The 72,089-nt window shown below is 41.0% G+C and overlaps 2 long non-coding RNA genes across 9 annotated transcripts in view; both read left to right on the forward strand.

Annotated features, from left to right (window-relative positions):
• The window catches only part of LOC311586611, a 14,453-nt gene extending 6,608 nt beyond the window's left edge, over positions 1-7,845 (forward strand). Inside the window, exons 2-3 of the long non-coding RNA XR_014775599.1 lie at positions 1,221-1,439; positions 7,743-7,845. This is a non-coding gene — a long non-coding RNA (uncharacterized lncRNA). The remainder of the gene's footprint in view (positions 1-1,220; positions 1,440-7,742) is intronic.
• Positions 7,846-16,777: 8,932 nt separating this feature from the next.
• Positions 16,778-40,755, forward strand: LOC311592785. Of its 8 annotated transcripts, none has more exons than XR_014777509.1 (11): positions 16,778-17,098; positions 19,056-19,156; positions 31,485-31,688; positions 32,890-32,962; positions 33,217-33,286; positions 33,692-34,096; positions 35,583-35,702; positions 36,496-36,599; positions 37,456-37,566; positions 38,051-38,298; positions 39,385-40,754. It is a non-coding gene; the product is annotated as an uncharacterized lncRNA (long non-coding RNA). The 8 variants fall into 8 exon arrangements; XR_014777511.1 differs by having other exon boundaries at positions 36,451-36,599; positions 39,385-40,753; XR_014777512.1 differs by having other exon boundaries at positions 36,451-36,599; positions 38,175-38,298; positions 39,385-40,753.
• The last annotated feature ends 31,334 nt before the right edge of the window (positions 40,756-72,089 follow it).

Genomic DNA, 72,089 nt, shown 5'->3' on the forward strand with positions numbered 1-72,089 from the left:
GAGTGCAGGGGTGACAAGCATACACCATGTTAGTCTAGCAATTCTTCTTGATAGCTCATGTTTGTCACTTTAATAGAACAGTGAGGACATTTCTCACTCCAGGAACTGGGATAGAAAGGGATCCAGTATTTCAGGGTGTGCCTCTTTAAAATCCAGGGTCCTTTGAAACCCTGCATGCAGAGGCCACATTTTCTCAGGCCATCATTTAGGTATGTGGAATTTTTCTTCACATCTTAGTCACTCTCCTCTGTTTCTTTAGACTGTATGTGGAAAAACTCAACATAAGCTCCACACATGGAAACACTGCTGCCAATAGATCGAACTTCCTCAAGGTGGGTCTTTGTCATCTAGGTGTCTGACCAAATATCTCCAGAGCAGAGCAGAGCTACTGCAAGAAAAGCCACAGATCCTGGAAGTGTAGCTGATGCTGCCTCAGCACAGTTGTACTGAGGAGGGGGATGGCCAAGAATGGGGCTCAAGCTGTGCAGGAGCTATGGCTGCCTCTCCCAACTTTTCTTTCTCTCTTTTCTGACATTAGAACTGTCCTAATTCCTCATTCTGGTTTTGCATTGCAGACTATAAACACAGTGTTGAAAAGAGCTGAGGCACTGGAGAAGAATCCCCTAAATAAATACACTATCAATTATGAACAATACCTGGCTGAGAAGGTCAGTTCAAAGAAGGTGGAGATAGGGGGATTCTGTGCCAGTTTCTCAGCCTGTTCCTGCGATTGTATTGTTCTGTTTCATTGGAGTCTGTGATTCAACGAATATGCTCCCCAGTCACTAAAATAAAAATGCACTTGGACTTGTACAAGCCATGTCCCCCCCACCCCTACTGCGCGCGCACACACACACACACACACACACACACACACACACACACACACACACACGCAGGCACACACACAAAGTGGGGTCTGTGCTGGTAGGCTGAGACTTAGGTGTTATAAGAGCCATACAACCATGGAGTATGACAGTGCTGGCAGTGTGCCACCACATTAGGGTTATGGAACTTATGTGGAAACCTGGAGAGAACTACACTTTTTTCACCTCTGTGCTGACAAGACTTCCTTTCTGAGATTTGAATTATTAGCCTAAAGCTTTTGCCCTTCCTGTGGAAAAAGAAAAAAAGAAAAAAAAAAAAACAGAACTATAACAGCAGTGGGCCTTCTGTGAGAACATCAGAGACATCTTTTAAAAAGCTGCATGTTCTAATAGGGGCACTCTTCCATGTGTGCGAGTGGATGATACTGAAGAAAACAAAGGTGAGAAGGTTGGCCCCAGTACGCCATTAACACCCTAAGGACCTGAACCTTCTTCAGTACAAATGGAAACCTCCAGGCCAACATCTTCAGGAGACGGAAGCCTCAGAGGATATCGTCCCAAGGACATCATCTGCCCAGCTTCCTATGGAATGTGGCACACTGAAAAGACCAGGTATGTCACCAGAGGTTCCTGACATGGAAAAGTCTTGTGTAGAAGTGTTAAGACACAGGTGTGAGACTGGGGAGCCCCAGTAAGGTAAGGCAGTGCCAGTGGACAGTTTCTGAAGTCTGAGCACTGAGCAACCAGCCCCATGTGCATACCTTTAATCTTTTACGTACATGGATCCACTTACTCTGTTGTGTTAACAGAACCACACAGATGAGGGCTGTCTTTTTCTGTTTTGTTACCCTGAATGTCTTTTAAAAATGGCCTTTAAAGTGGGTTGAGCCATGTTAGTTTTCCCAAAACTTGCTGGACCTCAGACCCTCATATTATAAGAGCCTTGTAGAGACTCAAAGAATTAAGTTAAGCACATTATGAAAATACTGAATCCTTTCTGGTTCTAAAGTCTGTGTTGTTAGCTGTTTTTCTTTGAAAGGCAGAGTCTCAGATAATTTTATGACATAATGCAGAGATGTGAAATGAGAATTATTGTTATTATTTGCAATCACTCACAGTCACATCCAGAAATACTGCTTCATCCATTCAAGCTGACAGTAAAGTCCGTGATCCCAGCTCCCAGCCAGCTGCAGCCAGTGCTTAAGGAAAAACACCATATTCACTCTGTGGTACCTTTCATCCTGGGGAGGGGGGTATTTTTTCCTCAGGCTGCTGCACTGAGCTCTGTTTGTGGACTCTGAGCTTTGTCGCCTCAGACTTTTCTCTTTTCCATTGTAGTTAAGAAACTCGGGGGCTGGAGAGCTAGCTCAGAGGTTAAGAGCACTGCTTGCTCTTCCAAAGGTCCTGAGTTCAATTCCAGACCACATGGTGGCTCACAACCATCTATAATGTGATCTGGTGCCCTCTTCTGGCCTGCAGGTGTACACGCAGGCAGAGCACTGTATACATAATAACAAATAAATTTTAAAAAAGAAGAAGAAAAGAAACCCAGAGACCTGTGTCAAGTGATCCTTCCTCAGTATTTGTGTGAGAAGTTCTTCAAGTCAGCCAAAAAGAACATAAAGAAAGGCATCAAGACATGTGGTGTCTTGTGTGGATCCCTGGAAAAGAGACAAAACTTCTTTCTGATCTGAGGCTGTTTCTTCCCATGATTTGCTTCCCATGATTCTCTGAGAACTTATCCAGGGTCTGTGTCCATACTCATCAGCAGATTTAAGGAACCATGGGGGTCAAGGCCTGGATGCCTTGTATTGGATGTCTCTGTATTTGGTTGCTTTTCACAGTGCTTGAGCTATTTGCTGTAATGTGATAGTTAGAAATTCTCATTCTAGGGCGGCTAATGCTGTTAATTCCAGTTACTGGCAAACTGAAAGAACAGAGGGCAGGCCAGGAGGCAGACAAGGTGATAGGCAGGCAGGAGGCATGGAGACAGGCATGTTAACTAATGCTAAAAGGAAAATGAAGACTCAATTCATTTTGGGTCCTGGTCTAGGCACTTACTCTTTCAAGCTTTCATATAAATTATTGAAACCTCATTAGACTTTTCTGGAGACCTTCTGGACGCTTCAGGGAAGAGTCTAAGGCCAGCATGTGCCAAGACAGACATCACGGGTTCATCTCAGCATCTGCTCCTTTACACAGCGCACCAGGAAAGCACTAGAACATTAAGGTTGTGAAACACTGAGAGCAGGGAGAAAGATGAGAGACATTCATCGAGGTGCCGTGAGAGCTTCACTTAGTTATATTATGAGAGAGTAGGACAGAAACCTACAGAAAATTGTGACAAGTTGTTTTCTCTTGGCAGGTCAGAGAGGAATACTACATTACACATGTAATCATTCCTCTACAGAAAGGAGGCCCTGACTTTTGCTCTTTTTCGTACAGGAAGAACTGTAGCTTCTCACCTTAGGGTGGATTCATGTAGGCTAACTGACCTCCCAGATGGTGGAGCCCTCTTGTCTGTCTCTTAAAAACATGCTGTCTAAACCTCACTCTCCATGGAGCCAATCCATTCCAGATCATTCTTTTCTGAGCACACACAGTCAAAAATGTTCCACTGTGAGTCAAGGAACATTTTGTAATGTTTTTTACAGATTTTCCAATTTGCCTCTTTCTCTTTTTTGTTTTTTGGTTTTTCGAGACATGCTTTCTCCATGTAGCCTTGGCTGTCCTGGACTTGTTTGTAGACCAGGCTGGCCTCAAACTCACATCGATCCACCTGCCTCTGCCTCCTGAGTGCTGGGATTAAAGTTGGGTGCCACCATGCCAGGATTACCTCTTTCTCAAAGCAATTCTGCCAAGCTCCAGTTCCTTTTGAGTCTGGGTCAAGAATGGTAGCTTGACTAGGATGTATGAGAACATAGTGTAGAGATCATGTTCCTAAAAATTGCATAACTTAAACTATTTTAAATAAGCCAGGATAGTTCTTTCTAATGATTGAATATTTATAGCCGAAGAAACCCTTTGGTTTTGCATGCCCAAAGAGCCCCCGCCTGCAAGGTTTTCAAGTGTTTGCACATGCCAAGCACACTTCTGTTGATTTTATTTCTTTTTCTTTTTCTTTTTATTTATTTATACCATTTTTAAATTAATTTGTTCATATTACATCTTGATTGTTAGCCCTTCCCCTGTTTCCTCCCATTCTTCCCTCCCTCCCACTTCCCCCCTTCTCCCCTCCCCTATGTCTGTGATTGAGGGAGCCCTCCTCCCTCTATATATGCTCTAAGATTATCGAGTCTCTTCTTGGTAACTTGCTATCCTTCCTCTGAGTGCCGCCAGGCCTCCCCATCCAGGGGACTCAAGGACACAGTAACTTCCCAAAAGATTTCTTCTGAATAATTTCTTCATTCTTAAGGATGGAGGCTCAGAGAACAAACAGAATTTCTTGGATTGTTGAGAGGTCCAAGCCACAATCCTATGGTTTATTTCTAGGTTGTGAGAGATGACACATACTTGGACACAAAGCTTGGGAAGTGCAGATGTGTGAGGCAGTGTCCTGTCACTTCATGCTTTCTCTTCAATTGAAAAAGTCTTACTCCTTCGCCTAATTCAAAAATAGACACAGTGTGCGCTATATGCTTCAGGGAGTAAATACAGACCACTATGGGTTACCAGGAAAGAGGGATCACACTTAAGGTCACTAATGATGACACATAAATTGGCACAAAAGATTTCTCAGGCAAAGGGTCAGCATGAGAGAGCTACACTGTGCTCCTGCCTCCCTGAGCACTTATGTTGGCTGGAATTTGTTGTCGAGACCAGAAAAGATTGGCAGATAAGTGTAGATATGACCCATCAGAGCCATGATCTACATTGTCTGGGGTGGTCAGGAAAAATCATAATGATTCTGAGTAGAGATTGAACAGTTTGTGTTATGCTGGGTCAAGCAATAATGTGAGCAAAGCAAAAGGCCAGAAGTTAAAATGAAGGAGCAACAATGCTCAAAGTGATGGGGATGTAAGTGAAGGTTTGGGAGCTGCTAACATATAATGATGATGGGAAGGTAATTGCTCTGTGTGTGTGTGTGTGTGTGTGTGTGTGTGTGTGTGTGTGTGTGTAGAAATTTCAGAGATCTCGGGAATAAAGAGTAGAGGTTTGACAGTTCTGGGACAGGGCAGACTTTCTGTTGGCTGCATGGTCACGACAGTGATCAGTGATACTCTCATAAACAGGAGTATGGCTTCTAGAGAAGGAACGAGCTGGGAATTGACCTTCAGTCTTATCATGTGGAATATTAGTCCCATGTGTGAGATCAGATCTGTATGCCCATTAAAAGGGCATTCTAGGCATCCAGAAGAAACAAGGAAACAGACTAAGATGGCTTCTGCATAAAGGTGTCCCAGGAAACCTGGGAAATGGGGAAAGTTGGCTGCAAGAAAATCTATTCCATAGCAGATGAGGAGGAGGTCTAATAAGGAGAGCAGGAAACACATTGGGGGATGAAAGAGACACAAGGGTGCAGGAGAACTTTATAGGAGGTTCTCAGAAGCCACACAAGCAAGGATAGTGCAAGAAGGAATTCAGCATGGGAACCAGTGTCTGGATCCAGCAAGAGGAGCATCAGATCTCCACTTTGATTTCCAAGGATGTTGGCTTAATGAGTTTTATGCCATGGAGGGCAGAGACTGAAGGTTTAAAAAGTCATTGAAAGCTGGGGACACTGGCACATTCCTGGAATCCTAGCATTCAACAGAGTGAGAATGCTGGATGTTGACTTTAACACCAACCTGAATTAACAGGAAGACTGTGCCTGGAAACAAAAAGACGTCTGATGAAGGCTACTGTGGAGTCTGTCATTGTTGTAAGATCTTTGCGACCATTCAACTATAAAAACAAAGACACCAAGAAGACCTTTTAATATTTCAAAGCTTAGGCCTTAGGTGGACAGATACACCACAAGTTTATCTAAATTGTCCTGAACACCTATCCACATCTAAGCCAGGTGGCTAGCTTAACCTTCCTGGCCAATAGTCATTTCCATCTCCTCTCATGTCTTCTGGAGAAGTTAAAAGGAGGACTCAAAGTAGGATGCTTAAATCTCACTCAGAAGGAGAAGTAGAGAAATAGACAGTGGAAGAGGTTAAAGACAGGGAACAGTATGGCAGAGGCAACTCTGTGAGAAGTGCTGGTGAAGAGCAGACCTGGGGAGAGCAAGGGCAGTAGGACAGAGGGCTTGCAGAGGGAAGGGAAACCATGGATGCAGGCCTCTCTGTGACAAGCTGGAGAGGTGTGACAGGGTAGGCTCCTGGGAGGATGTGGGGGTGTCTTTAGCTGAGAATCCTAGTAGAAGAGATCATGAAGACTGAGGAGGCCACACTCTAATAAGACAGGACTTCTAGTGGAGGGAGTGGAGCACCAACCCACCCACAAAAAACTTCTATCCAAAATTGACCCTGCCTACAAGATGGACAGGAACAAAAATAGAGCAGAGGTAGAAGGAATGTCCAACTAATGGCTAAACCAACCCAACACCCACCTCATGGCAGAGAGCTAACCCCTGCTATTCTCGCAGACAGGAGCCTAGCATAGCTGCCCCCCCCCCCCGAGGGAATCTACCAAGCAGCAGGTGGAAATGGAAACTGAGACCCACAGGCAATCATTGGGCTGATCTGAGTACAGGGAGATTTGTGGAACAGTGCAGGGAAGGATAGGAGGGAGGAGGCAGGGCCAACAGAGCCAACTAACCAGGCCCTGGGGGAGCTTGAAGAGACTGAAGTACCAACCATTGACCATGCATGTACTGCACCTAGGCTCCCTACCCAAATGTAGCTGCTGGGCAGCTTGGTCTTCATGTGGCTACCCTAACAAGTAAGGGGTGTGTTTAACATGGCCCCTGTTGCCTGTTTTTGGTCACTTCCCCCTTGCACGGGATGCTTTCCCAGTTCACAGGGGAACAGGATACACTCAGTCCTGGTACAACTTGATGTGCTGGGTGGGTTCTTAGAGAAGGGGCAACCTTTTCCTGAAGAGTAGAGGAGGAGGATGGGGAAAGAGAGAAAAACAAAGGGTGGGACCCAGCGAGAGGAGGGAGGGGCTGTGCTCTGGCTGTAACTGGAATAAGAAGTTTTTAAAAAATCCCTTAAAACCAGCCACAGACAAGGATTTATTATTATTGTAAACAGTCAGAGAACAGGAGTAGATTCATTTGTTATGAAATGCTGTTTAATCTGTTTCTTTATTCATTTTATGCTCCAAGAAAGTGAGAAAGCATTCTTTGAAAATAGTCTTCATCTCGCCCACGTAGTATCATTTGATTCATTCGAATTGAAAGCATGTACTTCTGGAAACAGACTGCCTACTGTTGTTCAGGGCATTGTTTCAGATCATTTAGATGTTCTTCTTCTTTGTGTTACATATGGTCTGAATGTTTGCAGAGCACCAAGTGTTGCTTTATTTCTGATGCCTTTGATGCATCTACCACAGGTTTTACTTATCATAACCATGAAAACTGAATGAAACACATTATCATGTTCAATTTTCAGCTCATAAGATCCAAGGTGCAAATTTTAACTATCTACTAACAGTCCTTTTCACTGTTTGTTGCTGCCACCACAGTTTGAAGTTTTGAGATGAAATGTTTGTTGAATTGTTGTGGTGGTAGCTATTTTTAGTATTTTTGTCTTTTAGGTTTTTAATATAATAACAAATTATTTATGCAGTACCATTATCATATAGAAATACTATGGATTGGATTACATTCTTGCTTTTCATGGTTTTATGGGTTGCTCGCTGATACACTTTCATCACGTGAAAGAAGTTCTGCAGTTTTGGTTTTGATTTTGTTTTGTTTTATTTTGTGTGGCAACAACTCTTCTTTCTTCTCTGAAAAATTTTTTCTCTCTCTTGTTCTTCCAGAGAGAACGTGCTGACAGACAAAACTCCTGATAGAAATTGCTTATATTCTTGTCAATATTTTAAGAATTACTAAAGAGAGGACAAATAAACTTTTAAAGTGTGCACTAAACCAAAACAAAACCAATCCGCCATAACCAAGATACCTTATGGTAAAGCATTGATGTGGCTTATGGTTTCAGAAGGTTAGAGTCCATGATTGTGAGCAAAGGTATGGCAGCAGGATCATTGGAGATATTACATCTTGTGACACAACCACAAAGTAGAGCAAAAGTAAGAGTGACAGAACAAAAAGAGGGACAAAGAGAGAGACAATAGTGTTGGGGGGAGAAGAGAGGGAGGGAAGGAGAAGTTGGGAATGATATGAAGTTTTTGAAAACTCAAAGCCCACTCTTTTTTTTCTGGCTTTTACATTTTTTTTATGTAATTAATTTATTCAGATTACAACTAAATTGTTATCCTATCACTTGTATCCTCCCCTCCCTCCCTCCCTCATTTACCCTATTCCCTTCCCCTAGGTCTATGACCGAGGGGGACCTCCTCCCCCACTATATGGTCATAGATATAATGTCTCATCTCGGTAGCCCTCTTATTCTTTCTTTGAGTGCCATCAGGCCTCCCAACCAAGGGGAGATGGTCAAATATGGAGCATGTCAGAGTGAGTCCCCACTCATGTCCTGTCCATTGGCTAGATCAGAGTAGGGGTTTGATGTTTACTACTTATATGTCCTTGGTTAGTGTAATAGTTTGAGCAACCCCCCCCCCCTGGGCTCCGATCCATCTGTCACGATGTTCTTCTTGTAGGTTTCTATCCTTGGGAGCCAGAGGCAGGGGATTCAAGACCATGCCAGTTTCTGACAACATGGTGACTTCAAGGACACCCTAGGTATATAAGGCCATTCCCCCAAAATAAGATGAAACCAATGATTTTTTTTCTCTCTACGAGAGAAGAGAGGAGCACAGTATGGAGACTGACGCTCTGGGAAGGTCATGCTTGGGGCTATTTACAAAAAGATCAGGCCACCTGAACCTGGAGACAGTGAAATGAGAATGGAATGAAAAAATGAAAAGTGAAAATTAAATATGGAACAGGGTTTGTGGAAAGGAAAATCAAGTGGAAGAAATGGAGAGCAAAGAAAATGGAGGTGTTCTACTGCAACAGAGGGTAACCATGGTAACACAGGAAGCTTGGGAATCAATCTTGGGACAAAAGATTTTTATTGAAAATTAAAGTAAAAGAGAGACCCCAAGTAGAAACTGCTCAGCACTGGAGAGACAGGGGCTGTTTAATTAGATATAAACTAGTAGAGCAAGAAGTAAACTGAGGCCGGCACAGGTGTGATTTTGAGGAGCACCTTATCAGGAAAAACACTTGGTTCTTTGTGTTTCTCTACTGAGTCCTGGAACATTGCAGATGCTTGACAATCACAGAAAATGGACATTTTATAGATACAGTGTAGTAGTAAATCTAGGCTGAGTGTCTGGGCTTAAGGGTGAAATGTCAGCACCCAGGTGGCCGAAGCAGAAACATTAGTGCTGGTCCGTGGCAATTCTGGGATGAATTGTGAATTCTAAGCCAGCTCTGGCCACACAGTCAAAATTATTCCTGAAGACAGAATAGATTTCTTCTCACTCACATGCTGCTGAAGGTGCTCAAAGGGCTGAGGGACAGTGTTGTGGCTTTTATTCTACCCTGACCTTTGGAGAACATGGGAATTGTAGAAATCATGGTGACTCTGTGTCTCTTTAGGAATGGCTTCAAGCTAAAGCTGTTTCTCAGCTTCATATGCATTTTCTTCAATAGACACAGTAACTGTAAAGAATTACAGAGCTACAAGTAAAAGACAGGAAGCCAATTAAACCTGTTCTCCATCTAACCTTCCTTAGTTTATTTTTCCCGGAAGTCTTGGGCAGTTTACCAGTGTAGCTTTGGTGCACCATTCTACCTCCTAGCCAATCAACATCTGAATGGTCTTAGGGTCCTTACAACGATGAACAACCCAACATCCCATATTTTCCACTATCTCTGATCCTATACATGTGGAGTTTGGGTTGTTTTTTTCTAAACTTGACGGTATGCTTATCCCTTTGAATCTCATAACTGTGTTCTTAATACCCTCCTAACGATATCTGGTAAGGAAAGAAATTTAAACATTTCTTCCACTCAGTTTTCCCATATACACTGAGAAGTTCAGTCAGTGTGGAAGCATGAGAGAAGCACTGAGCTAGATTCTGGCGCTCTAAACATCAGTCTTGGCTCTGATATCTGGGCTTATGATTTTGGGCAGAGCATTTCCTTTCTCACTAAATGGATCTTCACATTCCACAGTGGAATAAGGGACCAGTTGGGCTGTGGTCGCACTGAGATATTGGGTGTTACGGGAGGACAGTGCTGAGTAGTGCAGGCAGTTCCTGAGAGCTTTTCCACAAAAGCAGAGACAGAGCTGAGGGTGTAGACAGGAGCACTGAGACAAGAGGCTTCACTGTGGCAGCCACCCTCCACTCTGGCTCCACATTAGCATTGAATGTTAGTGCTGTTCAGCAGTGAGTTGGGATGGGAGGGGAACTGGCTGCCACATCTGCCAACCCTCCATGAGCAGAGTTGCCTTGGCTGACAGGGCTGGATAGGCAGCTGTGTGCTACTTCAGGGCTCAGTGTGCCACCCTGCTGGACCTGGGGTTTACAGTTGGAACTGGGCCTTCAGGACAGAGAAATGGGACTGTGTTTCATGTCCAGGACACAGGAGCAACTGTGTTCCCTCCTTTGGTCTTCCTGACAATCTCTCTAAAAGTAGTATCACTGCCAAGACTGCTTGTTCAGAGGTGCCACCAGAGACCCTGGGGACTGAGGTAGCTGGATCACCACTAGCTCATGGCTAGCACCCTGTAATACATAATGGTTTCCTGCAAAGCACACTCAATAAAGTAAAATCCAGCTCAGTTTTAAAGGAACCTTTTATGCATGTTAAAAGTCATTGTAAATTTTTCCAAAATATTTTTATTGTTTAGGAATTTAATATAATGCACTTTACACTCATTTTCCATTGCTCCCAGGTCCACATCCCAAACATTGTGTCCCACTCAAAACCATTTTTTCTTTTTTTTTATTAATTTATTCTTGTTACATCTCAATGGTTATCTCATCCCTTGTATCCCCCCATTCTTCCCTCCCTCCCATTTTCCCCTTACTCCTCTCCCCTATGACTGTGCCTGAGGGGGACTTCCTCCCCTTGTATATGCTCATAGGGTATCAAGTCTCTTCTTGGTAACCTGCTGTCCTTCCTCTGAGTGCCACCAGTTCTCCCCCTCCAGGGGACATGGTCAAATATGAGGCGCCAGAGTACATGTGAAAGTCATACCCCACTCTCTACTCAACTGTGGAGAATGTCCTGTCCATTGGCTAGATCTGGGTAGGGGTTTGAAGTTTACAGCCTGTATTGTCCTTGGCTGGTGCCATAGTTTGAGCAGGATCCCTGGACCCAAATCTGCCTATTATAATGTTCTTCTCGTAGGTTTCTAGGACCCTCTGGATCATTTTACTTTGCTATTCTCCCATGCTTCTCTCATCTAGAGTCCCATTAGGATGTGCTCCCCCTCTGTTCCCGTTTCCTGGTAAGTGAAGACTTTCATTGGACATGCCCCTTGGGCTAGTATGCAGATATGAGTATATACCATTTGAATCTTTCTGCTTCTGGGTTAACTTATTCATTATGATCATTTCTAGCTCAATCCATTTGTCCACAGATTTCGGGAATTCCTTGTTTTTAATAGCTGAGTACTATTCCATAGTGTATATGTACCACAGTTTCTTTATCCACTCTTCTACTGAGGGACAGTTAGGCTGTCTCCATGATCTGGCAATTATGAATAAGGCTGCTATGAACATGGTTGATCAAAGTTTCTGGAATATACCCAAAAGATGCTCCAGCACACAACAAAACAATGTTTTTTTTTACAATTCATCAATTCCAATTTGTGTTGTTTACATGCACATTGGAGCAGGATCAAAATCTCAGTGCCCTGTCCCCTACAGCTAGCTGAGTCCTTCCTCAGCCTCTAACCCAGCCAGGAACCATCATTCCTGAAGAGCTACAAATCAGCACCTCTGTCACAACTTTTAAGGACTGTCTTCAATGCTTCCTGTCTAGACTAGTTATTATGCTGTGGGGCCTGAGAGAACACAGACTTCCACGTGGCTTCTGGCTGAGACAAGGACCAAGGACACGAACAAGGCCTCCAGCTAGAACACAGATCATGGAGGGCTTTTCAGGGGGCTCTGTCCAGAAAATGAACTCTTATGCATCTCCACCAGTGCGAGTTGCAGAGGCTCTAGTTTCACTTCTCTCTGCCCCATGCATGGGGCTCTGTTCAGCCATCTCTTTTTGCTGATTTTATGAGACCACTCTTGAAGAGCATAATATCATAAACCTGCCATGTTTTGCTTATTCTGGGCATAGTGTGTGCTCTGCAGGCTTACCCTCTGCTGCAGTGTCTCTCCTCTGAGCCTTGATGGCTCTCTCAGGCTCCTGGCAGTTTTCCATGTCCATAGGATGCATACAGCAGCTGACATCTTGAATATTTCTTCATTGTACATCCATAGGCAAAAAGCAACATTTTAATCTTGTTTTAATTAATATAGTTTTTAAGTGTTCATTATACAATGGAGTCTGTGACTACCATCCATCCTCAGCCACTTGTCTGTAGAATTAAAAGCCTGCATCTCCATGGCTTTGGTGGTCACTATTTTCGCAATGCACACAAAGACCTTAAGTCCCTGAGAAGCAAAAGATCTCCTAACTGCTTCTTTATCTAGTACAGGAGGGAACCTTGTGATATCAAGGTCCTCAGACTGCAAGGCATGACCAGATAATATAGAATATTTCACTAATAGAACAGCAAAGGGAGTAAGTCTCACTGCAGTTACAAATAAATGTAATTTTCATGTGATAACCTAGAAAATGAAAAGGCCTAGTGTCTTTTTCTATGTTTAAACTAGTGAACCCAAGTGCACATATATCATTTTTTCTTGATATTGTCAGTGATTTCAGAGGAAACAAGTCAATACTGAGTCCACTTAGTCTTTAGAATACACTGAACTTCTGCTCTCAAACACCCTGACTACCCAGAAAGTAACCAAGACCGGCTTGTGCAATGCTGTGGCCCAAGGTGCTCACAGTTCTCAAAGGTTTATTTCCTTCTGCTGCTTCTCAGCTTTAGTCCCCAAAGTCCTTCAACAGCAGGAACTGAGTTCTCCTTCCTCATTGTCACTCAAATGCTCTTGAAGACTTGAGCATCATAGATACTAATTAAATTAACAAGGCATCCCATCACAAAGCCTTGTACTACTAGCTGTTTTAAATGCCCTAATTTCTCGAGGGAGAGATTTGGACATGAGTGCTGGCACACACACACACACACACAGAGAGAGAGAGAGAGAGAGAGAGAGAGAGAGAGAGAGAGAGAGAGAGAGAGAGAGAGAGAGAGAGAAGGGGATGGGGGCACTAGCTGTCTGGAATAGCAGAAGGCAAAGTGATGTCAGGATACCTCTTGAAGAGTGGTACCAAATCTTAAGTTAAGCTCTAGGGCAGAACATTGAAATTAACACCAATTTTTCCAGAGCATCTTACATAAGCCTGAGAAAATACTTCTTTAAACTGACGGCTGACCTGGATAAATGGGAACCATTTTCTACATAAATTCCTCACATAAGAACCTTCAGTCTCTATCTCCTTCCTGGGACAGCTCCCTCACTCATGCTGCTCTCCTGTTCGTGTTTCTCACATTTGCTGACAGTTCCTGAACCTGACAATGTCATCTCCAATCAGATTTCTGGAAGCTCACAAGTATGCTTTTCCTCACTATTCAAAGACACGAGGACCAAAGGTGGTGGTATCAGAAAAAAGGAATTTCATGAGTAGGAGTTTTAGTTCTTGATCCATTCGCCCTGATACCCCAACTTTGAAAAACAGGTTGGCAGGAAAACAGGCTGTGTCTAGATTGCTGAGTGGTTTGCTCTCCCCATTTCCTGTCAGGCAGCCAGTCACAGGCATATCTCCTGTCATCACTTCCTGACCTCTGAGGTGAGGGTGTGTCCCGCTGGGAAACAATATGCAAAGGTGCTGTATAAGCGAAGAAGTTCCCTATTGTGATTGCCAATGGAAGACAGAGACCAATGCCTTCATTTTCTGTTAAATGTTCAGGAGCTTGACCTATAGGCTCAGGGTTCTACATGCCTACTAATCCTCTCTGCTGCCTCCTGAGTGCAGGGATGACCATGATAGTTTAGCGATTCTTCTTCATAGTCAGTGATGCCAATTTAATAGAAACATGAGGATGTTTCTCTGTCGAGGTATCGGGACAGAAATGGACGCGGTATTTCGTGGTATGCCTGTTCAAACTCAAGGACCATGCGTGCAAATGTTCTCAGGCCATCATTTAGACATGTGGAATTTTTCTGCACATCTTAGTCACTCCACTCTGTTCATTTAGACCGTACCTGTAAAAACTCAATGAAGTCCCCACTCATGGAAAGAGTGCTGCCAGTAGAAGATCAAACTTCCTCCAGGTGGGCCTTTGACGTCTTTGTGTCGGACCCCTATCTCCAGGGCAGAGCAGAGCAGCGCTATTCCAAGAAAAGCCATAGATCCTGACACTGGGTGGAAGGGGAGCTGATGCTGCCTCAGCAGTGCAGGAGAAAAGAGAGAGATGGTAGGGAAATGGGGCTCAAGTTGTGAGCTACTGCTGCCTCTCGCAACAGGTTTTCTTACTCTCGTTTCTGACATTAGAACTGATCTAATGTTCCATTCCAGTTTTGTATTGTAGGCTATAAATACAGTTCTCAAGAGGGTCCAGACGCTGAAGGGGGAACACCTAAAAAAATACACCATAGAATATGAGCAACACCTGGCAGAGAGGGTCAGTGTGAGGAGCATGGAGACAGGGGGATTGTGTGTCGGCTCCTCAGCCTCTTCCTGGGACTGTCTTGTGCTGTTCCAGTGGAGTGTTAAGACAGTTGTTAAGACTGGAGTGTGGATCAGGGAAGAGGCGCCACATTCACTTGCACATAAATGCACTTGCTCTTATACAAGCCCTCCACACAACCACACAATGGGGGCTGGGGTGCTGAGAAGATTGAGACTAAGCTGTTTTTGAAAACAGCCACAAAACAACCGAGTAGGGGTGGTGGCTGTGTGCCAGCACACCAGTTTTATTGACCCTCTGCTTAGATGTCAGTAGAACTACACTTTGTTCATCTCTGTGCTGATAAGACTTTTCTTCTGAGATTAGAAGTGGTAGCCTAAACCCTTTTGTCTTCCTGTAGTAGGAGGAAGAGGAACTTGCGCAGCAGGCAGCCTTCCTTCTTGGAGGACATAAGAGACATCTTGCCAAAATCAGCATTATCCAACTGGGGTATAGCTCTGAAGAAATAAAAACTGGGCAGGGGCAGGACCTGGTGCACCATTAACATCAGAGTAGGAGAGATAATCATCTTTAGCAACAACCACATCCTAAAGCCCACCTTCTTTGAGGAAGTCTCAGATGAAGTAGTCCCAAGTACATCATCTGTCAAGCAGCCTGAGAAAATGGCACAGTGCAAAGTCCAGGCAAGTCACCAGAGTTTCCTGACTTAGAAAACACTCATGTAGTTGCATCTAGGACAGCCACACAGGTGTGAGACCTGGAGCTCAGCGGTAAGGTAAGGCAGTGCTGGTGGACAGTTTCTGAAGTCTGGACCACTGAGCACCACAGAAAATGCTGCATCCCCTTGTTCGTGTGCTCAGTCTTTTGCTTCCACAGATCCACTTACTCTGCTGTGGTGAGAGAATCTCATGTGATGAGTGCTGTCTTTTTCTGTCCCGCCACTCTATGTTATAGAAATGGCCTCTAATGTAAGTTAATCCCTGTCTGTTTCCTCAAAGCTTATTGAAAGTCAGACCCTCATCTTTTCAGAGCTCTGTAAGGAACTGTGGGTGACAAGGTCTGGACGCCTTGAATTTAATGACTTTGTATTTAGTTGCTTTTCAAATCCCTTGAACAATTTGCTTCAATACTGCATTTAGAAATTTTCATTCTAGCAGTGGCAAATGCCAGTCATTCTGGTCACTGGCAAACTGAAGCTGGAGGCTTCCCCCAAGTTCAAACCAGCTTCACAGGCAGAGTGAGCCATTGTCTTGAATGCAGAGAAGGCAGATCAGCAAGCTGACAGGCAGATAAGCAGTCATGAGGCATGGGGACCAGCATGCTGACTAATCTAAAAGGAAAAGGAAGACTCAATTATTTTGGGTCCTGGTCTGAGCACCTACTTTGGTAAGGCTTACAATATAAATGATCTAAACACCTCAAGACTCCTAAGGAGACCTGCTGGCTGCTTCAGGGAAGAGCACAGGCCTACAATGTGCCAAAAAGGACCTCTCAGCATCTTTTCTCTATACAGTATCCAGCAAAACACAGAGCACAAAAAGCTGGGAAACACTGAGGCAAAGAAGAAAGAGGAGAGTGATTCATTGGGGTGAGGTGGGAGCTTCACTTACTTGTATTATGAGTGTGTAGGTATGAGACCTCCAGGGAATTGTGAGAATTTTTTTCGTTTTGGCAAGATAGAGAGGAGCATCACCTTACCCATATGATCATTACTTTATATTAAAGAGGTCCAGACTTTTGTTATGCCATAAAGGAAGAAGAGCTCTTTCTCATCCAAGAAGAAATGGAGCTTCTCAACTTATGGTGGATTATTGTAAGCAAACTGCCCTCTCTGATGGTGGGCCCCTCTTGTCTGTCACTTAGGAGACAGTAGGATTGGGGAGAGGCAGGAGCATCTTCTAGTAGACAAAGAGCAGGTTCAGAGAAGACCGGACAAGAAGAAACGATGATTGAGGTGGACTCGAGGGGAGGAAGGAGATGAAGCAGAATGAAAATAAAGATAGTTGAAACTGAATCGAGCCAGCAGAGTGAGACGAGACGACAGTTGGTGACAGTTGAGCCAGAGAAGATGTTGTTAAGAGACAGTTAGGACAAGAACTCAGAAAGGACTAAGTAAAACTGTAGCCAAGAGAAAAATAAAGACTAAAGTTATAGGCTCCTATTCACAGAGGGAGAAATCAGATGGGTCTCAGAGGTAGGAGTGAAGGGAGACAGCTGAAGACCCAGAGAGATTGTTGAACTGATGTTTGACTAGTCATGAGAAATCTCAGTGAAGAAGGAATCAATCTGCTGTTGGCAGAAGGGAAGCAGTGGTGGGTTTGCAGTTGAAGGACAAAACTTGGAATTGTTCCTGTTTACACATCTGACCTAACTAAGCATGGATGAGTTAAGGAGTCTTGTTCTCAGTGTGGGACAAGCAGAAAAGCAATGGAATCTCAGGTAATTTTGATGTTTATCTGTTAGGAGGACAAAGTTGTTTGTCCTTCTCCTCCACCTCGGGGAGATGAGTGTTTGCCTGGAATGTGTGCGGCAATCATGGTAAGGGCCAGTTTTTGGACCCCCTGGGAGTGCCTTCCAGCATGAATCAGGCGTGGCTGGATGGGCTCCCTTTGAATCTTGGCTTCTTTTGTCTTCTCAGACCCATTCAACCCACAGCATTCTTCTCAAGCGTGGACCTACAAATCCATTTTGCTTACCAGAGGTTGATGCCTGAGGCTGTCGCAGTGGTGTGTGCCCCCAAATACAAACGGTGAGTGTGTGAGATTCAGGTCTGGAAGGTACAAGAGCTCTGTGGCTCAGAACTATTTAAAAATTATCTAGAGTGTCTTAACTGATTGTTATAAAACCTTTTTTTAAGTTGCACATTCTAATTAATACCAAGTCCTCTTGAAAAATAAGGGAACATTACTGATGGTTTTCAGTACAAACCTTCAAGAGAAGTATCCTTGAGAGCCAGAGGTTGAAAAAATTCTACACCAAAGACTATATTTGAGTGTCATCGGTTTTTATTACCAAGGTCATGATATTCTGAGTTCCTCAACAAAGCAAGTGTTGGAAAAGCCATGAATAATCTTGCTCTCTTTTGTAATAAATTTTTGTATCCTTAAGGTTTACCACATTCATTAGCAAACCCTGTTTTTTAGCGTTTTTGTCCCTTGTTCCTCACATTGATTGATCTAAACAGACATCATCCATTGCACAACTTGGCTCTTCTTCCTACTCATTTCTATAGTTGAATTCCTCTTCCGAGTTGGTCATTGTGCAAGAAAGGTATTTAGAAAGAGAGATTCCAAGAGGAATGTAGACATTCAGGGGCAAGCAGAGGATGAGGGGAAAGGAGGAATAAGAAAAAAGAAAGAGTGTAAAAAAAGGAAAAGGGGGATGACAATGATTAGTACAAGGTCAGGGAGGACAAGGTCTAGGAGGACGAAGATGACAATGATGACTAGGAAGTGGAGGAGGGGGAAGTGCACTGCATCTGGAAGAGGGAGAGGTTGTTGTGCAGAGAAGAAAGACATGGGAGGAGAAGAGACGGGAGAAGAAATAGAGTGAAAGAAAGATGGAGAGAGATCTATGAAGTGAGATGGGGCAGGAGGAAAGGAAAAGAGAAGAGAGAAACTAGGTGAGAAAGTGGAGAAGAGAGGTGGAGAGTTGAGGACATATCTGGCTGACTGTGAGACTGGTTTTCCACATCACAGAACTGGAATTTTCACACTGACACCTACTGGATTAAAAGAATTTCCATCTGCCCCAGGAGGGCAATCCATCCCCATAACACAGGACACTGCACTCTTCTGCATATGTATGTTTGTATGAGACATCAAGACCGTGGTCTCAGCCAGCATATAGAGCTGATGAGATTTCTCATCTTTTCTGACCCACCAGGAAGTTCAGCCTCATCAGTCACCTGCTAAAACTCCATAGTAGCCATGTATCTAGGAAGCAGTGGGCAGTGGAAATAAGTTTGTGATAGCAATGTCCACGTAGCACAGAGGAGACTCCATGTTGCTCAGAGCAATGGTGGGTAGGTTGATTTAAGAAGTCTCTGTGAGGGGCTACTGGCCAGGCCTAGGATCATTAGAAGGCATGGCTCCCTGAAGGCTGCTTGGATCTGATTGGTGAAGGCCCCAGTAGTGAAACTGCCAGCAATGGGTGTGGCTCAGTGTCAGCAGCAAACTTCAGCCTAGCTTGCTCTCTAGTATTACTAGAGGAGATGACACTGACTTCATCAGGGTTCTCAATTGCAACAGTTGCCCAAGATGCAAGCAGCAGCTTTTCCCAGGTCCTCATCAGATTTATGATGTAGATAGCATCACTCTTCCTTTTGTAGTTTGAGGGCACCTAAATGGGTTCCTGCAGCAAGGAATTTGAGGACATCTTCCTCCTTCATCTACAGGACATCAAGATATCCAGACATTGTGTAAGCTCTTTTTTAAGTTATGACAGGAATCAAGAGCAATGCCATATGGACCCTTCCCTGGGCAGAGCAGAAAACAGGTGAGGATCATCCTTTAATTATTCCTGATTTTAAATAAAGTATTATTTGTTTCAGTCACTAGCTTTAGGCTTAATCTTGAAGATATATGTAGACGGCTAAGTAAAATTTCTAATTAATATGAATCTCATAACATTTTAAAAGTTAGTAGCTTTTTAAGCTTGGAAATTGACTATTTTTGGCTCTGTTAAATTTGAGCCTTAAAATTTTGAGTTGACCTGACACAGTGGTGCATGTTTATAATCCCAGCCCTGGAGAAGGCAGAAGCAGGCAGATCTCCGTCAGTTACAGGCCAGTCTGGTCTAGAAAGCAAGTCTAGAATAGCTAAGGTTACAAAGAGAAACCCTGTTTTTGAAAACTAAAAACTAAACTAAACCAAACCAAAACCAACCAAACAAAAAACAACAATAACAAAAAGAATTTGAGTCAAAGACATAATTGAAGATCCTATGGAATCAAAATGAGGCATGTAAGCATAAATAAAGTCCATAGAGAGCTCCAAAACTGTCCAGATCCCTTTTATAGTGAACCATAATAGATATCACAGTTTCTTGTATGACTCAGTTTATTCACATAGTTAAAGCTTAACAGTGTGAGTAAAACAAAGAGAATAGACATCTTTCTTTAAGCAATTTACTGTTAACCTGAGGAGACTTTAGGAATTTATAGATATCAGTTACTACATATATATTGTTCCTTATTTAAATTTAGAGGCCTGCTATTGAACATAATTAGTAAAATCTTAAGTAGTTAGATGTAAGTCTCTAAGTCAGTTTTTGTTGACCTGAGTATATCTTTATACCTTAGAAAGTTATCACCATACATAAAAATGCACCCTAATCCAAACATTTTGGAGAACTGCTATTGCTTCTTTAGTCTAAAATGGCGCTGCCTTAGTTGGCTTACAGTATGTGGTCATGTTCAGATGTTGCTGAAGTAAAATTGCTTGTACCCTTTAACCTAGGTAAACATGCAGCTATTTAATATGTCTTTTAAAAAATATATCTGTTTTTTAAAACAAGAATTAAATCTAAATTACATATACACCATATTTTAAATAAAAGTTTAAATTTTGAAGAAAAATAAGATTACCTAAATATAGAATTTTTAACTATGAGCCTTGTGCTATAAGTTTTAAGCTAAATTTTATTGCAGATTTCTTTTCTATATATTGAATTAATTGATTTACTTATTCATTTTACATCATGATTGTACCCCACTCTATCCTCTCCTCCCAGTCCTATCACCTCACCTGTCCCTCTTTGTATATGACCAGGTGGACACCTAAGAAAACGAGAGCGCTTCCCCCCCTCCCAGCCCCGCCATCTGATTGCATCAAATTTGCAGGTCATACTGAGTGCATCCTCTTTCCCTGTGGTTTAGCTATGAAGATGCAGCCCTGCCACTTGAAAGTGATGAAAAAAAAAAGCAAGCAACAGAGTCCCTATCAGAGACAGGCCCTGCAGCCATTCCTAGGGTACCCTCATCAGCTACATCTGTGTAGGGGGCCGAGGTCCATCCCAGGCATAGTCCTTGGTTGGTGCTTCCATCTGTGTAAGCCTCCTGGGCCCTGGTTAGTAGCACTGTTGGTCTTCATGTGAAGCTGCTGTCCCTGCTGTCTATCCTTCCCATCACCCATCCACCAGTCACCCTGCTCTCTGCCCCATGTTTGGCTGTGAGTCCCAGCAACTGTTTTGATTCACTGCTGGGTGGAACCTCTCAGGGGACAGTGATGCTAGGCTCCTGTTGGCAGGATAGCAGGGTATCGTTCATAGTGTCAGGTGTTGGCTCTGTCTCGGTGGGTCTCAGGTTGGGCCAGGCATTGGTTGGCCCTCCCTCAATTGGCATTCCCTCAATCACTGCTCTGTTTTTGTCCCTGCACATTTTGGAGGCAGAGCAAATGTTAGGTCTATGTTTCTGTGGGTGGGTTTGTCTTCCTCAGCCTCCACTAGGAGTCGTGTGTAGTTAGAAGGTGTCCTCTTCAGTATTTACAACCACTGCTGCTAGGATTCTCAGTTTAGTCACCTCCATACCCTCCAAGGATCCTACCCTGTAGTAGGTCTCCAGCTTGTCACAGAGATGTCACTACCCATGGTTTCTTTCCTCTTTCCAAGCCTTCTGGCCTCCTGTCCCTGCTCACCACAGGTTGATCTTCACCCTCATTTCTCCCTGAGCTCCCTCTCCTATCCTGTTTCCTCTCTTCAACTACTTTTGCTATCCATTCTATTTCCCCTTCTGAGTGAGTTTTATTCATCCTTCCTTGGGTCATCCTTGTTCATTTATTTTCTTTGAGTCTGTGAATTTTAGTATTTTTTATCCTGTATTATATGATTAAAATCTGCTTATATGTGAGTCATTTTGGGGTTTAGGTTACCTCATTGTGGATGATCCTTTTTAGTTCTATCCATTAGCCTACAAATTTCAAGATGTCTTTGTTTTTAATAGCTAAGTAGAAGTAGAATTCCATTATGTCCGTGCCCTACAATTTCTTTATCCATTCTTCACTTGAGGGACATCTGGATATTACAAATAAAGCTACTATAAACATAGTTTAGCAAATGTTCTTGTTGTATGGGAGAGCATTTTTGGGCGAATGCTCAGGAGTTTATAGCTGAATCTTGAGGTAGAACTATTCCCAATTTTTGGGAAAGAGCCTGATTGATTTCCAAAGTATTTGTACAAGTTTGTATTCTTAAAAACAAGGGAGGAGTGTTCCCCTTTCTTCACATCCTAGCCAGCATGTGCTATCACTTGAGATTTTGATCTTAGTTTTTCTGCTGGGTGTTAAGATGGATTATTTGTGTTAATTTGATTTGCATTTCCCTGATGCCTGAAGATGTTTAACATCTATTTGCGTTCTTTTATATGTAGACATCCATTAAGACCAGCACCACTTGTTCAAGATGTTTTTTCCATTGTATTGTTTTGGCTTCTTTGTAGAAAACCAAGTGGCCCACAGTGTGCAGATTTATTTCTGGGTCTTAGATTCTATTCCATTGATCGACCTGTCTATATTTATGCCAATACCATTCATTTTTTTTATTACTGTTGCTATGTAGTACCACTTGAAATTGGAGATGGTAAGACCTCCAGAAGTTCTTGTATTGTACATGATTGTTTTACCTATTCTGGGTTTTTTATTTTTCCATATGAAGTTGAAGATGGCTCTTTCAAGGTCTGTTACGAATTATGAAGATAATTTCATTGAATCTATAGATTGCTTTTGGTAAGATGACATTTTTACTATGTTAATTCTACAGTTCCATAAGCATGAGAGCTCTTTCCACCTTCTGAAATCTTCAATTTCTTTCTTCAGAGACTTGAATTTTATGTCAATTGGTTATGCCTATTGTATGCCTATTGTAAATGGTGTAGTTTCTCTAATTTCTTTATCAGCCCATTTATTGCTTATATAAAGGACAGATTCTGATTTGAGGGAGTTAATTTTGTATCTCCAACCACTTTGATGAGGGTCTTTATCAGCTGTAGGGATTCTCTGGTAGTATTTTGAGTGTCACTTACGTATAAATCATATCATCTGTGAAGGGCTATACTTTTGATTTCTTCCTTTCCACTTTGTATCCATTTGATCTCCTTTAGTTGTCTTATTACACTCACTAGAAATTCAAGTACTAGGTTGAATAGATATAGAGAGAGTGGACAGCCATGCCTTGTCCCTAATTTCAGTGGAATTGCTTTAAGTTTCTTTCCATTTAGTTTGATGTTGGCTATCAGCTTGCTGTATATTGCCTTTATTATGTTTAGATATGGAGAGCACAGGGCATTGACATATAAACAGACAGGTTGGCCAATGGGACCAAGTCAAATCCCAGAAGTAAACCCACACACGTATAAACACTTGCTTTTTGACAATGAAAAAAGAGAACATCTTCAACAAATGGTCCTGGCTTAACTAGATGTCTGCATGTAGAAGTGTGAAAATAGATCCATATTCATCACCCTGCACAAAACCTAAGTCGAAGTGGATCAAAGATCTCTACATAAAACTGGATACACTAAATCTAATAGAGAAAAAGTTGGGTAAAGCCTTGAATTTGTTGGCATGGGAGACAACATCCTGAACAGACCACCAACAGCTCAAGCACTAAAGTCAACAATTAATACACGGATGTAATGAAATGGAAAGGCTTCTGTTAGGTGAACAACACTGATAATAAAACAAAATAGCAGCTTACAGATTGTAAAAAGATTTTCACCAATCCTAAACCCAACAGAGGGCCAATATAACATATATATATATATATATATATATATATATATATATATATATATATATATATATATATGCAATATACATTCTAAGTGCTGTGACTAGATGCCACATATGAAAGTCACTCTGGGAATCTGCTTGGTGAAGAGAGAGCTCAGAATTGGTGTTTTGTAGTTGCAGCTTTGGACTCCAGGACCTGGAGGAAGCTGGCCATTCCTAGATGGTTACATGTACTTTCACAGAAGTGCTGACTTGATTGCTGCTTCCTGCCTGGGCAGTGGTAACTTTCTTATTATCTAGAGAGTGTCAGTTGACCTTGTGGTTGCACCTTTCTCTTGGTTCTAAGTGCTTCATGGCCATCTCTTAGCTATTCCCTGTTTAATACTTTTTTCTTTCTCCCCTCTTCTCTCCTTCCTTCCATCCTTCCTTTCGTTGTTCCTTCCTCCCTCCTTACCACTCTTTTTCTTCCCAATGAAAACCTTTTTCTGATTTATATAAATCCAGGACTTTTGATGAAAAGCCAGCATTGAAATTCTCCCTCCTCTGCCCCACTGCTTTATGGTATTGAACATATCGTAAATTATGTTATTGTAAATATCTCCTTCTATCAGCCTCAGCTTCCTTAACATGTGAAATGGGAAAACAGGACAGTTGCTATAAGTGATGAGAGAAGCATGTGGCATTTACTGACAATTTTCAAATATATCTGCTCAAAAAGAAGAAATTTAAAAATATTCTTGTGCCAGGGAAACGGCTCAGGAAATAAAGGGGCTTCCCATACAAGCTTGGCAACCCACAGTCCAGACCATGACAGATGTCAGAGAGGAAGAAGAAGTTGTCCTCTAACACCAAAATGTGTGCTTTCAGGTACATGGTCCCATATGCATATTGTATAAAGCACCACAGAGAGACACACAGACACACAGACATGCACACACACGCACACTCACACATGCATGCACACACACACATATCGGAAACATTTTCTGCAATAGTAAATAATTAATTTCCAGAAAGCACAATTTTAAAATTCATAATAAAATGCCCGGTTATGTCAGGATGTGAGTACTCTTTACTCTCCACTTTTGCAGAGTCACACCGAGTCCCCACAGCCACACAGTCAAATGTTTTATCAGGAACCACAGCATCCATCTTAGAAGAGCAACACTGGCGATAGATGTGATGGCCGTTGTCCCTCCTCTCTAACCGTAAAGCAGCAGTCTCCAACAGTAACAGCACTTTCAAACTCTGTATCTATGTGAGAGATGCAGATGGAGGACAATCACCAAGGACTATAGACTGTGAACATTCTCACCTGAGAGTTTTGAGTAAAGTCCTCTAAATAGCTATGCCCGCCACTGAATTGCTGTGCATTTCTGTAAATTACAAAGCAAGCCGCCAACTGTAGTTGATAATAAAGAGCAAGCGAATCACTTTTTAGGCCCTGCTTGCCTTGTGAGAACTCACATAAAAATACTCTTTCCTCACCACAGCCTCCCATCCTTTTGGGCTTCAGGGCCCTTGAAGTTCTTGGACAGCAAGGTTTTCACTTAATTGGATCCGTGATTCCTTTTGTGCACATATTTGGGAAGTTGTAGAGAAACCACTTGGCTTCCCTCTCTGGCAGTGAACAGGAGATGTTCTATAAACTTAGTCCTGGTCTCCTGAGATATTTTCTTTCCCCACTATCCCATATCGAAAATGCAACTCATCTAAACTTTTATTTTCAATAGGAAAATAAGTCTGCAGGTGAGAATATCCAGTAGTTTTTAAGAAAAAAAAAACCTCTTAGTTTTTATTAATAGATTCAATGGTTCTCCATGAACTTACTTTATTTATTTCTGTTTTGGTTTATACCATCATTTTGAATTTTTGCTTTACAGATAATTTGTATGCTGTAGGTAAATACACACGTTTGTTCCGCCTTGGTGACAATTTAAATGGTTTTCCTTTTTCATCAATCCTTTTCTGCCTATAGGCCCTTAACATATAATTAGATCTTATATTTGTACCTATTTAAATATACTATATCTTTTAAAAAATTCTTTGTCACTTAATGTAATTATCCAGGGGCTAGAGAGATGTTGTAGTCAGCAATTGTGAACTTAATTTCAATTTGTAGAGAGCAATCTATAGCGTTGGCAACAACCTCAGTTGTTTGGGGGATTCGTAAAAACCACTATGGCCAACAGCTCAATTAGATTTAGCCCAATACTGGTAATGGAAGGTTCATTTGGTGACAAGAAATGTCCAGTTGGAACTGTGTTAGATTTCTCTATCTGTCCAGTTTCTACTGTGTTAGATGTCTATACTACTCCTCAAATGGCTCTTTATTGAACTGTCTCTGCATGTATTACTTCCCTTTTCCCCGGTTCCACCCTCACCTTGATCAGGTGATAAATATCTCCAGTTTTCAATAAAATTCAACTACAAAATGAGTACTGCAAGCCTTGCGGTGGTGTCACATACCTTTAATCCCAGAACTTGGGAAGCAATGGAAGGTGGATCACTCTGAGTTGGAGGACAGCCTGGTCTAAAAAGCAAGTCCAGGAGAGCCAAGGCTACATGGAGAAACCCTGTCTGGAAAAACCAAAAACCAAAAAACAAAAAACAAACAAACAAACAAACAAAAAACAAACAAACAAAAACCAAAAACCAAAAACACCCAACTATATTACCATATTGCAGTACTTTGTTATTAACAAGTGTCAGTAAATAAAAATCAAAGCAAAAATTAACAGAAGTCAAATGAAGTCAAATATTCAAGCTACAAGGCTGAATTCTCTGAGTGAATTTTAAATACTTTGCCCAACATAATGACATTGTCATTAAAACTTAACATTATACATTATTGAGGATGCATTTTGAAAATTGTTATTATATGAACATGAACCCATGATCAAACCTTGCACATAGAATTGTATTCTGCATTGAGAGAAAGTAATAATTTTGAAAATGCTAAGAAAATATTTTTATTCTACATTTAAAACTTTTGTCTTGTAAACTGGGTTTCCATTTGAAGACTGTGCAATATAAATGTTAGATAGACGTATGTGCTGGTTGCATGCGGAGTTCCTTAGCTATTGTTAATTAAGTAGAAGGACAGCATTTAGAATGTTTAAGAGTTAAAACTCCTTAAAGCGAAGCTGGGCGTGGTGGCGCATGCCTTTAATCCCAGCACTTGGGAGGCAGAGGCAGGCGTATTGATGTGAGTTCAAGGCCAGCCTGGTCTACAAAGTTAGTCTAGGACAGCCAAGGCTACACAGAGAAACCCTGTCTTGAAAAACCAAAAAAAAAAAAAAAAAAAAAAAAAAAAAAAAAAAAACCTCCTTAAAGTTAAAGAGTTAAAAGTCCTCAAAGTCCTATTCCCAGCACGCCCCTGAGCTCCAGTCCCAAGTATCTGATTATCACAGTGAAACTGAACAGAGTCCTGGTGTGAAAACATGTCCTGAGCATCATTGCTCAGGAGTGTCAGTGTTTGCACTATGGAGACTCTGTGCAGTATTTTGCAGTGGAAAAGAAGACAGATACCTACTCCGTAGTTCATCCTCTCAAACAGCAACACATGCCATCCGTAAGGAACCAGGAACACTTCCTCTCTAATACTGAAGAGAGAACAATCAGCAATGTTTGTTTGTCAGTGGCAAGCACATCTGCATAGAACTGTAGCAAGCAGACCCTGGTCTAGGATCAGACTCATGTGACACCAGAGTACAGGCATTCCGAAAATGGTACATATGGTTCTAGGTATTTTTGTACCTACTGAACACATAGCAGGAAAACTTACCTGTAAACCAGACTGGGAAATAATTTATTTTGTTACCCAAACTAACATTTGGAAAACAGACACTGATGGAAATGTAATTTATTATTAAATTAAGACCTGTGGATAGCATATTTTGATTTGAACTATGTTCAAATTAATCAATGCAAGAACAAATTTATGTAAACAATGTGCTGTTTTATTTTGTTTTAGTTTTTATTTTTTAAGGCCTGGGGTCACACCAAGTTTCTCAAAAGTGAGGGAAATCTTGCACAAATGAACTACATAGTCCCAATTTCTCCATACTCAACTTTGAAAGAATATTTTTATGTTTTTATTTTTTCCTTTTATGTATTTTCTCTTTTATTCAAATGGTTCTTTTCTCATAGACTATATCCTGAAAGCCCTTTCTTCTCCTTACTCCTCCCAGTTCCTCCGCACTCTCATTTCAGTCAGATGTACCCCCTTTCTGTCTCTCAGTAGAAAACAACCAAAAGAGTGATAAAAGAGAAAAGAAAGGGCTTCTAAAAGATAAAAAAATAATAAAATAAACAAAAAACTCATATTAAAATAAAAAAAAGGCAAACACAACAGATGGAAAAGAGCTCTAGAGAAATCAAAAGACTCAGAGACATACTTGTTCACACATTCAGAAGTCACATAAAACTACTGAATTGAGCGGCCTTGTCAGGCCTCCGTGGGAGAGCATGCACCCAGTTCCTCATTAACATATTGTGCACGTGTGGGTTAGTTCCTGTGGGGGACCTCCCCCTTCTCTGTGGAAAAGGAGTGGAGAGAAAGTGAAAAGGGGTATGCAAGGTGAATAAAAATTAATTTAATAATAAAGTTTAAGGAAAGAAGGAAGAAGCATTATGGAACTGAGCATTATGGATTTGGCTCTTGAGTTGAAAAAAAAAAAGAGAAACCTTGCTGAGTAGAAAAGACAAACAAAAACTAAACTGAATGGAATAATATGTTTTCAGATGACTTGATGTGTGTGTGTGTGTGTGTGTGTGTGTGTGTGTGTGTGTGTGTGTGTGTGTCCATATCTGCAGTAGAAACCATCTCTGTTAATGGCTGAATAAGGCACTGACCTATGCATATAGCAGGCTATCTTAAAACCATTATAGTTTTACCTATCTGTCTGTCTATTTATTTTTTTATTTGGACCAGTATTATTTCATTTTAATTAAGTTTCTGAGTTATCTAGTCTCTGTTTTTTGGTAATCCAAGCAGTATTGAGTATAGCTTCCCTCCTGTGGAGTAGGTTTTATGTCAAATCAACATTGCTTGCCTACTCCCACTACTTCGGAGTCATCATAGCCCTAGCATATCTTGCAGGCAGGACAGATTGTAGGTCAAAGGTTTTGTAGCTGGGTTGACACATGTATTTCCCTTTTGGTATTCTTCAGAGTACCCTATCATGTGAAAGACACTAGAAAATAGGGGTGAAGGCCCCCATGTAGACATCAACTGAACTTCACGTTCAGTGAGTGTGTGGCTATTGGCCTCAGCAATGGAGCCCCACTGTCAGAAGAGAGTGACCTATTGTCTTAGCAACAGCCTGGGTTGTTTGTGAATTTCCATCGCATACTCTTGCCTAACAACTCAACCCTGCCCAGGTACTTCATTAGGCCTGAGGTCTCCCTCCTTCCTCTTCCACTTCCTGGTGATCTGAATGAGAATCATCCCACAGGCTCATATATGTGCATGTTTAGTCTCCAGTGACAAACTGGGAAGGGTTAGGAGGTACAGCCTTGTTAGAGTGTATGGTTCCTATTCAGGAAGGTGTGTCACTGAGAGGTGAGCTCTGATGTTTAAGATGCCAATGCCAGTGACCAGACAGAACTGAGTCTCTGTTGCTGTCTCTCTGTCTCTGTCTCTGTCTCTGTCTCTGTCTCTGTCTCTGTCTTTGTCTCTGTCTGCCTTTTGAGGTTCAGGATGAAAAGCTTTCAGCTCTACTGCAGGACTATGACATGATATCTGCTTCTTGACATGACATCACTGACTGACTCTGTAAAAGCATAATTAAGCTCCCAATTAAATGGTTTCTGCTCAGAGAGTTGCCTTGGTCATGGTGGATCTTTATTTTTTCTTATCTAATCATAAATTATTGTTATAATGAAAAAATAATTTATGATACATTTTAGTATTTCTACCTCGAACTTATTCCTTTTTTAAAATTTTATTTTATTTTATTAATTTATTCAGATTACAACTCAATTATTATCCCATCACTTGTATCCTCCCATTCGTTCCTCCCTCCCGCTTTCACTGTATTCCCCTTCTCTAGGTCCATGACTGAGTGGGACCTCCTCCCCCACTATATGGTCATAGGCTATCAAGTCTCATCTTGGTAGCCTGCGTATTCTTTCTTTGAGTGCCACCAGGCCTCCCCACCAAGAGGAGGTGGTCAAGTGATGGTGGATCTTTACAGCAATAAGACAGTAACTAATACACTCACTAAGGTCATATATCTGTGCATATAACATACACTAATGTTATCTGTTGGTATGTAAAAATCTCTTCTCAGTGATACATGACTTTATTAACCAACTTGTAAGAAACATGTGACACTCTCCTGAACTAAGCCTTGGAAACAGACTGTCATCTCTGGGTTGTGTGCTTACATTTGCTGAGACTGCAGCCATGCAGAACTGCTCTAGCCTTCCTTTCTAGTAGGGTGTCCGTCCATTCTGTCCCTTTTTATACATGGCTTCTGAGATCCTACTGGCTTTCTTACATCTACCTGTTTAGGACAACATTCACCCTCTCAGCCAATCAGCAGCTGATAGAATCTTGAGATTTCCATGGAATTGAGTAAACAAATTTGTCTCAGTGTTTAGTGTCTCTGATCCTGAACACATGACTTTTTCTTGTGAAACGCAACACACCTTTATCTCTCATCCATTACCCATATCGACAATGTCAGGTAGGAAAAGAAATGTAATGTTTATTTAATTGGACAGATCCCTAAATTGGAAAGCATCAAAATAATGTGGGATTAAGAGGAAAGTGCTGAAGGACAAGATGGTGTACCACTGTGGTCTTGGCTTTGACATTTTCTAGGCTTGTGACTTTGGACTGAGCATTTACTCACCTACTCACTAAATGTATCTTCACCCTCTATAGTGATATAAAGGCTGGCATGGTCCTGGGCTCTCTGGGGAATTGATTATTTAAAGTATGATATAGAGAAGGAAACCACAGGTGACAGGCGGGAACCTTGTGATGCCCAGGCCATCAGACCATGACAAGTGTCCAAATAAATAAATGTTGTAAGTCTTATTGCAGTAGCCCACAAAGGTAATTTGTTTGTAATCACAGCTGGCAAATTTAAAAGGATAGTGTCTTATTCCTTGTTTAAACTAGTTAGCTCAAGTGGTCATATGTCAATTTTTCTTTACATTGCCAGTGGGGTCAAAATAAACAGGTCAATACTGTGACCAGTTAGTATTTATAATACATTGCAATTCAGCTCGCAAACACCCTGACTCCCCAGAAAGTGTTCAAGACCGGCTTGTGCAATGCTGTGCTTCAAGGTGCTCACAGTTCTCAATGGTTTATTTCCTTCTGCTGCTTCTCAGCCTTAGTCCCCAAAGTCCTTCAACAGCAAGGACTGAGTTCTCCTTCCTCATTGTCACTCAAATGCTCTTGAAGACTTGAGCACCATAGATACTAATTAAATTAACAAGGTACCCCATCACAAAGCTTTGTGCTTCTAGCTGGGATTATATTGTGGAAGACATATGTAGGGTTCTCACTGCTGAGGTGCTCCCTAATTGTCTTGGTGATATCAGGAGAATCCTCTGTGGTCAATGCTGGGTTTATGTTTATGCACAATCCTCCAATATGACCACAACACTCATAGCTATGTAAAGTCTTATTGTGCTAATCTCAATTAATAGGCTGTTTGTAAAGTTAAATGCAACCTGAGAGCTCCTTTTGCATTATGTTTTCAAGGGGGACACTATCTTAAAATCACCTATCCATAGTTCTGACTCTACAACTTTACTACCATAATAATGGGATCCCATGGGTGGGATTGGACACTAAATTTATTCAGCTCAGTCACACGTAGTGTTTCATTTGTTCTACTTTCTTTAGGGAGAGGTTTGTCACACAAGTATGAATGTGCTTAAAGGTGACTGCTGGGACACACATACACAGACAGAAAATACGTGCACACACACACACACACATACACACACACATACACACACACACACACACACACACACACACACACACACACACACAGTATGGCTAAAAATGTAGGATGGAAGGATGACAGGAGATGGGTTTTAATGTTTTCTGTCTTCTCTGTTTGTCTTAGACACTCTGCAGACACAGGGATGCCAGTCTACCTCCCCAAGAGAGCTTTCAAATCTTAAGTACTCTAGGGAAGAACATTGAAATTAAAACCATTTTTACCAAGGCTTCTACATGAGCCTGAGAAAATACTTCTTCAAACTGGAGCTGACCTGGATAAATGTGGACAACAAGAAGCCGCCTCTATTATCTACCATAAATTCCTCACGTGAGAACCTTCAGTTTCTATCTCCTTCCTGGGACTGTTCCCTCACTCATGCTGCTCTCTTCTTCATGTCTTTCACATTTGATGACAGTTAATGAATTCGACAATGTCATCTGTAATCGGATTTCTAGAAACTCATGAGTATTCTCTTCTTCACTATTCAAAGGCATGAACCAAAGGTGGTGGTATCACACACAAAAAAGAATGTCATGAGTAGGAGATTGTGTTCATGATCCTTTTTCCATGAGGCCCAGCTGTGTAAAAACACAGGTTGGCAGGGAAGCAGAGGGTGTTCAGATTGCTGAGAGGTTTGACTTCCCCATTTCCTCTCAGGCAGCCGGGATTATCTTTGATGGTGGCCAAGCCTAGATCACTCTTCTCTTCACCTTTTAACCTCTTGAGTTTTATAGGAAAGAGGGTAGCCTTCCCTGTAGCTACACAGTCACCAGAAAGGACTGTAGAGCACAGTGTGGTTCATTACAGTAAAGCCTTTTTCAAAGCTAATCATAATATTTGGATAGGAAGAATAAATAAAGGATTGCAGAGCTGTCACCAGTAATGACTCTTTATAGTCTCGTTGAGAAGAGTGCTGTGTTTGATGAAGTGCATGATGGTAAAATCTCCTCAGTCATGTCATCCATGAGTTTAGAGAAACAACCTAAAGAAGTTCACATGACTCTGAGGAGCCCAGGCACCGGACAGGGGCTTACTGGGAAATGACTTCCCTGATCTTTTGTGTGTGCTGAGAATGTATATCGCCTTTCTGTTTCACAGAGAAGGAGAAAGTTCTGCTTTAGAGATTTGCACAAGTAGGACATTTTTTATATTTCACTTCCCAGGTTGTAAAAAACTGAGAACAGGGGTCTTTTTGTTTTCCACAGATGGTATTCTGAAAAGTGTAGGAATTCTCTTGAGATCCTATTAAATCTCCCTCCCATTTCCTCCTCCTCCCAAAGACAAATCACTCTTAACAGGGACTCATGTGCCTTCCCTGAGATCATCTTGTCCTACAGAGTTTCTGATCACACCTTCCTCTCAAGCAGAGTTTCTGACAGGGTCATGAACCTTTCTTGATTCTTAGATAGAGGTGAAGGCTCAGGCAGCTTAGCAGCATCCAGGGGTGCAGCATCCCGTGAGGTGCAGACATCATTTAGGCATGTGGAATTTTTCTTCACATCTTAGTCTCTCTCCTCTGTTTCTTTAGACTATACGTGGAAAAACTCAACATAGGCTCCACACATGTAAACAGTGCTGCCAATAGATCAAATTTCCTCAAGGTGGGTCTTTGTTGTCTTGGTATCTGACCAAATTATCTCCAGAGCAGAGCAGAGCTACTGCAAGAAAAGCCACAGATCCTGACACTGGGTGGCAGTGTAGCTGATGCTGCCTCAGCACAGTAGTACTGAGCAGGGGGATGGGTGGGAATGGGGCTCAAGCTGTGCAGGAGCTGTGGCTGCCTCTCCCAACTTGTCTTTCTCCCTTTTCTGACATTAGAACTGTTCTACTTCCTCATTCTGGTTTTGTATTGCAGGGCTGAGGCACTGAAGAGGGATCTCCTAAAGAAATACACCATCAAATATGAGCAACGCCTGGCTGAGAAGGTCAGTTTAAATGTCATGGAAATAGGGGAATTCTGTGCCAGCTTCTCAGCCAGTTCCTGGGACTGTATTGTGCTGTTTCATTGGAGTTTGTGATTTAGTAATTAGGCTCCCCAGTCACTAGAACACAAATGCACTTGAACTTGTACAAGCCGCCCCCCCCCCCCACATCACACACACACACACACACACACACACACACATACACACACACACACACACACACAGACTTAGTGAAGACAGCCATATAGCAACTGAGGAGGGCAGTGCTGGCAGTTTTCCACCACACCTGGCTTATGGAACCTGTGGCGAGACCTGCTTAGAACTACACTTTGTTCATCGCTGTGCTGACAAGACTTTTATTCTGAGATTTGAAATTTTAGCCTAAGTCCTTCTCTCATCCTGTAGAATAAGAAAGAAGAGGAGCTAATGCAGCAGTGGCCGTCTGAGAGGACATAGCAGACATCTTTTTGAAAGCTGATGTCCTAGCTGGGGCACTCTTCCCTTTGGGCCAGTGTTCAGTCCTGAAGAAAACAACTGTGGGCAGGCAGGCCCTAGTACACCATTAGCATCAGAGGAACCTCAGTCTTCTTTTGCACCACTTGAAACTTGTAGCCCACTGCGTTCAGTAGAGGATAGCTCAGATTCAGGAGTCCCCAACACGCCATCTACCAAGCAGCCTGGCAAGAATGGCAAAGTGAAAAGGCCAGCGTCATCACCAGAGGTTCCTGACCTGTAGAAGTCTTGTGTAGAAGTGATCTGCATTGCATCTGGGTCAGCCACACAGGAGACAGACTGGAGCTCAGCAGTGAGGTAAGGCAGTGCTGGAGGACAGTTTCGGAAGCCTGGGCACTGAGCAACCAGCCCCTTGTCCGTGTCCTCCATCCTTTGCTTCGAAGGATCCCCTTACTCTGTTATGGTAACAGAACCACAAGTGACGAGTGCTGTCTTTTTCTGTCTTGCTACTCTGACTGTCCTGTAAAAATGCCCTTCAATTTAGGGTAAGCCATGTTGTTTCCTCAAAACTCGCTGAACCTCAAACCCTCATCTTATAAGAGCTCTGTAGAGATTCAAAGAATAATATTAAGTACCACTAAGCCAATACTGAATCCTCTCCTGTCTTAAAATCTGTGTTAGCGTTTGTTCTCTGAAAGGCAGCTTCTCAGATAGTCCTATGAGATAAAGGAAAGCTGTGAATCAGTAGAATTTCAGCTTCTCTGCTTGAGATCATTTGGTAGACTGTCATGGAAATTCCCAAGTATGGCTAGGGAGTCGGTGACTCCATGGATAAAGCCCCGACAGTGACTGTGTTAGGAGCAGAGATGGAACCTCCAGAAAGCAGACAAGCACCAGGCATGGCTGGCCACCTCTATACTCAAAGTTCTCTTAAGTTGAGATAGGACAAGGCTTGGCTTCTCACAGAACAGCTTGATGGACACACAGAGAAGCACAGAAGAGATTCTGTTGGAACAAAACACAAGAGGAGAACAGCACTCTAGGGAGTCTGGTCACATCTGCACATGTGCTGAGGCGCCAGTGTGTCCTTGCTCACACGTGAACTTGCACATGCTCAAAATATACATATGTGCTAAAAATATATAAACACATCCAGAGATCATGCATAAAGTATTTTTAAAGATAAATCCACAAATATTTAAGAGAGAGCAATGATCCATGTGATGAAGACTTCCCACTCCAGGCTGTATCCAAGGTGAAAGCTCTGGAATACTTGTAGTTTATCTCAGTCTATATCTGAAAGTCATAAACCATGGAAGCCACTTGTGTGAGTCTCAGTCTGAGGCAAGACACACAAGGACCCAGGAAAACAGCAGTCTAGACCTCAGATTCCACAAGCCAGCCGACTTGGAGATCTGAAGTAAAGAGAAAAAAAACCTGTCTGTGCCAGGAGAGACACAGCAGAAATTCTCCTTTTCTCTGACTGTTAAGCTCCCACGTGGACTTAGGATGCCCACCTGAGTTATATGGGATTTTTTCCCAATGAGTCTATAGAACCACACTTTTTTTTTTTTTACAATCATGTCACAGTCGCATCCACAAATATTGTTCCATCCTCTCAAGCTGACAATGAAGTGTCTGACCACAGATCCCAGTCAGGTGTAGCCAGGGCTTGGAGAAAAAAAACAATCTGCTCACTTTGTGGTTTCATCCTGGCGAGGGGGGCTCTGGAGAGAGTCCCAGTGACTTTGCATTTCTGCCCCACGCTGCCACACTGAGTTCTGCTCAGGGACACTGGGCTCTGTCACCTCAGACTTTTCTCTAATTTTCCATTGCATTTCAGAAACTAAGAGGCCTGTGCCAAGTGATCCTTCCTAAGGATTTGTGTGAGAAGTTTCTGAAGTCAGCCAGAAGGAACACCAAGAAAGGCATTGAGACATGTGGTGTCTTGTGTGGATCTCTGGTAAAGATACAAAACTTCTTTCTGATCTGAGTGAGGCTGTTTCTTGCCGTTTGCTTCCCTTGACAGAGAACATATTCAGGGTCTATGTCCATATATATTACCCTATGGAAAGACCTGTGGGGGTCAAGTCCTGGATACTTTGAATTTTGATGACTTTGTATTTGGTTGCTTTTCAGAGTTTCTTGACAGTTTGCTTCAATACTACATTTAGAATTTTTCATTCTAGTGGTGCCTAATGCCAGTAAATCCGGTCATTGTCAAACTGAAGCTGGAGGCTTCCTACAAGTTCAAACCAGCCTCACAGACAGAGTGAGACATTGTCTTGAGGAAAAGGAAGGCAACCAGCAGGCAGACAGGCAGACATGAGGCATGGAGACAGGCATTCTAGCTAATTCTAAAAGGAAAATGAGGACTCAATTATTTTCAGGTGGTGCGAGCATCTACTCTGATAAGCCTTGGTATATATATCATCTAAACACTTCTTGACTCCTGAGCAGATGTGCTGGCTGATGCAGGGAAGAGCAAAGGCCTATGATGGGTCAAGACTGACATGACAGGTTCTTACCAGCATCTGTTCCTGTACAGTAATCCAGCAATGCACAGAGCACCAAAAGCTGGGAAACACTGACAGGAAAGAGAAAGATGGGAACGATTCACTGGGGTGGGGTGGGAGCTTCACTTTCTTGTGTTTTGAGAGAGTACATTTGAGACCTCCAGGGAATTGCAACAAGTTGTTTTCTCTTCACAGGTTACAGAGGAACATTGCCTTACCCTTATTACCATTCCTTGACAGAAAAGAGGCCCTGACTTTTGTTATGCCATAAAGGAAGAAGAATTCTTTATTATACAAGAAGAACCGGGGCCTCTCACCCTAGGTGGATTCATGTCTCTCTGATGGTGAGTTCCTATTCTCTGTCTCCTAGCGGTGAGAATGCAGGAGGAGAGAGACATGGAGGAAGAGAGGGTTGTAGGATTGGGCAGTAGGCAGGAGTAGGGTCCAAGAGACCGAAGTGAATTGTCAGAGAAGACAGTTGATGGAAGAATAAAGAATACTGAGTAGGGGTAGAAAGAAGAAAAGAGATTGAGCAGAGGGAATGTAAGAGACCATTGAGCTAGAAGAGTGAGAAGACAGGACAGATGGTGACATCTGAACCAGGAGAAGCTGAGCTGAACCACAGGAGACACTGTTTAGAGGCAGGAGAAGAACCCAGGCGGAACACACAAACAAAGTGACACTGTAGCCAAGAGAAACATAAAGGCTCAAGCTAGAGGCTCCTACTCACAGAGGGAGAGATCTCATGGGTCTCAGAAGCAAGAGTGAAGGGAGACAGCTAGAACCCAGGGGGACTGTTGATCTGATGTTTGAAGTAGTCATGAGAAATCTTGGGGAGGAAGGAATCGGTCTTCTGTTGACAGGAGGGAAGCAGGTGTGGGTCAGAAGCTGACGAAATGGTTCCTGATTAGACGCTACGCATATCTAAGCCTGGATGAATAAAGGAGTCGTGTGCTCAGTGACAGACAAGGTAAGAAGGGAGTGAGAGAAACTCAGCCTATTCTGACCATTATGTGTTCCTAGGACAAAGCAGTTTCTTCCCCCTCCCTTCTCCACCCAGCTAATGAGTGTTTGCCTGGAATGACTTGGGCGATCATGGTTATGGCCAGGTGTTGAAGCTCCTTGGGCCTGCCTCCCTAGGTGGAGCAGGTGTGGCTCGCCATGCTTACTTGGAGTTCTTTGTTTCTTTTGTCTACTCAGACCCATCCAACCCAGACAGCATCCTTTCAAGTGTGGACATACACACCCATTTGGGGGCCAGAGGACGCTACCAGAATTCATCATAGTGGTGTGTGCACCCAAGTACAAACAGTGAGTATGTGAGATTCACGTCTGGAAGGCACAATTGCTCTATGGCTCAAAACTCTATTTAAAAACTAACTATTGCTATAGAAGGCCTTCCTTTAAAATACAAGAAGTACTTTCAAGTACCAGAGGTTGAAGAAATACCACTCTTATATTTTGGGGATACTGATACTATGTAAAGTAAGACTTTACATTCCTCCTAAGAGAATAAAGGATGCAGTACTGGGGAGGACCTCAAGGTCAGAGTGTGTGATCAGCATGCGGGAGGCCCTGGATCCCATCCATAGTAATATGGGGACATGAAATAAGAGACAAAGGACAAATCTAGTAGCTTATTCAGTGTTTATTATGTGTTGCTTTGTTCTTCATCAATATCAGTTCCTAAGTTCCTAAGTTTCAGTCAAGGATCTGAATGCAAAGGGAAATGGCGTGGAATTCTGCTTAGACAGTAGGGTTTTCACATTCCTAGGGAGGTGGTTTCTTTTCCCAGGTACTTTTGAATGAGAATGCACTTAGTATGATCAAATGGATCTCAGTGTACCAGATCAGCCACAGATCGATGAGGTTGTGTCACTTCTCATCAGCCTGGACTCTTCTACTGTGTTTGGACTCAGAGAAAATGAAGTAACATAGTAAAAGGACCAGGACCAGTCCCATGAAGTATATAAGAGCCAGAGATAGATCTACAGAGATCCAAGGAAGCCTAAGATCCTGGGATCATTGTGCTAATTTCAAGAGGTAGAGGGATCTCTCTCTCTTTCTCTCTCTCTCTCTCTCTCTCTCTCTCTCTCTCTCTCTCTCACACACACACACACACACACATACACAGACACACACAGGATCTGTCTCCTTGTGTTTTATGTTTCATAATAAGTGTGTATGTATTTATATGTAGTTTGTATTATACTTCTTATCATAACAATAAAATAAGACCTAATGAAACTCCAGCTTTCTTTTATAGAACATATTTTATGTGTTTGTATGTGTTTAGATATATGCATTATATATATTGAAATTGTGTTTACTTGTGATATAATAATGCTTATGTACTAGTATGTTGAAAGAGATTGCACAATAAAAAAGTGCCTAGAACTCCAAATCCCATGTTCCCAGTGTAAAGACCCTTTCTAAACCTGCATAATGAAACAGACCTGTAATGCCTGGACTTGGGGAAGGTACAGCAGGAGGATCACTACTTTGAAGCTATCTGAAGCCAGACTGTATCAGAATGATAAATGCTTATGGCTTTGTTTGATATATGTAAGCATACCCTCAAACACCTTTACTACCATCTGATTGATGTCACATCTCCAATACTGCAGTGATCTTACTGGTCCCTTTTAATAAGGAACATTTCACAGGTGACTCTGGAAAATATATACAAAGATACATGGTGAGACACTGATTCTGAGCATGAGGAGATCTAGGTCCGAGTGTTCATCCTACAACTTTTGCCATGGCTGCCACTGACATCACAATCTCAGCTCTGAGCTGAGAACTACTGACCATCAGTGAGATTCTTACATTACAGTCTTATGGCTGGGGACATGGCTTAGTTGGGGGACAGCTTATGTTTCAAGCATAAGGCCCTGGCTTCACTTCCCTGCACTTCTGAAATCTGCCAGGGTGGTGACTGCCTATAGCACAGCGCTGGGGAACTAGTGGCAGGAGAATAAGTTCAATGTCCTGCTGGATTACCTAGGCTATGTGGTTTATCCTAGGTCACATGTGGCTTTTTGGGGGGGGTATAATATAAAAGAGTATAAGTTGTTTCAAAACAGAAGTTTTCCACAATTAACCCTATTTCTTTTTCTTCAATTGCAGGACTGCAGCCATGTCATCACCATCCAGACACCATGGTGACTATAACTGATTTGTGATGAGTAGAATCCAACACACTTACATCAGTTGGAACTGTGTGTGTGTGTGTGTGTGTGTGTGTGTGTGTGTGTGTGTGTGTAGTTCACATCTATGAATATGTGAATGTGGTGTACATATGTATGTATGTAGGGTGGTGTATATAGCTGTGTGTTTACTCTACATATGTCATATATGTCCACTGGAGTATATGGGTGGGAAGCTGGGCTTATTCATAATGCCCAGAGAAAAACACTGATGTGTCCTTTAATAAGGTTTATTTTAAGATAGAATAATATATTAAAAGTTCATAGTGACTGAAAATTGGTTTTATTTTAGATAGCACACTAATTAATAGGCTAAAATATTTCTAGCCAGCAATCAGTATGTGTAGAAGGACCCAGTGCACACAGTGCTGCCCTGCTTCAAGTGCTGGGCTCCCAGAAGAACCTCTCAGGATCCTGTTTGGGCTTGAACACTTTAAGTGCTGGTCTTTGCACTTTGGTGATCATGGACTCTTATGGCTGTGCTAAGGCCTTCTGGAACAACATGGACCACCTCACCATCACTGGAAGACAAGAGGGGTTGACTGCACCTCTGTAGACTGTGCCACAGTTGTCTCATGTAAAACAGCATGAGACAGCCTTTCCCCCCTCTCCTCGTATTCCATGTCAGCCCCTCCTGATTGCCCAGGCCTGCAACCATGCTGTTCTGATAGCCATCTCCTGACTGACCACACTGGCCTCAAAACACACCACACCACACCTGGAAACTGGCCCACAGAGAATAGTCTGCTTGTTTGAACAATTTCTGGAAATCTGTCATTTCTCTGATGGTTTAATGTACTCATCACTGAAGCTAGTGCTTGATTTGACCTCCCACAAAATTTGTGTCCTACACAGGGATGACAGGACAAATTCACTGTCAATGGCAAAATGCAGCTCACTCTCAACCATGAGTGGGTGACCACACTGTTCACTACATCTGCTGTTGGCCCTGTGAAGAAGTGAAGCTACCCGTAAGACATTGTCATTCCCCGCAAATGTCACAGAAACTCTTATTTATATAAGCATATTTTGAAACAGATTTTTAGTTTCTTAAAAGGCAATTTAGTTCTACAATAAAATTTAACTGTTGAATCTACCACTTGAGTTTTCTCTCTGTTCTTTCACATTTTCTGCCTGTCTTATTTATTGTTGTGACTGAATCTCAGTGGGAAGTTATGTCTGACCTGAACATCACCATACAGTCCAGGTTGGCCTGGAACTTATGAAAAATCCACCTGCTTTTGCCTCTCAGTTGCTGGCATTAAGGGTTTTTAATTACTGTGGTTATAAATTTGAAAGTTATCCTTGACATTGTCCTGTGTGTATGTAATGTTTCTTCTTCATATTTGCTCCTCATTGTCTTCTTGTGTGCTAAAAACCCTCCTACTGTCATTTATTTCATTTATTGCTTGCATGCACATATTCTCTCTCTCTCTCTCTCTCTCTCTCTCTCTCTCTCTCTCTCTCTCTCTCTCTCCCTCTCTCTCTCTCTCTCTGTGTGTGTGTGTGTCTGTGTGTGTGGGTATGTATGTATGCATGCATGTTTATGTGTATATATTTCCTGTGTGTGTTTGTATGTGAGAGTATGTATGCTAGAGGCCCTTTAGGGTTCAGGATAACTTACAGGAATCGGTTCTCTTATTCTGCTATGTAGGATCCCCTGATTAAACTCTATCAGGATTGGTTGCAAGGGCCTTGTCCCGTGAAGTCAAGTGATCTGCCCCATTTTCTGTGTTTTAACAACCTGCTGTCCCTGATTTGATCACTTCCTCTTTGTGGAGAGGCCCTGCTACTGCAGACAGAGGTATGCAGGGAGGTCCCCTTCTGTCAGAGGTGTAGGGGAGGGGAATAGGGCAGAAGAGGGAGGGATGGTGGGAACAGGAAGATACAAGGGAGGGGATAACATTTGGGATGTAATCTGAATAAATTATAATAAATTAAAATTGAAAAAAAAAACTACAGAGACGAAAACTGTCGTTTTTAATCAGAGTTCCCTGCATGTCGGTGCCTCTGGGGTTCTTCTAGATCTTGGGAAACTTTCCATTCCCTACACCTGTCAAGAAAAATGGCTCCTCCTCTCCTCAGAGCAGTTAACCATCAATAGCCCCTCTGCTGTGAGTGGAGCAGGAGGCCCTACCTCAAGCATGCTGCAACGCTGGAAGGGCGCCACCTTGTGAAATTTTAGTGGAAGTAATCACAGCTGCTGGCCTTTAATAGTGCAATGTCTGTTTTTTTTTTTTTTTTTTAATACTTTAATTTTTTTTTTTACACATGTAGAAAACAAACTACGTACAGCAGGGAGAACCATGTGACAATCATGAGAATAATGAGCTCTATACATGTTACATTCATAGTGACTTGGCCATCTGCATTCATCCCATTTGAAGTAAGTGTCTTTCCTGTTTTGTTGGGTCTGAATTTCTGAATGAGAGTCAATATCTATCCTATCTCAACTCTAATAGCTTAACTTCTTTGTCTTGATCTAAAACGATCTTGTCCCCTAACCAACTAAACTTGGTTGTAAAACTATACTATCTTGTCTTCAATGCCCCTCAGAGACTTGAGAAGGAATAAAACTTAAATTCCTGAGTGAACCAGCAGTGTGGTTTAGCAGTTTCCAAATTGTACAAATTGACTTAAGACAGGATACTTCCTGACCCAATACACTTTGTAACGCTGGAGCCTCATCTTCAGCTTTCTGGCCTAATATCTCTGCCAGTCTTGTTTGCAGGGCAGGAAATATTGAGGACTTGCTTTCCCTGACTTGGCAGAGTGCGGTCTTCGACTCTGCCTGCATCTATGTTGCCCATTTTTAAGCAGATTCTGTTTGTGGCAGGAATAAGGACATTTTGCCCAGTGGCTATTTTGCCACCTTTGAAGCCATGTCTATAAGGAGGCTCTTTGATGCTCATCATCATCTTTGTGGTCGGCTGGGTGCTGTCAGGAGTTAACTTGTCTTGTTGTCAGTCGAGAGGGGAGGTTTTTCACAGCACTCCTCCCAGCCTCCGCCTGCTGTATTGTTTCTGTGTCTTTTTACACCATGCCACCTGAGTGGTGAGGTCTGGTGTGTGACTGTGTGATACAGATGCTTCATCTGTGGCCAGGCACTCAACACCTTTTCTAAACCTTTGATGAGCACATAAGTCTGCATTAACAGCTCCTCATGCAAAAGAAGTTTCTCTGACCAATGAGGAAAGCCTTTAGCTCTAATCTGTGGATATAAACATAGATATTTAGGAGGCAGTTTGGCATGACCATTTAGAATAAATGACAAAGCATGTTTCCATATGGATCTTTATGCACCAGTGTATGGAGTTAGGACCATATTTACAGCATCATGCATGAATTCCATCCTGGGAAGTGGCCAAACACTCAACCAGGAAATGCTTGGTTACTGTTGTAGCAATAGCACCATGATTGCATATGTGGGCATATCATCGCATCAGGGCAGCATTCCAGCATATACAATCCACTGCTGCTCAGAACCCTGATGACTGTTTCCTCCCAGCACAATGCACAGGAAGGACGACCCTGCACAAGGAAAGTTAGGCAGCAGGGGGAAGTTTGCCAGTCATTTTCTGCTTATTTCTCTATGTGCCAAGACCAAACTGTGGTGTGTTCCACAGTAGGGTCTAACATCTACTTCTGGTGTGTAACCAAGACAAATAGTACTAGCCTGTACTGTTTTGATAGCTTTAGGCCTCCCTGACTAAAAACCCATAAGGGGGGTTGTGTCTCACACCTGGGAATGAAATTTCCTGTGATCACCTGTGGCATGTAGAAGCATCATGAGAACACCAAGCAGTGTCTCTCAAGTGGGTCCTCTCATTTACTCTCTTCTGAAGACTCGTGATCTTGGGTATTGAAGCCTTTTCAGAGTCCAGACTACAAACAACTTAACGGTTCAGTTGCCCAGACATCCACTCTCCTAAGGTCACCTGTTGACTCTTCCAAGGACCAAGCCTAGGGTGATGTGAAAAGCTGGAGCCAATACCGAAACTTCATGAACTGAGCTGGTCTTCCAGGGTCGCTTAGAAAATTGTGAACCTAACATGACAGGAGTGAATATTGTGGGTAGAGGATGATTCCTGCTGGGATCTGCCAGTGCTGGCAGGGATAGTTTTGTTTTCAGTTTTTGAAACAAGAGTTTTTCTGTTTAGCCTTGGCTGTCCTAAACTTCCTTTGTAGATCAGGCTGGTGTTAAACTCAGAGAGCCACCTGCCTCTGCCTCCCTGAGTGTTGAGATTTTAGGTATATACCACCATGCCAGGCTGCCAACCCTGACTTTTAATGGGCGCTTAGTACCTGAAGTCAGTTTTTTAGGCTTTTGCTGCCAACATTTTACCCACTAAGCCACTGCCCAATTCCTGCCATGTCTAGTTCCTTTCTTTCTGAATATATATTCCATTTTCATGTGCTTACTATTCAACAAAACAGTTTGCATAAGCAAGATCTCTTATCAACAACGGGAAATCTTGAATGTCTTCCACAAGTGGAAATTTTTCCAGCAAATATGATCTGCGTAAGAGACTCCATGACAGTAATGAAGTTATTGGGACTCATGCACAAGGCTCATGTTCCTCTTTGTGGTACATATTTCAGCTCTTTCAGATTAAGGTCTTCATGCATTACTGGGTCCAAACAAATGATCTGAGTATATAGTCAGCTTCCATCCTTAACCATATGTTTTGTTGCTTGTCTGCATTGCTGGTCTATCTTAGATAATAGAACGTAATTTCAGGTGGAAGTTAGCATTTACTGGAAATCACGTAATGAACAAGTGACATTACTAGTACATCAGATAATCTGTAAACAGCGGTTATTAAGTGGCTCTCTAATCTAAATGCCTTCACATTGAAGGGGTCTTAGAGATATTAGGGGAAGGGAGTGTTTTCCAGGTTTCCATTCTCACCTTATTTCTAATTCTGATTTTTTTCTTAATTAACTTCCATAAACGTATCATGATTAGCCACTATACTATGACTGGGAGGTTAAAGTGTAAGAAAGTGACTAGATAAGGAAGAAGGGAAAACGGTATTGGTCACCTGGAGAAATAAATGGCTTAAGACTTCTAATAATATTGAATTAAATCTGATATTACAATATGATGATATCTCATCATGGTGTGAATAATTTCACAAGCACGTTGATTGCTGGAGGGATAACTTAATTGTCAAGAGCACTGGTTGCTTCTTGTAGAACACATCAGATTGGCTCATTATGTGTGACAAATTCAGCCCAAGACAATGAGTTATAACAATGGATCAATCACTCCAGTGCTGCACCTGACAGGAGTCTCTGCATTGTGTCAGTACTAGTACTGCATTTGTAAGACTAAAACTATGCTAAAATAGAAATATCTTTTGAAAGGGGTTTGAATCCTTCCCCCCAACAAAGTTGCATAGTTTATTTCAACAGCAGTAACACCCCAAGGACAGGGCTCTTTTCACAGAGGCCTCTGGTCCCTTCCATACTCAAAACATTCCTCCTATTTTTTCCCCACTACCCATTGGACATTGCAAACTTGACAGCACATTGCTTATGTCAAGAAAAAAATTAATCAGTGACATGTTTGTCGAGAGTAGCAGTGTGCAGTGATTGGCTATTTCAGCCAATAATAATTATTTCTGTTGGCAAGAAGTCAGTAGTCCATTGACTAAATGGCAGGAAAATACCTAATTTTTCTTCCTGAAATGTTGCTGTGGTTCACCTTTCTAAGTAAACTGGGTTAAGTGTGAAACCACAGCAAAGCTGACCTCAGGGGACAAAATCTATATTCTACTTTGTTCACCTGTAGATGTTTTCAATATGTCTACTCTGTATCTGTCTGCAATTATCTGAGGCAAAATACTAATGTGTTTTGCTAAACATTTTTCTAAGATTTGCTGAGAATAAATTAATTTAATACTAGAAAAATTCAAATTTTACTTTTGACTTCAATTCTTCTCTAAAGCCTTTTTATATTATTATAGCCAGGATTTCTCTGAGACGTTGATATAAAAAAAATTAAAACAATTCTAACATACATAATATAAAATTTCTGCTAAGACTTATTTGGTTTATAATCAGTTGCTGGAATAGTTAGACTGATAAAAACACACATGCAAATGAATGCTTTTCATACTCGGCATCCAACACACCAACAGTGTCTTCTCTTCCTTGAGTAAGACAAAACATAACACAACACAACAAAACAAAACAAAAAAACCCTTACCCTTGGAAGTTTCTGTACTCTGTCTCTAGGACAAAAAGAAATGTGAGTAACAATGAACACCCACCAGGGTATCCTTAGCATACCCTTCCCTTATTTCAGTGGTAGGTTCCAGGCAAGGCTGTCCACAAAACATATAAGAAGCATTGTTCTACTTGTAGGCTTCTAGGACCCTCTGGATCCTTCTACTTTGCCATTCTCCCATGCTTCTCTCATCTAGAGTCCCAATAGGTTGTCCTCCCCTCTGTCTCAGTTTCCTGGTAAGTGAAGGCTTTCGTGGGACATTATGATAGGCAGATTTGGGCACAGGGGTCCCGCTCAAACTAAGGCACCAGCCAAGGACAATACAGGCGGTAAACCTTAAACCTCTACCCAGATCTAGACAATGGACAGAACACTCTCCACAGTAGAGTGGAGAGTGGGATATTACTTTCTCACATACTCTGGTGCCTCACCTTTGACCATGTCCCCTGGAGGGCGAGACCTGGTGGCACTCAGAGGAAGGACAGCAGGTTACCAAGAAGAGACTTGATACCCTATGAACATATACAGGGGGAGGTAATTCCCCTCAGGAACAGTCATAGGGGAGGGGAATAAGGGGAAAATGGGAGGGAGGGAAGAATGGGAGGATACAAGGGATGGGATAACCATTGAGATGTAACAAGAATAAATTAATAAAGGAGAAAAAAAAAGAAAAAAAAAGAAGCATTGTATCTACTAAATGCAAGTCAGCAAAGCCAAGACTTTCAGCTTAAAAGGAACCGTAGTTCAGTCAAATCAAACATGTGAATAAAATCAGTTTCTTCTCAATTCAGAGCATTTGTTTGTACATACAGATGCTGTAATTGAGCATTATGTAGATACCTTTCTATTTAGCAACTATTTGCAGATCAAGTGTGTTTTGTAAAGATTTATCTTTGATACTTAGTATACAGCACACACTTCCATTGCTATGAGCATAATTTATTTGTCTTGAAAACACCATTTGATTTTTAAATCTGTGAAATAGTAACCGTAATATTCATGAGCATGGACTATATTCTCATCTCTCAGGTGCCCATAAATAAAACTGAAATATGAGACATGGTCTCTGCCTCTGGTTGACATATAAAATATAGACATAGAAAAATAAAGCTAGAGTTCTTTCCCTAGCACTGCCACAGAGCGCTAGCTTCATCCTTCCTTCACCCTTGCCCACCTCTCCTGCGCATCCCACAGACCATTCCTTCCTGACCTCCCTCCTCCTACTCATTGCTGTATCCCAGACCCCAATTCCAGCAGGCACACTCTGCTAAACCACATGCCGCATGTGCCAGAAAACATGGTAGGCTGCCTGCAGACTTTCCTCTGTCTCTGTCTCTGTCTCTGTCTCTGTCTCTGTCTCTGTCTCTGTCTCTGTCTCTATCTCTGTCTCTCTGTGTCTGTGTCTGTGTCTGACTCTGTCTCTGTCTCTGTCTGTTTCTCTGTGTCTGTGTCTGTATCTGTGTCTGTCTGTCTGTCTGTCTGTCTGTCTGTCTGTCTGTCTGTCTCTCCCTCTCTCCCCACAAACTATATCTCCTGTGGATCTCACAGATAATCCCCTCCTAAACTCCCTCCTCCTACTTGTTGCTCTGTCCCAGACCCCAACCCGAACAGGCATGACCTGCTAAGCCACTGGTGATGCCTGCCAAAAAATCAGGTAGTCTGACCCAGTCCCCCAATTTCAGCCCCATCTCTGCAGCAAAACACCCATGTCAGCCTTCCTTGCCCACCTTCTTGATCCCACCTCCTCTGCATCCCATATATCTTTCCCTCCCAACTTTCTTTTCTTCTTCTTTTTTTAAAAATAAAAATCTACTATTTAATAAGCCAATAAGAAAACAATATAACTATGATATTCACCTTTGGCTAATTGTTTGTACTTTTTAAAAAATTTTATTTTTTTAATTTATTCATATTACATCTCAATTGTTAGCCCATCCCTTGTATCTTTCTATTCCTCCCTCCCGCTTCCCCTTACTCCCCTCCCCTATGTCTGTAACTGAGGAGGACCTCATCCCCCTATATATGCTCTTAGGGCATCAAGTCTCTTCTTGGTAACCTGCTATCCTTCCTCTGAGTGCCACCAGGCCTCCCCATCCAGGGGACATGGTCAGAGATAGGGCACCAGAGTTTGTATGAAAGTCAGATCTCCTTCTCCACTCAATGGTGGAGAATGTCCTGTTCATCGGCTAGTCTGGGTAGGGGTTCGAAGTTTACTGCCTATATTCTCCTTGGCTGGTGCCATAGTTTGAGGAGGACCCCAGGACCAAGATCCGCCTGTCATATAATTCCTCTTGTAGGTTTTCAGGACCCTCTGGATCCTTCTGTTTCCTCATTCTCCCAGGCTTCTCTTGCCTAAAGTCTCAATAGGATGTCCTCCCCTCTGACCCACTTTCTTGGTAAGTAAAGTTTTTCATGGGACGTATCCCTTGGATTAATGTCTAGATATAAATGAGTATATACCATTTGTCTCTTTTTGCTTCTGGGTGAACTCCCAACTTTCATGCCCAAACTTGTTGCTTTGTCCCAGATCCCAACTCCAACAATCAGACCCTGCTAAGCCAGGGGCTGCTCTTCTCAGGGCAACAGGTAGGCTGAAGGCAGACCCACACCTCTCCAATTGCACCTGAGCTCCAATGACTCCAGTCTCAGCCCTAGCTCTGGAGCAGGCAACCAGTTATGATCTCTATTTATTCTTTGACCCCATGCCCTATAGATCACAAAGATCTTCTCCAATTTTTCCCGCCAAACTTATCCCAGTATCCAAGTTCCCAATACCAGTAGGCATGTCCCGTGAACACATCAGCTGAAGAGACCAGGGAAACAAGCAACACAAAGGCCATCTCTGTGGTTTTTGAAGACCTTATCTATTTTACCTTTTCTTTCTAGAGAATAATACCTATCTGTTGCACCTAAGATGTATATTCTTGGGATAAAAATAGAGTAGTACTGATATGACCATAATTTGATCAACTAACTACTACCTTGTATAACTTACTTATCCTAAACAGCCTGCAATAGCACTTTTAAAGTATTGGGAGTAAATCTTGTATTATAATTGAGTTATATGGGTACAATACAGCATTTAGAGTAGAAATATATATATATATATATATAATGTGTCTGAAGAATAATCTTAAATTTGAATTCTATACTACTGTATATAAAATTAAACTTATATTGCTTCTATCTACAAAATTCTATACCAGTGAATTAAAAGTAACATTGTGAGTAATAAGGCATTAAGTTGGAGAGTAGATTCACTAATCTACTTTTTGTTCTATCTCCCCTATATATTTCTATATTCTCCTTTCTTACTTTTCAACTCCTGTCTACAAACCTAAGAACAGAAGATAAAGGAAAAGAGAGACGTCCTTGAGTCTAACCTTGTTTTCTCCTTAAATAAGAGCAATAATAACTTATAACCAACTCCCATTGAAAATACCCTCTATAGGCCAAGAAAGCAACCGAAAACCTTAAAGCAAATGGGGTGTTATTCTCTTAAAGTTTCTTCCAACTGATTTAGGATGAATAATACCTTTATAGGGGCCAAAAGGAAATTGGGGAAATGGTTAACCAAGCTAGGAACAGCATAGGTTTCTTACCCTGAGCCCAAGTCTGGGACTTTCTCTGATCTGTTGCTGACATGTATTCCCATCGACCCTATGATATTTATCTGGATACTCTTTAAAACATTTCCTGTTTGCTTCTGTGTCCTACCACATTCACATACTCTTTCACTTTTGGGCTCATTGATAATCAAACAGCATATGTAGAGGTCTCGGGTGGACTTCTTTTGGACATGGGGGAATGTGATACTTTCTGAGCTGGGGTGTTTTTGAACATGACTGCACAGAGTAAAACTAGAACCAACTGCACGAGACAGCAGATAACATGTCTTTTGCTAATTATAAAAGGCATACCCAACTTATTGAAAGATTATAAACTCTGTCCAATCACATATATCCATCAAAATTTCCCCCAAGTTTCAGTGAATTGTGTTGATTTGTGATCAAGCTAACTGCCCATTATGCCTTGGCTGCTATGCATTCCTGCTTCTTGTGTCTGGTCCACAGCATATCAGACCCAGAGCACAGATAGATTCTGACACCTTTTATTCTTCTATTTCCACTGTTAAGAACCAGAGCAAAGCCATACTTCTTGGTGGCTGTAACTGGTCTCTGTTTCTATTATGTTCTGTTTGTGGCATTAAAAAGAATACCAGCTTAGAACCAGGCCTGGAGACTCACGCCTATAGTCAGAGCTCCTGGGGAAACTGAGACAGGAGGACTGCATGTTCAAACAATTCCAGGAATACAGACTGAGTTCAAGGCTAGCCTGTGCAGCTTAGTGATACCCTGCCTCAAAAACAAAGTGAAAAGAGGCCTGGGATGCAGCTTCATGGCAGAGTACCACCCTGGCAGAACTTCCTTCAACCTTGAGTATTGAAAAAAAACCCAAACATAGAGTGATGAGGGGATTTTCATTTAAATCTAGAAGGTCAGGCTTTTTGTTTCCATTTTGATTTGTTTTGAAAGATCTTTCACTTGTTGCCTTGCTCCAAACAAGCAGATATTTTTACTTGTTCCAGATGTATGTCAGTAATAATTTTTTTGGTACTTTGGGGGTGTAAGAAAGTTCATTTTCCTTATTTTTACATGTTTATCTTGTTATTTTCATGGTTATGTCAACATGTGACTCTTTAGGGACACCTCTGACAACCAAACTAACAGCTGCCAATTGTGACTTCAATACTTGATTTTATTTACTTCCTTTATTTAAAAATCTGTAGGGATGTGAATGAATTTACTGCCTTTACTATTGAATTTATGCTATTTGCAAGAATATCTATGCTCCATAATATGAAAGTCAGAAGAAATATTTGTGAAAAATGGAGAAGGACTTGGAGTAATGGATGTGACAATTATGAATGGTGTTTGGCCATTAGAGTGTTTAGTTGTACTCAGCCATTCCCATAACTAATGGAAAGTCAGTGGGCTTGTGGTTTTGACTCTTTGGCAGACTTTCTGAAAGTCTTTCTGAAAGACTTTCTGTGTCATTATGAGCTTTGGCAGATCATTGTGTGAGGTCCTCATTTTTCCTGTTGTGATGTTATTACTCTGTTTCCCTTTTTTTCAGAATTCTATGTAAAAGTGGATTAAATGATATTTGTCTCTATCTATAATGACTACTGAGATGATTAAATATAGAACTGAATACAAAATGGATAAAGTGTTCAGGACTGAGTCTCTCAAAATATATACATAACCTTAATGTTCATGTTTACTACTTAGAGTTGGACTGCATAAAACTTGCAGTTTGTATTTCTAATCCATCTTTTTCAACTGCACTATGTTATGTACCATGTAGGCCACATAGAGTATCTAGCATAAGCTATATTGAGCCCATTTCAACTATAACTTTTTATATATAGTTTGTTATAGTATTTCTTCTCGTACCTCATTATCATTTCCTCTTTTTTAAAAAAAGATTTATTTACTTATTAGTATATAGTGTTCTTCCTTTACACCAGAAGAGGGCACCAAATATCATTATAGATGGTTATGAGCCATCAAGTGATTTCTGGGAATTGAATTCAGGACCTCTGAAAGAGCAAACAGAACTCAACCTCTGAGCCATCTCTCAGCTTTACAGTGCGTATTACTCATGTTTCTCATGCTGGTCTTCATATAACATACCTGAAGCTCTTTCACATTTTTCTACACAGGATCCTCATAGTGAGATTATATTTATAAACCTTAAAAGTAGACAAGGGAAGCCAGGCGTGGTGGCGCACGCCTTTAATCCCAGCACTCGGGAGGCAGAGGCAGGTGGATTGCTGTGAGTTCCAGGCCAGCCTGGTCTAAAAAGCAAGTCCAGGACAGCCAAGGCTACACAGAGAGACCCTGTCTCGAAAAACCAAAAAAAAAAAAAAAAAAAAAAAAAAAAAAGTAGGCAAGGGAGCATTTAAGTGATTTTAAAAAAAGCTTCAATGGTGCCTGACTTGGAGATGGTTGAAATAATTCCTGGAATGCAAATCTGTGATGTTAACACCATTTTCCAAGGCAAATAAATAAAAGAAAGAAAGTATATTTCCATTCACAGACATCCACTGCTATTATAATTTTTAGATTTACTAATAAGGAATAAGTGGACATATATATATATATATATATATATATATATATATATATATATATATATATACACACATATGAAATAAATTATTTGATATTTTGTGTGATAGAAATGTTAGGGAATGTTTAAGTTGAGAAAGACATTGATTGCAGAGAAAGATAACAAGGGTTTTTATGTTTATCAGTGTGTGTTAGCTTTATAGTTGTACTTTGTTTTCCAAATATAGATCATATCTGAGAGACTGGGGAACATGAGTAAAATCTCCAGTTAATATGGTTTGGAGTCAAGATTCCCATACAATAGCATAATTTAAGTCACTTAAAATTTTCATTGTGTATTAAAAAGCAAAGTATTCCCAATGGTTCACTTGTTTTACTTTGCACAAAAGAAAAGAGAGTTCATGAAGTGATATTGAAAATTAGTTCAGGATCTAGGCCCAGCACCAATTGCTGAAAACTGTGTGTGTGTGTGTGTGTGTGTGTGTGTGTGTGTAGAAAACAAGCATCTATATTTATTAAAATATCCAATTTAATTGTTTTGAAGCAATTAACATACGAATGATAGCACACTGGTAGGAAGAGGGAGGTAGATTTCTGTAAGTTTGAGACCAGCCCTAGTCTACAAAATTAGTCCATGACAGACAAAGCTACACAGAGAAACTGCGTGTCAATAAACCAAACAAAAACAACAGCAGCAGCTACAAACATACAAATGAAAGATTTTTTAAAAATATAAAATACTACAATAATGATGTTCAAGGTTGTAGTGGCTACTAGCACAGTATTTGTTTTTTACTCAAGCATATTATCTTTTTAAATTGCCCTCCGGATTATATTTGATCCCAAGAATGTATGTTAATATCAAGAAAATGTTGTTGGCAAAGTATTTCTGCTCTAAATTACAACTTATTAAATTGTAGACTTACAATATTTAAATATATCACACATTTTAGAAGATCTTAGTTGTTTTCTAATGATTTTTAAAATTTACTTACATGTATATATGTGTGTGTAATATGTATATATACACACACATGTATGTGTGTGTGTAGGTGTGCATATACCATGTGGAGGTACATATGGCAAGGTCTGAGGGTAATATTTTGGGAATTAATTTTCTTCTTCAACATAGGATCTGGAACTACTTGGGTTTTCAGGTTTGGGGGACAAAATGTTTGACCTGCTGAGTCATCTTTTAGGTGCTGGTTTGTAGTTGAATTATGCAACTACTTCTGCTTGTTTATTTCTGAGAAGTTAAAGACACCCTTAGTAGCAGAAAATGTTATCTTGTGTGACTGTCTGATTCTGTTTCTAAGCCAAATTTTATGTCATTAGAGTCAGACTTCTTGTGAATTCATATAGACTGTAATTGTCTATAATGGCTCAGAATAAATCACTGAAGTCATGGGTTATGGTGTTTCTTTATAGTAACTTTGTCTAATTATATAAGTGCAATTTTAACAATAAAATGGTCATTTTATAGATATTTAATTCAAAATAGCCTAAACTCTTTTTTCTAAACTCTTTAATTAAGAAAAAGAGGAACTATATAAACCAAGCAAATTAACATTATATAGCTTTAACCCCACATGCGAACAATAAATTTAATTTAAACTTAAAATGTTAATTGCTACAGTTAGAGGGTTCTGGAAGGGGAGATTTGCCAGCTAAAGTGCAGGTGTGTCAGCACTGAGACAGGAGTAGACTGAACTGCACTGGCAAAGTATCGGTGCTTAATTTCAGTGCACTGTTACACTAACTACAAATAAAAGATTCCAAGCCACTTGGTCTAATTTAATGCTGCTTTGGTGAACATATGACTACTGTAAGTAAAACTAAGGTTAGTGTATGAAGTAATAACATTTCTCAATTTTTAAGTCATGAATGAAAATTGAGATGTCCATGTTCCTTGGAAATTTTTTTGTCCACATTGTCAAAGACATTTACGTTGCTGAATGCCTCCTAAATCATTATTTCTCACACCAAAATCTCAGCTCCCACAGCTTATTGCTCATTAATTTCCCACCAGCTGTACCCTGTAATCTTCCTTTCTGAAGATATTTAATAATCCATTTAATATAATTATATGCTGGTCTTCAGTAGAATTACATGCGACATATTATACACCTTCTTTCTGATCCGCTGGGTTGGTTATAGTTGAAAAATTTAGTAATGATAAATTTAGTAATAGAAATTTAATAAAATTAATATTAAAAATTTAAGAATTGTTTATATCAAATACAGTATTTTCAAGTTTCAAAGATCTTCATTTATTCTTGAATTTTAGATGCCGCTCTGAAAATTATTGATCTTTGTAGATTAAAAATAGATAAATTTAGGGAAAATATACCCTATTATAATGTTTAATGATTGTCTAAAAACATTTACACATTAAGGGAAGCCACTAGTGATCATAATTATGTGCAACATATGTTAAGTGATGAAATTTTTAAAAATTTCTCCAGCATTCCATATCTATTTAATTAGAATATGTTAAAAACTTCTTTCTGTACTCTCATTTTCTCTTAGCTTATACAAATAAAATATTAATATAATTAGTATTAATTAAAAATTTCCACTTATAGTCAAGAAAAGTAATTTTATTTTTAGTAAAGCCATTGACATATATGAATATTGAATATTTCAAAATATAATTGCAGAACTCAAAATGACCTTCAGTATTTTAAGAACGCACTCATTAACTGAGGACAATGAATACATACACATATCTTGTTTTTCTCCCTACTGGCAACACACACCTGCTAAGTAGCTAATTAAATGAGGTTGGTTGTTGCTCGTGGTTTGAGAGCAGTGATAATCATGGCAGGAAAGCACAGCAGCTGTAGCTCCATAGTTTTGATGAAAGTGTGTGTGCAGATGCTTTGCAAATCTGGACCAAAAAGCAGGCTCAAAAGGCAGTAGAACATTTATAAACTTCAAGTTCAACTTCACTCAGCCAGTTCCTACAGCAAAGCTCTATTTGACAAAGATTCCATAGCCATCCAAAATAGCATCACTAGAGGTTAAAAAGGCAGAATCCTGTGGGAGATGTGTTATAATCCATTCATCACAGTCCATGGTGGTTTCGGAGCTTTTATAAAGTTAGAATTCTGAGAGCCTAAATGTAACGCTTAGTTCTTGAAGATGAATCAGTGAGACTACATGTTGTATTTTTGATTAGAGAAAGAGTTTTAATTCAAACTAGTTGGAATAGGGGTCTATCATAGTGTTTCAAGCAGGAGATCTCTTGCTCTTACAAGGACATGGGAAGTAGAAACTGGGAGTGTATTAGCAACAACATTCTCATGTTTTGTAGACTTCTTTTCATCCATCATTTCCCAGCTGTATTCATTGTTCTAAGAGCTGGCTTCATCCAAAAGAGTAAAAAACACTGGCATTATTTCTTGCAAGACTCATCCAGTTTTCTGTGCAAACTAAATGATTATCTCAAGGAAAGAACTATCTGGTCGAACAATCAGTGGTCCACCGACCCTGCCAATCAGCTCATGACAAGTGGAGATCCTTGCAGAAGTAATAAGTTTTTGCATGAGAAGGCAATTCTGGAAAAGATAAAGCTGCCCGAAAAGAATAAATAAAGCGTTCAGTCAGCACAGCAGAATGACTGCAGAAATAATGTTGAGTAAACATCTCATTTTCATTCAAAAAATGGTTTATTACGCAAAATGTTAACTTTTCTAAAAAGTTTAATATACATCACATGATTATAGAAGGTCACCTCCCTGTAAAAAGTGTACAAAAGTTATACTCTATTTTAGAGGTCATAATCCAGGCTGCAGAACCATTCTCCAAGGAGACTAAGGCTTATGCTGCCGTGACAATGTGCAGGGCAGCCACTCTCTCACAAACACACACACCCTTTCTTCATAACACCATTCTCTGGAAACCTAGTCTTTTAAGACTTTGGATTCAGGCTGGGGGATAGGATGACACTGCCCAGCAGCTGGCCAGAGCTAGCTCTTCAGGCCACCCACGATCAGTCCTTCCCTCTCCAGCTCCAGGTGCAACCTTGAAGCAGGAGTTTAGTGAAGGTAAAGAGGACTGGGTGAGATCGAGGCTCACCCATGCCCTCGGCTTCCAGCTGGAGAGTAGGTCCAGAGACCCAGGGTCCCAAGTGGGACAGTGGTCACCAACAGCTGCGTTCGGGAGGTGCCAGGACTGCTGGATCAGTGGCAAACGCTCCTCTTGTCTTCAGAGAGCACAAGTTCCAAAGCGAGCTCAGCTGTAAGGTCCCGGCCCGCAGGAAAAATCGAATCAGGGTTCACCTGAAAGAGGGAGTGAGGATGGAAAGTAGGATACAGAGACGCGAGAAATAACGAGTCTAGTCAGGAAATTTCTGATCAAGATTCACTTTATTGCTGACTAGCAGGAACATATATAGAGCAATGTCAATAGGATCTATTCTAATCTCACTCACCCTAGCCCCCGGGCAAGAATTCAATAGCCTAAATTGCTCCCTGTAGAAGTTCCTAGTTCTCTGGGTGGTTCCAAGTTGAGACTTCCCTACTTCTTTCAAAGGTAAATAGTCCAAGGATAGCCTGGAACACAAGACCTCGTGAGGCAAAGGTCAGCAACTAGAAGGTCACAGCATATAGCCTAAGCATAGGATTTCTGACATGGCAGAATTTGGCATGGGTTCCCACACTCAGCTATCTAGATCTGGAGATGCCGACCATGCTCGGGCGTGGGGAGGGTGCGGGGGTGGGGTTGGGGGGCAAGGGAGCGGGTGAGGGGCTTCAGGCATCGGTTCTGCTAGAACCACCTGCAGGTCCAGTATCTAGACTACCGACATGCTGCAGGATTTCCACCTGGCTAAACTGAGTGCCTCCAGGCACTCCTGGCACCAGTTCACGCAGGCGCAAGATGCAGTGGTTCACATCATGCAGGAGGCTAGGTGCCTCCTAGGCCAGGTTCTTGTAGTGGGCTATGGCCAAACTATGTTCAGATAGGCAGCACACTGCCTCATGACCGCCATGGACCGGGCTCTGCACCCTCATGTTGGAGAGTGAAAACAGAGGTGAGAACTAGACCACTGAAGCAGCGACAGACGAGTAAATATCTCCGTAGATAATGACTCTTTTTCTCACTTCCCTCCATTGTTTCGGGACGCACGTTTCACCTAATGCATGCATTTATGAAGGGACATAAACACTCATAACTTTTGTTAATGAGTTCTTACATGCCAGAAACTGTGTTAAATACTTTACATGAAGCAAGTTAAACTAAGCATGTAATGTAATTATTTCATTGCCTGCCTTAATCCAGAATGGTGAAAGACTAAGCTGCGTAAAACATTAAATTGCAGTATGATGAGTGTTCACAAAAGGAAATAAGGCTGTGCTAAGAGGCCCAACGAGGACATTAATTGTATCGAATGCACACAGTAACCCTGTCACACAGTGCCCCAGATGGTTTATCTGACATTGAGCACTAATTCATTTCCCACAGCTCACAAATGGGAGAAACACAGAATAAATTTAGACTCAAGCAAAAGTGACGGAGAAATTCTTGTTTTATTGCAGGGATGGAGTCTGAGGCTGGTGCAAATGTGCTTCATATCAATCCAAATTCATGTTCCTGGCATAGAAAGAGCCGTGAGCACAGGCACGTGGACGGTAAGTCAACATTTTCCCTGCCAATGATCTTCATCTACAGAAATAAAAAGAAGCCCAGCTTTCTCATCAGCTTTCATAGAGAGCCAAATCAACTTAGCCTTTGCTGCTAACAATGGCATAAAACTTTAACTTCATGCTCTTCAAATTTACCTGTATGAAATAAAATCTGGTAATTGTAAAAGTGGAACTGACACACAGAGCATATTTTGGGAAGATAGTCTTATGTATTCTTTTAAAGGAAACAGATTCATTCTAGAACCATTTCCCAAAGCAAGCAAGGAGAAGATGCTTGATAATGCCCATCAGTTTGGGTTTTCTAAGAAATTCATTACGCGTTTAAGTGTTTATAACAGTACATAATGCAATCTACTTATAGTCATTCTTTAATATTCCCCAAGGACCATAACTTCAAACATTTTATTTTTCTGGATTCATTGTCACACCATTATGAACTACTGCGAAGACAAGAACATTAGAATTTCCTACAGGGAGTCCTGAGCAAAAGCAGGAGATAGGAAGCTCTTCAGCCTCTGTCTGGACCAGTTGCATCCACCATCACTCTGTTCTTCAGCCTGGTACACTCTCAGCATTACATGGGTGCAAGTTAGATTTTTATTAATGACTTCTGTTGGAGCTGGGTCTAATGTTATACATTCAATTCCTGGCTGCCAAGATATAGTTGCTCCCCGGAGCACAGTCTCATGGACACTTGTCCTAATTGTATAAACTTTGCCTGAGAGACTGTTCATATGGTGGGGGAGGAGGTCCTCTTCTGTCCTAGGCCTAGGGGAGGGGAACAGGGTGAAAGAGGAAGGGAGGGAGGGGGAATGCAATGATACAAGTGAAAGGATAACAATGGAGATGTAATCTGAATAAATTATTTAAATAATAATAGAAAAATTATTCCAGTTTGACCAAGAAAAGCCAATACCTGGGCAGGGCCAGAGGAAGGCAGGCATGGCAAAGGTTTGCAGGCTTTGGGAGAGAAGAGTCTTGGGAGAAGCAATTAGGAACGAGAGGAGGAAGAAAAAAAGAGGATCACCATGGGATAGGAAAAGAGCCATGTGGGCCCAGAGGAGGGACTCTGAAACTCCATGTGGAAACAAGGGGCCCAGATGAATAACATAAGCAAGTGTTTTGGGGTTGCGCATGGGAAGTAGGCCAGATAGGAATAGTTAAAACAGATGGCATGGGATAGAGGATGAGAAATAAGGAAAGGTAGTTTAGGGGCTTAATATCTGCCATGCTCTGGGTAAAATGAAGCTATTCTAAAATATATCAGGCATCTGTGTCTTTATTGATCGTGAAAGCAGGTTAATAATACTGTCATAATAATTATAAGCCTAATAAATATGCATTTATTCAGCCATACCATTAAGCTAGCTGCAACAGACTTAAAAATTCAGGTTGCATAAATAACAGTACTAACACAAGTTCTAAGTGTTGTAACAACTATGCATTGAAAATGACTCTATGCTTTCACTTAGGATTTATGTATTTGTCTGATTACTCTAATAAGACATGAGTGGCAGCTTTCCCCTCTTACTGAGGAGGAAATTGATAATAATCACTGGTGTGGAAGACTGAAAACAAATTTTGGAGCTCTTGACTAAGCACTGAAAGCCAGGGAATTCTCTTCGTTTGTACATTTCCTGTTTTCTAAGTTTTGTTTTGTTTTTATCATAAAGAAGCCAAACTCTAGTTTTGTTTTGTTTTGTTTTTATCATAAAGAAGACATTTTTTTTACTATCTTTTCTTCAACAATATTCAATATCTTGAAGAGAGGATTTAAATGAAGTATAAACAGAACATAATCGTTAGTTACTGGGCTAGAGCGATGGCTCAGTGTTGAAGCCATCTTCTCTTGTAGAAGACCTGGGGTCATTTCCCAGCATCCTCATGGTGGCTCACAGCCATCTGTAGTTCCAGCTCCAGGAAATCCCACACCTTTCTCTGGCCTCTGTGGAAACTACACATACTCACATCCATATAAATATGAATAAAAATGTATAAAACCATAAGCATTTAATTTATCTTATTAATGATTCACTTGTATGCTATATTTATTTAATTATTTCATTTAATTATTAAGTAATAATGTTTATATACTGGTTGTCACATTGAAGGTGACTTTCTATAGGAGCCTACATTTTAGCCACACACGTCATTATTACACACACATAAAATGGATTATTCTGGAAGGATTCTTACTTAGGTCATCTTCATATATTTCCAGAGTTCATTAAACTAGATTGCATTGTGCAAACACTTTGTGGGTTTTTCTTCATGTTTATACAGTCATCTGAAGCTACTTTTAATATTTTATTTTCATAGAAAGTCAAAAGTATTTTCCATATGATTGTAAAGATGAATTTCTAGATTAATTCAAAGCGTCTGAACTCTATATAAATGGAAATATGTTAATACACTTGAACTCTATACAAATAGATATACATTTGAGAATATAACTCCTGTGACTTTGCATTATTATGGTTTATAAGTTTGTTTTTTCCCTGCTGATATTTCAGCTTTGCAGAATGATTTGACAGTAGGATTCTAATGTTTCTTTGAAATCTCATTTCTATCCCTTTATGTTAATAGAATATTCACTGTAGTTTCCTTAGCATATTTCATACTGTATAATTTAGTTTTTCTGAAATAAAAGATATAGTGAAGTATATTTCTCAGTAGAAGTACTTGCCCAGTATGTGTAAGACTCTGCAATTATTAGTCGAACTGTAAGCCACACTGGCAAAGTGTTTGAAACACCTGTGGCTCTCTTATCTACAGTAAGATTTCTGTTACTTTGTTATTGTTCATATATAGTATCACCTGGGAAGCTTAGATTAGCCTCAAAATTCTAATGCATCTGCAACCTCCTCTTGAGTAAAGTGGGATCTCAGGCATCTGAAACTATATCTAGAAGTAAATATTTTATACTATTGAAATAAAAATAAGTAAACCAAACTTCCTTAGATTCTTTTTCCAACTATGACATTTACAGAAAGGGCTTTGGAAAAATCTGCTCTATATTTGACATAACTTAGCCACCAGCTGTTACTCACAGCATCCAAGCTATCTGAAGACTGAAGGATACAATGATACATGGCTAAAGTTTAATGACAATAAATTTAATCTGAAAACAGAATGAGATTTTTGGTATTTAGTGGTTAGGTATAGTAAAACAAAGAACCGAACTCAGCTTTACCCACTGTGTGACTTTGTATATTTCTACAATGTTGGGATGTAATCAATAGCTTAGCTTTCTGAGATTCTATTTCAGAAAGAAGGAAGGAAGAAAAAAAAGGAAGGAAAGAAGCCTATCTCACAAAGACTTGATTTCCAATACTATAAAAAAGAAAGAAAGAAAGGAAGAAAAGAAGAAAGAGAGGTAGTTATAGAATGCTAAGGTTTCAGGTTACACAGTTTTACAAAGTAAGATGGACTAGAGTCTGGCCAACTACAATCGTTACCAAAGAATACATGATAAAAAGTTAAGTGAGAAATTTTATGTGTGGCCTGTCCAGGAGATGTTGAAGAAATAAACCTGTGAAGGACAGTTGCTACTGGCAAGATCATTGGGAAGTGTACCTGGTTATGTTACCAGTTATGGCTGCACTCAGTGGCTGAAAGGGCTGCCCTTAGAAATACACACACACACACACACACAAAAACCCAAAACCAAAACAAAACACCAGTGCTCTGGTTTGATTTTTCTTGCTGAGACAAACACCATGGCCAAAAACAACTTTAAAAAAGTAATGTGTTTATTTCAGCTGATAGGGCAAGGACCATCACTGCAGGAAGTCAAGACAAGAATTCAAGCAGTAACTTAAAGCAGCAACCATTTGGGAAGTGTGCCTGTGGGCTTACTCACAGGCTCATGCTCAGTTAGCTTTCTTTTAGAGCCAAGGACTACCTGTCTAGGGAATAGTGCCACTCACAGTGGGATGGACACATCTATATCAATTAGCGTTCAAGACAATCATTCATAAATATGTCTGTAGGGCAGTCTGAGCTGGGAATGCCCTTTCTCAAGATCGCTCTAATTCCAGCTCCAGGAGATCCATTGTCTTTTTCTGTTCTCTGTGGGAACTCACATACAAGGCACACAGAAACACATACTTGCACATAAATAAAAGGCAGTATCTAATAAACAAAAAGGATCTCTACAACTACATGTATTGCCTGGCCCATATTAACTCCTCAGTAGATGGTAGAAAACCAAGGCCCTTCTCTGCTCTCCCTTTTGTCATACATAAATGACTATTGGTACTGCAACCTGGGTACATTCGCAACCCATAATACTGAAAAGAGAAATAAGGAAGGAGACGATGTTACGCACAAAACAGGTGCTGGCTTTGGAAATCAAAACAATGCCAATCTAGATTCCAATTAGTGTTAGCATAGTCTGGCTAAGGGTTTGAGTCTCTCTCCTGATCACAAGGTATGTATTTACCTAAAAAAAAAAAAAATCAATATGATATACATGTTCTGAAAAACTTCAGCCTTTCTAAAACACATTTCAATAAGTAGACTGAATAACAGCTGTCACATACATTGCTGAGTGACTTATGAGGTTCTTCAGGGTCGTCCATAAGAAGCTATAAATGTGTCTTGCCATCAGAGAGATAAATAGTCACTTCTCATGATAGTGTATCACAGTGCAACATGTTCACTATATTCTATTTCAATAAGCTTTGCATATACATATGCATTTACTAAATCATAACCATAAATAATCCATCCCACAGGCACAATTTTTTACCTCTCTTCACTAGTGTCAAAATTGAAGCAGAAAAAGTGGAGAGAAGTTATTCCAGGAAACACATTATAAATGGTTGAGGTGATATTCATATTTGTCTGTCTAGCTTTGAAATTGATGTAAAACATAAAACCAATATATCCTTAAATTTTTCAATAGAATGTAAAACTTTTATGTTGTCACCCAGATTGTTTCCCACATATTATTTATAAAAAAATGTAGTAGTTATTTACATAAAAGTGGCGATGGGCAGGAACAGCGAAAATTCCTGGATGTGACATAGCCATATACGCATGAAACCATTTCAAATGAGACCAGCACAAGACCTGCACAGGACTGAGCTTGTCAACATCCATCATCGATGGAGTGTGTCCCATGAGGCCCACTTCTCCTAGAGGTAGAATTTGCTTTTAACAGTTGCTCAGAAATGGGTGTGATTTGCTTCAACGACGCAGCCTTTGATCAATTGCCCTTGCCCCAGTAAATAACCTCTCACACACATGGAAGTAGGAAGGGGAAGTGGGTTTTAGCTAGAGATTGATAGATAGATAGATAGATAGATGATAGATAGATAGATAGATAGATAGATAGATAGATAGATTTATATAGAGAGATATGAAGAGGGGAATGGTGATGAAACTAAAATAGATTATTTAAAGTCTGAAACTGCCAAACACACAAAAATACCTAAATAAAATAATTCACGGGCATGGGCTCTGTTCTATGCAAAAAGGGCATGGACCAATAGCAACCATGGAGCCAGAGATGCCAGGCTGGACACCGTCCTATGTGCTGAGGAGATGTGTCAGGGAGGTGGGTACATAGAGCTGTTCAGGAAGGAAGAAGCACCCTGGAGTGTTTCTTTCCTGTCACCCAGAACTCCAACATACCCTTCGCTGAGACTTCTCACCCTCAGGAAGTCAGTCACCATCTTACCTCATTGTTTTATTTTCTCCTGGTGTTTAGACCTAGGGATTTAAAAAAAATAAGCTGCTGCCTAATTAACTGACAGCTTGATTTGATCTTTTCATTTTCCTCTTTCTTTTCTATTTCTTTTAGTCTGAAATGTCCCAAACTCATGATTTTCAATGCTCATCCTCCCCAGGTGCTGATATACATATGTGTGTGTGTGTGTGTGTGTGTGTTCAATATTTGCTACTCCCTTCTTTTTTCTCTACTGAATTCCAATTTAAGTAGACCACGACACATCTTCCAGTGGCAATTTTAAAGCCAGTTCTTTAGCAAACCTTCAAGAAAAGGTAGATCCCAACTTTTAATTAGTCTTGTTATTTGGGGGGAAGCAGGAGGAGATGATGAGTCAGCCTCCCTGTCTCCCATCATGTTTCCTGTGGCTTAGTTGAGAAAATCCCAGAAGCCCTGGAAGTGATGGTCAAACCTGAAATGGGTCACTTAGGGAACATCACCCACCTGCAGATACATAGCAAGGGACTGACGCTGATGTATGTGAGTGTGGAACTTGATGTGTGGGTGTCAGAACTGAAAACGGCTTCAGTTGACTAAATTGTCCTGACTAATGCTGACTAATTTCCAGTATTTCTAGGAAGTATGATAGGTGCCCAGAGACTGCAGTGAAGGCCATGTCCACAGTATGTGCAGCCACAGAAAAGAGCAAGGGGAATCATAAGATGAAAGAGAGCTGAGAAACATGTGGAGTTCAGAACCCAGAGGAAACCTGCCTGGGAGCAAAAAACACTGGCAGCTGCCTACCTGGGCTGGGCAAGGAGGAAATGATGTCAGTTTCTTGACCTAAGACTTTGATAGTAGGGCCCCTTGACCAGTGAGTAGCTCACGGTTATTACACTGATCAGTAGCTAATGAGTTTAGTACAAGAATAAGTCAAAGAGATCAGAAAACAAGCAAAACCATTACCTAATGAGCCACATGCGCCAGAGTCCTCCTTCCCTCTCTACCATGTAGCTTGGGCAGTGAACACACCCCGTCAGAAAACAGTGTTTCTGTGACCCAAGGTGTTCACAGTCTTCGCTCTTTCACAGAGCTTGACAGTTTGGAATAGTTCAGTGGCTTCAACCATGGTCTGTTCTTCCAGAATTATTATTTGGGTGGAAACAGCAAGCTCTAAAACGGTGTGCATTGCATTTCAATTTGGACCTTTGCATAAAAGATAGATAAGCTGCCATCTTAGCCACAGGTGAAGCAGTGTGCTTCCTTCACTTTAGCTAAGAGGCAGCCAGGAAGTGAGCCTGCTGACAGCAGGAGTAGGTTACTGACTGGGGGCCCCAGAGGCTGAGCTCTGTAATATCCATCCTGATTCCAACAAAGACCACAGCAGGTGGGTTCTAGAGGAATGTGTGCCGTCCTCAACGACATGTGTAATTGTACTACATTGCAAGGTATTCCCCTGAAAACTTTCTTTTCCCTCTCTCTCTTTCTCTCTCTCTCTTATCCATGAACCAAATACACACTGACTGCTTCCTGTACCTCCACCCTGCAGTCCTCAGAGGCAGGGCACCTAATGTAACCATTGCACACCAGCCACCTGCTTCTCAGAGGACCCAGATAACAATAGATCTTGCTATTGATTACTTAAAACACAGGCCTCACCCTGGCCTTTGGCACTCTCCCTTGGCAGTTTTTGCTATTCTTTTAATAAACTGTCAAGTGAATCCACCCTAACCTTGGAAACTCAAACAAGAAATGAGCTCAACACAAACCTGACACAATAATTTATTTGCTAGGCTAGAGATATCACTTTGTTTCTGTTCTAGATGTGGGACAATTTTCGTTCTTAGCATTAAATAAGTCAATCTCAGGAAAAAATAATTTAGGATAGACAAAGCTACAATCTGTTTCTCACTGTGATAGAATTATTTTAACAACTCACAGATTCCCATATTCCTTAATACCATTTTTTCTTTTCTTTTTTTAAGATTTATTTATTTATTTATTGTTATGTATACAGAGCTCTGCCTACATGTACACCTGCAGGGCAGAGGAGGGCATCAGATCATATTATAGATGGTTGTGAGCCACCATGTGGTTGCTAGGAATTGAACTCATGACCTCTGGAAGAGCAGTCAGTGCTCTCAACCGCTGAGCCATCTCTCCAGCCCCTTAATACCATTTTCAAAGAGCACATCTGGTTCATTTAGATAACAGAACTAAACGCTGAACTTAAAGGATTCTTCGTGATCATGCATGACCTTCTGAAGCCACTTGGGTTCCTGCACCCCACTACCCTGCACACACTCACTGCGTTTCTGAAGCGTTCAGGGTTCTCTTGACTGTGGGACCTGAAGATAACACATGAAAAGCTTCCTGTTGTGTGATCTCAGCCTTCAGCCTCAAGCATGCCCGGGGGCCTTCTGCAATTGGCTCCCTCACTTCTCCAGCGTTTCTTTGTGGGGAAGGAGAGAGAGGCAGTGCTGTTGGCTCACAGTTTCTTAGTCCCTGCAGGAGAGCTGCAGGCTAGATCTCTTGCATTTTTCTTTTCGTAAGTCTCACAGGACTGAAATCGTTTACATTCAAGATAAGATTTATATCAGCGGTTCAAAAACAGTCTGCTCCTTCAGGGAGACGAAAGCTACCAATTAACCTTCAAGTTAAAAGCGTGTATGTAGAGAGGGTAATAAGGTGAGCGTGGGAGTCCCCTTGTGGGGCTGGAGAATGGGGATCAGGATTAGAGTGGCTGCTTTGGTGACAACCAGGAGAATTTTAGAAACAAACAGAGCAGCTTCAGGATTGGAAAACTCAGATATAGTTCCCTCCGTGAGAGTAAGCTCTGTAGAGAAAGACAGGTGAGCCTGGAAAGGCAAAGGAAACAGCAGGGCACTTGAAGGACAGATCACATGCATTTCTAAGATTAACAGCTTGTGATTTAATAGAAGAGGGGGCCCAAGCCATGAAAACCAGAGACCCAGAACCCTGGTTCTGGTGTGAAAACAGCCCCAAACACTTCTCACTTGTCTACAACACCCGTCCTCAACAGACTTCACAAATGTGTCATTAGTCAAGATAGATAGTTATCTGCAATTAAACACAAAGGGAAAGAGACCAGGCCTACATCAGTATAGACTTAACAACACAAGAATGAGTAGCAGCAGCAGTCTTTGACTATACATACGCAGCTAAATATGCTTAAATAGATTTTTATAATTAGTTATTCATTTTATGTGTGTGTGTTTAGCTACATGTAAGCGCAGGACATGCCAACAGTGCCTTTGGAGGCCAGAAGAGGGCATCTGATCCTTTGGAAATGGAGGTACAAACAGTTGTGAGCTCCTTTGTGGTGCTGGGAATCCCAGATCCTCTGGAGAACAGCTGTGCTTCTAACTTCTAACTCTCCAGCTCCTTAGTCAAATGCTTTAAAGCAAAAACAAACAAAACAAATCAAAACAAAACAAAACAAAAAAACAAAAACAAATAGAAAGGAATTCCATCTCCATAATATAATTATTAGCAATGTCAATAATGTTATATTAAATGTTTCCTTTTATATGCTTAGTAAAACCATAAGTCTATTATAAATATCACATAGAGGTACTAATTGTCCCCACTGCCATGCTCTCATAGTTAGCTTTGGCTGTTAGCCGGACACAAACCTGGAGCCAGTCACCTGGGAAGAAGTTACCTCACTGGAGAATTGTTTCCATCAGGCATTTTCGTAGTTGCTAACTGATGTGTGAGAGCCCATGTGGGCAGGTCTATCCCTAGCAAGGTGGCCTTGAGCTGTGTAAGAAAACTAACTGAGCAAGCCACAGAGAGCAAGCCAGTACAGATCATCCCTTCACACTTTCTGCTTCAGTTCCTGCCTTGAATTCCTGCCACGGCTTCTCCATATGATGGTACCTTTAAGCCAAATAAAACCCCTTTTTTCCCCCAAGCTGCTCTTGGAGAGAATGTTTTATCATAGCAGCAGAAAGCAAGATGGCACATATAACTCTTAAAATGTCCTCAAAATGGACATTCCTGCAGTAACCAGGAACTTTTACACTAAGGATTAATTTCCCGATGAATATTGAAAGGCCTGGAGTTCCTCAGAAGAATAGCTATTTCTTTGTTTGATGTTCTAGGGCATATAAGGATTCCTAGGATGCTTTTTCTTGAAAGCAAATTTCCAAAACTTGTGATGTTGTGTCAAAAATGAGAAAAGAACCTAACTGAACCTGCTTGTACCAAATAAAAAAAAAAAACACACACACACACATGCAAAACAACAAAAGCAACAACAACAAAAAACCCCCACCAAAACCCAAAACCCCAAAATTAAAAACCTTGTGGAGATTGAAATTTTAATAGTTACTATTAATACAAAGTGCGTTAGCTACATTATGCCTTACTGTGTCTGTAGAGTCCAGTGATCCATAAGAATGAGAGGGAGAAGAGGGGGGGGGGAGAGAGAGAGAGAGAGAGAGAGAGAGAGAGAGAGAGAGAGAGAGAGAGAGAGAGAGAGAGAGGAAGAAATGGGCCAAGACAGAGAATGAGTGATTTAGAAACGAAATGCATTTGGTTAGTCTTACATGCCCACTTCGACTTTTTTAGCCTCATGCCCTTTGGAGGCTCTTGTTTCTTGTTTTATCACAAACACATCCATGAGTTCACAACTGACAAAGAGTACACTTTCTATGCCTTTGTTTCTTCTCTCCTGGAGAGTCTTTTGGCTGTGCAGTAATTAGACACGGTAGAACTGGATTAGTCTCATTTGAACAGTGAGATTTTCAGTAATGGGAGCAAGAAGCGGATGGATAAATTATCCCTTCTTTACCTGGATCAATGATTTCAAGCCTAAGTAGTGAGTAAAGAGGACTCTCAAATGCCAACAAATTAGCAGGCTGCCACTCATTTCTAGCCATAGCCCGTGGGTAATGCGTGTAGTATGTTTTCTCTTTTTCCTATCCACATCCTCATCCCTAACATCATTGTTTCTGCAGGATGTAGATTTTCTTGAGGAACATATAAGCTTTTGCCTTAATTCTATCTTTTTTTCCTCTTTCAATACACCTTATGCAAATTCCAGTCTGCATAATTTAGCAATCAGGGAGAAAAAAATCACCACTTTATAATATTAGCCGTATTTTTTTTTAATTTTAATTTTTTGTTTTGTTTTACTTTGTGTGTATGAGTGTTTTGCTTTCATGTTTTCTAGTGTATCACATTCATGCCTTATCCTGGAGACCTCAGGAGTGGGTGTCATGTCCCTGAACTAGAATTATTGACAGTTGTGAGCCACCATGTGGGTGCTGAAGTCAAAACTGTGTCTTCTTCAAGAGCAAATATTCCAAATTGCCGAGCCTTCTCTCAAGCCCTATAACTGTATCTGATATATATGTTTCACTTAATGAAATTGAAAGATGACAAAAACAATACAAGTGAATGTAAAAAGTGATAGAATAAGGAAATAATATTGATACAACCCATGTGCAGTTGACATTAACTGTCACAAGTATCAACTGATACTGATGGAGGATGAGGAACCAAAATGTGACACCATCATTCTTTTTCAAGAGAAGAAAATATATCTATGTAATTAAATTGTCTTAATAACATTTTAATCAACTGTAAAACTTTATAAATGTGAAATGTTATAAATTAGATGTAATATTTTTACATATATAGATAGAGATACTGATAACTTTTTAATATTAGCAAGGTATTAGATGTCAGATGATTGGCGGTTTTAATGTTTCAAAGCTATGCACATTGACCTTCAAGCCCATTTGCAAAGATCTAGTCACTGGAACCATCTGTGATTAGAATGGGAAAGAGTGGTCTTCTGCATTTTGGGGGCGCGGGTGAGCTGAGTGGGTGCTAATGGTTATGTCTTCTATGCATTTCAAAAGTTTCTGTTCTGAATTTAGGCTTAATTGTGGGGAAGATGTCTCAGCGGGCTGAAGAGGACCTGATTTCTGATCCCCTAATACTCACATAATGGTTGAGTTCTAGAGTACCCATCTGTAACCCGAGCTCTAAGGGAGCAGAAGAGATAGAATCTGGGGCTGCTGACCAGCAAGTCTGTCTGAAGCGGTAAGCTCCAGGCTGAGTCAGTGACCATGGCTCAAAATCAATAAGGTGGAGAATGGTAGAGCAAGACATCAGATGTTGACCATGGACTTCTAGAAAGGCACAAATGGTCATCCGTATGCACACACCCTTAACCTCATAACACACAGTGAGTAATATCTGTGGGTACAGTTGAATATGCACTGCAGATTAAGAGCTACCATGGCTGAAAATGTTTCCATGTGGTAATGAAGATGTTTAGTCCCATGCCTAGTCCACCAACATGTGATCTGGGTGTCCTGCTTTGTAAAGATATGATGTAGATACAATATTTTGTGATGACTAGAAGCCCTTAGTCTGCTTCCTTCTGAGCACTCACTGCATTGTACGGTGGGACTGGAAAAGCATTAATTGCTTGCTGCCCTGAAATTTAGGGGAACACTGACCCCAAAAGGGTACATTGTATATTTTAATTGTAAAATATAAAAATACCATCTTTAAGTATTTAAAATCCTTTAGAATAAATCTTATTAACATTTCCCAATTCCTGAAGTATCTATGCAAAATGTAAAATCTTGGTTCTCTGTTTATTTTTAAAAAGGTTTTTTAAAAAGCAAACTTCTTTTTTAAAATATATATAAACACGAAGGAAACATGGTTTTCATTGTTTTGAATCTAAAGAATGTCTGTTCTTATGCCATTTAAATGTATTTCATGGGGTTGGAGATATGGCTCAGAGGTTGAGAGCACTGACTGCTCTTCCAGGGGTCCTGAGTTCAATTCCCAGCAACCACATGGTGGCTCACAGCCATCTATAAGGTGTTTCTGGTGCCCTCTTCTGGCCTGCACTGTGTATGTGCAGGCAGAGCACTGTATTCATAATAATAAGTAACAGGGGGAGGTAATCCCCCTCAGGAACAGTCACAGGGGAGGGGAATAAGGGGAAAATCGGAAGGAGGGAAGAATGGGAGGCTACAAGGGATGGGATAACCATTGAGATGTAATAAGAATAAATTAATAAAGAAGAAAAAAATAAAAAAAATAAGTAAATCTTTAAAAAATGTATTTCATGGCTTACAAAATTTATGTAATTTTAAGTATAGAGACAAAATATTAGAGGTATAAGAAAAGAGCAAAATGGAAGATGGAACAGATACAAATGTAAAATTGCAAGATTTTTTTCAATAAAAAGTTTGGTAATTAATAATGGAGAAACAGGGAAGACTTATTTACATGTATAAATATACCAGTCTTAGAGGTAGGTACATGTAGATTGATTATCAAAAAGTAAAATTTAGTTTTCTGTGAGAGTTGGCATCATACTGCACACTGCTGAACAAAGTTGGCCAGCCACCCATTTTTTTGTGAGGACAGTTTTTCAGGAATGTGGCCTGAGGATTTCTTTGTTGTCCACAGACATCTTCTCTCTACAGAGGAGATGAGTAACTGAAACAGAGGCTGTAAATATGAGAAACCAAAGATATTTATTATTTGATTCTTTACAGAGAAAGTTTTCCCACCCCTGTTCTGAAGTAAAGTTGTGGTTTTACTTTGGTAAGCAGAAAAAGAAAAAGTAAAAGAAAAAGAAACACGGTTCATAAAGTTAGGTTTCTGTAACACAGAGACCAACCAACTCCTTAGAAGAAACATAGCTCTCCAGTACCTGAAGCTTTACTGTAACTTCCCCTGATCCTCATACACTTGACCCTGGATGATAGAGCTAGCACCGCCCATCCTCAGACTCTGCCTGGGAAGCTGCTTCTGTGAGGAAGCCTCATCTTCTCAGATGCTTCCTCAGAATGGAAGGTATCATGGAAAATGAGGTCATGGTGGAAGATGTAGGCTAGAGAGCTTTGCCATCAGAGTAGGTAGTAGGGTTTCTTCCAGAAAGCAAGTCTGGGCAGAATGAGCAGTATAGAATTCACTGGAAAACCTCTTGGGCAATTTGGGCTGTGTAAGTGAAGAGTCTGCAGTTGCCTGTCACCTGACCCTAGGAGCACCTACAGCAGAGGGAATCTCGTGTTGGTGTGCAAGAGCTAGTTAAAGGGGAGGTGCAGTCTAAAATCTCTGAATGGATGATTGCTTTGATGAAGGCTTCCATACTGCTTAGAAGTGCATCTTGTTTTGGGATCCAAGTCTCACTATGATGCCAGGCTGATTTGGGTTCAAGATGCAACAGCTGATTAAAGTTTGTTCCTCTGCACTCAGTGAAAAGTGTGGATTCTTCTCTTAGAAGCTGAGGTGCAGAATGGTAGATTCTCATACCAGGAAATGGAATTAGAGAAACATGGTGTCAAAGCAATTAGGCTCCAAGTGCTGTGGACAAGAGAGTAGAGAAAATGAAACATTTTGCAGATACTGTTTTAGTTGAAGTTCCATAGAGGAAGAAATTGATAGCATGGACACACTGAAAGAAGGCTTATTAGGTTGGCTCACTGATGCAATCTGTATATTCCCAACAAAGCTGTCATACTGGAGACTCAGGAAACTTGGTAACCATGCAGTCCAGGAGGCTGGAGGCCTCAGCAATTACAGTCCATCTGATGGCCTGGAAGATTCCTCGGTTGTCACTGTCCTTATTTCTGCTTTGAAGCTTAGAGAAGTCGAGTTTTAATATCCCCCAAAGGATAGCAGCACAATGGCAGCAACAGGATAGGTGATTTCTTAGTAAGAGATGAATAAGGTGGATGAACTTGTCAGCACAATTGGAAGGAGATTTAAAGGAAAACAGTCAAAATACAAAGATTTCTCCTGTGCCTTCCTTTAATCGGTCTGTCGCCAGACAGAATGATCAGTGGGGCTTCCCACTTCATATAATACAATCAAGAGCATCGCTCAGTGGCGAGCCCAGAAAGTTATCCTTTAGTGATTGAAAACCCA

Source organism: Acomys minous (genome assembly GCF_964271855.1).
Source record: "Acomys minous genome assembly, chromosome: 2".
In the NCBI taxonomy this organism is placed as follows: domain Eukaryota; kingdom Metazoa; phylum Chordata; class Mammalia; order Rodentia; family Muridae; genus Acomys; species Acomys minous.